Source organism: Zea mays, chromosome 4 (assembly GCF_902167145.1).
Source record: "Zea mays cultivar B73 chromosome 4, Zm-B73-REFERENCE-NAM-5.0, whole genome shotgun sequence".
Classification (NCBI taxonomy): domain Eukaryota; kingdom Viridiplantae; phylum Streptophyta; class Magnoliopsida; order Poales; family Poaceae; genus Zea; species Zea mays.
Genome location: NC_050099.1, coordinates 13,629,180 through 13,701,268, shown reverse-complemented (window position 1 = coordinate 13,701,268; position 72,089 = coordinate 13,629,180). Strand labels below are relative to the sequence as shown.

Sequence of the window (72,089 nt, the reverse complement as noted above, 5' to 3'; positions counted from 1 at the left end):
TATAGGCCCTTAAGTGGATTTTCATGCAAAATATAGTGAACAAATAACTATCTTTTATTTTTATTAGAAAACACATAGCTTGTATTATTGTATTCGAAGTTAATATAAATTAACATTTTAAGTTATAAAGGAACTTAAACTCTTATTACTTTATTTTATCCTTTAGCAAAAGTTAAGTGATTCATATATAATGTGGACTAAATTTTATGAAATCATTAATCACGCCATGAATCTAATTAAGAACAAATTGATTATAGGTTTGATTAATACATTATGATAAAGGATAATTAATCTATTAATTACCTTTAATTCTATTATAGGAACAAATGATCTAATTCATTAGAAAGGCAATTATGTATAATCTATCATTTTAGTTTATAAAAGCAATAACGCTTGTTATAAATAATCTATTAATTGGACATATATTTATCTTCTATTTTTATTAAGAAACATATGTCTATGTATTCTTTTAAGTTTCTATTTAATATGGTTATACATAAACATCTATAACGAACCTTGTTAAATATGATATCTATTAAAAAGGTCATTTTTAAAATTAGAAACAAATTATCTACTTCTTCAGTAAGAAACCTATATTTATCAACATACTATCAATTTCTTTATTAGAAAAGTATGAGCGCCTAATTAAGTCATTTTAACATTATTATAAATTCTACTATTTCGGTTTTTCTCCTTTCTTTTCTAAATAGAATTTATACATATAACTAAAAATTGTTTATTTAATTCTTCTAACATTATACTAAGATTTAATTGTAAATTACTAAATGAGACTTTTAATAACATATTCATGGTTATTACTACATACATAAATATTTTACTAATTCTACGTAATTTAGTGCCATACTTATGAATACATTTATCATGACTAGTGAAATATATTTTTATCTGACTAAACATATGTGGCCTAGGTGTAATGACTTAACCAATTCTATAGAAATAAACTAATTATTACCTAGTTATTTGTACTATGAATAGTGATCTTCATTTTAGTTTTATCTTTTCTTTCTAAAAGGAAAATGTCATTAATAATCAGAATTAATAATCAGAGATCAAAACATCTAATAATACATTAAACCACTGTTTATACTATAATATTTGTATTGTTATGGATTCTATACCACTTACTAATATATGTTAAGAGAAGCTTTTATTATCTATTTAGTGGGTTTAAATGAACTTAGGTATATAAACTTTTGGATAAATTCTCCAATTTGTCTTAAACAAAATTAACTAAGATATTACTTATCGAGTGTTTTCATCACTAAAGAAGTCGTAAACCAATATCACGTCTACTACAATTCATTAATTCATCACACATATACTTAAAATCAATCATTTACACATATGAATTCCAAATCACAATATTCCAAAACATAAGTAATTACCAAATTCATGAATTAATTCAAACTGTGATTTTGGAGTTAATAAAATATTTGGGTTGCCTTCAACCTTACGACGAACGGCGGATGGGGCTTGGGCGCGCGTCTAGGCGAAGGTTCGGCACGGCAGGTGGCGTCGCTTCGGCAAGCAGGGCACGAACGTGGCGAGGGCGTGGTGCAGGCGGACAGTCCGGCGAGTTCCACAGGCGGTCTGAGCACGGCGAGGCGATGTATGGTCCAGCCGGGGTGCTGCGCGGTTGCGTCGACGGCGGTCGGTGAGCGCCATATTTACAAAAGTCAGGGACCAAAACAGAAATCGATCATCTTCTACCTCTGGTTCTTGGCTTCCACATCAAAGGAGACAACGGACTAGAGACTGGGCCGGTTTCACTGCGGCGGACAGCGTTTTAGGCAGGGATCCGTCGAAGGAGACGCCAGTGACTTGTGTTCGTCTTCGCCGACGACGGGGAAGGAGCAAGGACCTCCAGTCACACGGCGAGCAGCGCGATGGCGTGAACACACACACGCAAACAAGCGAGCAGCGAAGAGGAGCATGTGAGAGCGAGGCAGGGAGGCGGGATGGAATGGAGAGAGAGGTCTGGCGTCCAATTTATAGAGAATAGGGAGGGAGAGGAAAGGTTGGGTCTTCATGGCTGTTGATGGCGTTCATGGAGGAGAGGGAGTAATGGGGGATGGAGAGGGACGAACGCATTGAAGTTCCAATAACGCACGGACGGCGCGGGGTTCGTCGGTTGGCCTTCGGTCCTTAGCAGGGTGTCTTGGCGCGGACGTCGGGGAAGTCGTAGGGGTGCGGTGGCCCGGGCGTCGCGGCTGCGCAGACGTGGGGAGCTGCGCGTGGGGTGGTGCGCGGCCCTGGCGGCTAGAGCGGGCGGGTCGCGGGGAGTCCCGGCGTTGGGTGTGTGCGGGGTCGATCGGTGCGGGGCAGCGAGCATCGCGCTCTAGGCGTGGCGCTGGGCGTCGGGCGGCCTTGGCGAGTTGCTGGCGGCTCGGGTCACTCGGCTCCGCGGGCGGGGCGCTCGGTGTAGGTGGCGCGAGGCAAGGCGCGGCTGCTGCTTGCGTGCAGGGGCGTGGCTCTGCTGGCGGCCAAGAGAGAGCAGGGAGAGAAGCAAGGAGAGAGAGAAGAGGGAAGGAGAGGGAGGATGTGGCGGTGGCGGCTAGAGAGGAGCCAGGGGAGTGGCGGCTAGGGTTAGGGAAGGGGCGGCTGCTCGGCTAATGGGCCATTTAGGGTTAGGGTTAGTTAGGTTTTGTTTTTTCTAATTTCGAAATACATATTTAAATAATCCTAAAATTCATAATAATTAACCCAAAATTATTTATAAATAAAATAGTTATTTTTGGGCTAGTACTTATTATATTGTTTATTTGGATTTTTACTTAACAAGAAATGCTATTTGATATCCAAAATCAATTATGAGAAATCAAAAATCATTCCAAAGGCAAATAAATAACAAACACTTAAAAGAAAATTAAGTACCATAAATATCATTAATAACTAAATGTATTATTTTTATTTAATGATTTTTATAGTGTCACAAATCTACCCCTCTTAAAAAGGATCTCGTCCTTGAGATTAAAGGAAGGCTAGCACGAAAGCAAAGGTGATACATGGTTATTTGTAGGTTCTTAGTTCACATTGAACTCTTCCAAACTTAAGGAACTTCCTTACTTCTTTGCTCCACAATGTATACTAATCAAGCGACCTTCATCATCGTACTTATAAAATGGTGGGTCTTCTGAATTATTGCTTAGGTCATTGTTGGCAGCTTTCTTCTTTAGTCGGTCTAGACGCTTCTTGGGGCATTCGCGAATAAGATGTCCTTCATTTTTGCAGTAGTGGCAAGCACCTCTTGCTTTGAGTTCTTTGCGAGTCAACTTTGCTTGACCAACAGGGGTTGAGGGTTGACTGGGTGTCTGTATCTCATATGGCTGAGCCTGACTTGATTCTTCTGTTTGGGTATCCATGTATTTTGGGGCTTTTGCTTGTGGTTGAGGTGGACTACTCATGGATCCAAACATTTTCCTATTCCTTTTGTTGTTCTTCACGATGTTGATAGAAGTTTATGTGCATTTTTGTTCATATTTCATGTCTAAAGACTGAGATAGCTTTATCTCGAGGGTGTTTGGTAGTGAAATCTTCTCAGGACAATTACGAAGGTAATGGTCTTCACGTCCACATAGATAGCAAGCTTTTCTTGAAGTTATTTCTTGACTTTTTCCATGTTTCCATTTTTGTTTCTTGGACCTGATGCGACGACGAGGTTGAAACTGTGTGCAGGTGATAGTCCATCCATCAATGTAACACTCATGTGCTTCTTTTTGGAGCTGGGCATCCTTGTGATGTTTCTTTTTTGGAATACCTGGCAATTCATCGACTGACAGTGCATTAGGTATTCGAGAATCTGCTATTAGTTGTTCTTGGGGAGACCATTGTCTTTTTATGCTAGAAGACAAAATCTGGTTCTTCTGTTTTGTAGTTTCACTTTCGTTTGTACTGATCTGGTGACAAGGAATTCCATAGTACTCGCAACAACAACATGTTCCAAGATCGTTTGTCTGATGGTGTGCATCCTTTTGTGTCTATTCATCAGTTGTTTCATTTCTAGTGACGTTTCGACTTGCCAACACTTGTTGGTATGAGGAGGTGAGTTGAAATGCTTTTTGTATTATCAAAGCTTGTGCATGTAACAACTTTTCTAAGTCAACTATTGAGGGTGATGTTGTGGTTGATGTCATATGGGTATCGATAGTCTGCTCATGTGCTATAAATTCTGCTAAATCAACTTGTTGGAGTCTAGCTACTACTTGAGAGGTTGCTTGCAGAAACTGAGCATGCACCTTCTTGAACTGTTCCATCTGAGACTTAGCTGGAGGAGTTGCCAACACAATGTACTCTTTGCACTTAGTGGCATCCTTGTTGTTGACATTCCAAGGTCTGACATCTGTATGGATATAGTAAAGAAAGAAGGGACGAAAAGATTGAGCTAAGGCAGATTATAAAGAGTAGAGAGAACCCAGCTATCTAAGGTTTAACCTAGCTAACTATTGTCATTGTGGACAAAAGTCACACAATACAACAACAATCATTACAAAGAAGCAAATCAAACATAGTCACAAAGATAACTAACACGAACTCAAACATATCGGCACAACATAACTCGATGTTATTCATTCAATCAAAAGGCAATCTTTCCCAAGGAAAACAATTTCTTATAATTTTTTTTGAAAGGCAGGACAAGGTTAGGAATAAGGAAGAGATTATAAAATCAAGGAATCAGATCAGAAATAACAAGAAGATAGACAAGATCAAAACATTATTGTTAATGACCAAGAGTAAAATAAGATAACCACTAACTGGTGAAGCGAGGATAAATTGTACAACCAAGGATATGAGAAAGTTTTTTTAAGGATACAAAATATAAAGGCATTATCAAGGAGAGAAGTAGAGAGACAAGGGTTCAATATATCGAGGTAGATATTGTCCAAGGATGACAATACAATGGCAAGAAAACAAGAGTAGAAGAAATCAAGGGTTATATAGCAATATTATGAGTTAGAAAACAACCACAATATAACGTCGTCTTTACTGATCTAGTCGAAAACTTAACACTATAGAACTATCCTATCAACCTAACCAAGAAGAATGGTAATAGATCCATGTGATCTATAACAAAAACTTATTGCGAGGCGGGGATAAGACAGAGAATGGGGCATCTTCAATAGCTTCTAAAGGGTTCCTTCATGCAAACTTCGCTTCAAGTTCTGCAACCTAAATTGATCATCTTGTAGTGCTTCTGAGTAGAGTCTTCTGATAGACCAAAAATCAGACTAGAAGAGTTGAAGATAAAAGAGACAAGTTTTAATATAAAGTAAGTTTTAATGGAAGAAATTAGACCATGTTTTGAAATATTGACTGGGCTTTCCATTTCTAACTAATCTAGCGACCTACGGTCACATTGCTCTGATACCACTTCTGTCACACCCGTTACTAAGGGGCAGAGCCGGATGCATAGCATATGTGTGCCAGGATCTATTTCCACACATATGTTGACGTCACAAGTGTAATATATCAAAAGAACAATGCATAAAAGCATAAATAAAGATTATATTAACATATTACACTTCGAACAGACATAATGTCTTAACCTTTACTCATCAAAGTACAGCGAAACATGGACATCCATCCACAGGAAGATGACCGAGGGTATCACTAGACTAGCATCCATGGAGTTCAGCATCATATCTTCATGTGCAACTTCTGATCAAAATTAAGCAAGGGTGAGCTCACTTATGGTCGGGGCTTAGCAAGTGGGGGAAAAACTAATGCAGGTTTAACAAGGCGAGGCTAAGGTTGAGCAGTAAGCATTTTAGTTGGTCAACATTTTATTAACAACACCTGTCTTACTAATAAGTGTGAATCCCAAGTATTCCCATTAAACAAAGGTATAAGAGTATATCAAAAACACTTAAGTGAAACCACTTAAGCAAACCATTGGCAGATCATCGAATCTCGATTTATTTCCATCTTCAAGTTCAATTATCATGTGAGGAGTCCAGGCTGCTCATAACCGTGAGCACGGCTGATATATCAGTTTTACACTCTGCAGAGGTGGTACAACTTTACCCACAAGTCGTGTATCCCCTCTAGCCTAGGTCGGCCAAACCCGTAAACACTTCCGAGGTGAATGGCTAGGGATCCACTATGAGGCTTTCACAGAATACACTAAATACAAAGCAACCTGCTAAGGTTTCTAAGTCGGTGGTGGAGGCCCCCTGGGTGAGGTACCTTAGCCAAGAATACGTCCCCATGTTAACGTGGGCTGCCACCACCACCGCTCCCCCTCTTGCCCATATTTCAGGTAAGGTTGCTATGCACTAAGCATATAAAGATAATTACCAAAGCCAGAGCCATGATAGCACTCGTGGTTGCACTGTTTTTCCGGGTGGTCACTCCATGTTCCAATTATCACAATATAATCTTGTTTAATCATCAGATTAACAACAATAATATAAACTTACCATTTGGAACATTGATATCATCAGTTGGAGTAACATCATAAAGTTAAAATAGTAGCAATAGCATAGCTGCTTGTAGGGATGGATCCGGATATTTATTCGGATGTCAAATTTTTGGTCTTCTTTCTTCGATTATGAACAAATAACATATAGAATTTTCTATATAAATTTATATTCTTGTTTTTGCATTGAGGTTATTAATCTTCACAAAAAAGAAACATTAAATTCATTCTATATATTTTTAAATAATTAATATAAAATTCGGATGTCTATTCGAATACGGATTCGGATGTTTTTTCACCTTTTTTGTTGTAGGGAGAAAATAATGTACATAAAAAATAATATAAAAATTTATTTAAATACTTCATAATATTCTTAATAACATTGCCAAAAATTAGCTTTAAATTCTATGTATATCTATGCTAAAATATTAGGTTTGTGATACAAGTCGGATGTTTTAGGAACATCCCTAGCTACTTGATTAGATCATAACCCAGGTTAACAAGGAATAAGGTTGGAAATGTTAGGTGTATCTGAATAGGTAACCCATCAAATTATGCATATATATCAAAGAATAAACTTTATTAAATGAATTGTTTGGGATCAAATAGAGTATGCAGAGGGAGAAGTCCACTTGCCTTGCTTATAGAAAACTTGATATTCTTCCACGTATCGGAATAGATCTTGATCCTTAACTACTAGATCAATCACTGAATATCACACAAACAAAGAAGAAACAAACACCACTCAATAACATACAACATTCACCATACGCAAAGCTAAAAGAAAGCGTAGCGAAAAGAGCATTCGTTTTTCAAAAACATTACACGCAAGGGTTATAATAAAAAAAGTATTCTTTTCAAAAATGTGTGATCTATACTTTATAAAACAAGACATGAGCTTAAAAAATATCTTAACTAAAATATACAAATATTAGGTTCACCAATTTAATCTTTTATAAAACGTCATATGTGATATGTCTAAGATTAAGATGATAAAACACTTTATAACAATATTAAACCTTTTTAACCTTTTAGAAAAGATATAAGTTATAAATCTAAGGTTAATGCATTATGAAATACCTTATTAATTTTAGAAGCATTATGGAACGCATTATAATTCATTGTTAAACCTTCACTTATGATAAACTAAGATATAAGTCTAAATAGGTTTTATATGAAAAGATCATTATTATTAAATACTTATTTTAGGGAAAACTAGGTTATATGCCCTTAAGTGGATTTTCATGCAAAAGGTAATGAACAAGTAATTATCTTTTATTTTTACTAGAAAACACATAGCCTATATTATTGTATTCGAAGTTAATATAAATTAACATTTTAAGTTATAAAACAACTTAAACTCTTATTACTTTATTTTATCCTTTAGAAAAAGCTAAGTGATTCGTATATAATGTGGACTAAATTTTATGAAATCATTAATCACGCCATGAATCTAATTAAGAACAAATTGACTATAGGTTTGATTAATACATTATGATAAAGGATAATTAATCTATTAATTATCTTTAATTCTATTGTAGGAACAAATGATCTAATTCATTAGAAAGGAAATTATGTATAATCTATCATTTTAGTTTATAAAAGCAATGGCCCTTCTTATAAATAATCTATTAATTGGACATATATTTATCTTCTATTTTTATTAAGAAACATATGTCTACGTATTCTTTTAAGTTTCTATATAATACGGTTATACTTAAACATCTATAACGAACCTTGTTAAATATGATATCTATTAAAAAGGACATTTTTAAAATTAGAAACAAATTATCTACTTCTTTAGTTAGAAACCTATATTTATCAACATACTATCAATTTCTTTATTAGAAAAGTATGAGCGCCTAATTAAGTCATTTTAACATTATTATAAATTCTACTATTTCGGTTTTTCTCCTTTCTTTTCTAAATAGAATTTATATGTATAACTAAAAATTGTTTATTTAATTCTTCTAACATTAATATACTAAGATTTAATTGTAAATTACTAAATGAGACTTTTAATAACATATTCATGGTTATTACTACATACATAAATATTTTACTAATTCTACGTAATTTAGTGCCATACTTATGAATACATTTATCATGACTAGTGAAATATATTTTTATCTGACTAAACATATGTGGCCTAGGTGTAATGACTTAACCAATTCTATAGAAATAAACTAATTATTACTTAGTTATTTATACTATGAATTGTGATCTTCATTTTAGTTTTATCTTTTCTTTCTAAAAGGAAAATGTCATTAATAATCAGAGATCAAAACATCTAATAATACATTAAACCACTATCTATACTATAATATTTGTATTGTTATGGATTCTATACCACTTACTAATATATGTTAAGAGAAGCTTTTATTATCTATTTAGTGGGTTTACATGAACTTAGGTATATAAACTTTTGGATAAATTCTCCAATTCGTCTTAAACAAAATTAACTAAGATGTTACTTATCGAGTGTTTTCATCACTAAAGAAGTCGTAAACCAATATCATGTCTACTACAATTCACTAATTCATCGCACATATACTTAAAATCAATCATTTACACATATGAATTCCAAATCACAATATTCCAAAACACAAGTAATTACCAAATTCATGAATTAATTCAAACTGTGATTTTGGAGTTAATAAAATATTTGGGTTGCCTTCAACCTTACGACGAACGGCGGACGGGGCTTGGGCGCGCGTCTAGGCGAAGGTTTGGCACGACAGGTGGCATCGCTTCGGCAAGCAGGGCACGAACGTGGCGAGGGCAAGGTGCAGGCGGACGGTCCGGCGAGTTCCACGGGCGGTCCGAGCACGGCGAAGTGATGTATGGTCCAGCCGGGGTGCTGCGCAGTTGCGTCGACGGCGGTCGGTGAGCGCCATATTTACAAAATTTAGGGACCAAAACAGAAATCAATTATCTTCTACCTCCGGTTCTTGGCGTCCACGGCAAAGGAGACAACGGACTAGAGACTGGGTCGGTTTCACTGCGGCGGACAGCGTTCTGGGCAGGGATCCATCGAAGGGGACGCAGTGACTTGTGTTCGTCTTCGCCGGCGACGGGGAAGGAGCAGGGACCTCCAGTCACACGGCGAGTGGCACGATGGCGTGAACACACACACGCAAACAAGCGAGCAATGAAGAGGAGCGTGTGAGAGCGAGGCAGGGAGGCGGGATGGAATGGAGAGAGAGGTCCGGTGTCCAATTTATAGAGAATAGGGAGGGAGAGGAAAGGTCGAGTCTTCATGGATGTTGATGGCGTTCATGGAGGAGAGGGAGTAATGGGGGAGGGAGAGGAACGGACGCATTGAAGTTCCAATAACGCACGGACGGCGCGGGGTTCGTCGGTTGGCCTTCGGTCCTTGGCAGGGTGTCTTGGCGCGGACGTCGGGGAAGCTGCAGGGGCACGGTGTCCCGGGCGTCGCGGCTGCGCAGGCGTGGGGAGCTGCGCGCGGGGTGGCACGCGGTCCTGGCGGCTGGAGCGGGCGGGTCGCGGGGAGTCTCGATGTCGGGTGCGCGCGGGGTCGATCGGTGCGGGGCGGCGAGCGTCCGCTCTGGGCATGGCGCTGGGCGTCGGGGCTTGGTGCTTCGGGCGGCCTTGGCGAGTTCCTGGCAGCTCAAGTCGCTCGGCTCCGCGGGCGGGGCGCTCGGTGTAGGTGGCGCGGGGCAGGGCGCGGCTGCTACTCGCGTGCAGGGGCGCAGCTCTGCTGGCGGCCGAGAGAGAGCAGGGGAGAGAAGCGATGAGAGAGAATAGGGAGGGAGAGGGAGGATGTGGTGGCGGCCAGGGAGGAGCCAGGGGAGTGGTGGCTAGGGTTAGGGAAGGGGTGGCTGCTTGGCTAATGGGCCTAAGGGGCCATTTAGGGTTAGGGTTAGTTAGGTTTTGTTTTTTTCTAATTTCAAAATACATATTTAAATAATCCTAAAATTCATAATAATTAACCCAAAATTATTTATAAATAAAATAATTATTTTTGGGCTAGTACTTATTATATTATTTATTTGGATTTTTACTTAACATGAAATGCTATTCGATATCCAAAATCAATTATGAGAAATCAAAAATCATTCCAAAGGCAAATAAATAATAAACACTTAAAAGAAAATTAATTACCATAAATATCATTAATAACTAAATGTATTATTTTTATTCAATGATTTTTATAGTGTCGCAATAGGTGATCCTGTAACAAATAGCTTAACAACACAAACTTGGACTAATATTAGATTAGTGAAAGCTAAGTCCAAGTTCAAGAGAGAAGTACAAGCAGAGTAAACTTCTTCACTTAATTGCTCTCCACATTATGAGTATTAAACTTAGAGCAATTATACAAGTGAAGTAAATGGAGATAGAGATAATCGCACAAGAATAAAGATAAGTGACACAGTGATTTTTATCCTGTGGTTCGGTCAAGTAGAATACTTGCCTACTCCACGTTGTGGCATCCCAACGGACGAGGGTTGCCCTCAACCCCTTTCAAGTGATTCAAAATATCAACTTGAATACCACGGTTCTCTTTATCTCAACAATATCCCTTTGTGAGGAATATGCACACTTTAGAGTCTCTCACACCTTACACAAAAGATCGCGAATGAGCACATGAGTAAGGAGGGAATAGCAACACACATAAGAGCGAGAGTTGCAGCACCAACACGCACACAAGACAAGAATGAGCACACGAAAGCAGCACAGCGGAGTTACAACTCAGGCAAGTGCTCGAATCTCTATCACAGTGAACCAGATGTGTGAATGTGAAGTCTCGGCGTCTTAGGATGTTCAAGGGGTGCTTGGTGTCCTGTTCCATGCACTTAGGGGTCCCTTTTATAGCCCTAAGGCAGCTAGGAGCCGCTTGAGCTCCATTTGGAAGGCCATAGTTGCCTTCTGTCCGTGGGTGCACCGGACAGTGAACAGTGTGCGGTTTCCTTACTTTTCTAGCGAAGCCGAACGTTGCAGCCACGACCCTCGTGGCACACCGGACAGTCTGGTGTGACCTTCCGATCATTGGTGAAGTCCACGTGTCGCCCGCTGATCGCGCGGCCGACCGTTGGCGTGGGCGCGACTGACTCATCGTACAGTCCGGTGCACACCGGACAGTCCGGTGAATTATAGTTGTGGTGTGCTGTGTTCCCGAGAGCAGCCAGTTCGCCGGGGCGCCAGCCTGAGCACGGGACACTGTCCGATGCACACCGGACAATCCAGTGCACTGCAGGCTGGTGCAAGTTTGGCTGGGCATAGCCAAACTTTTCAAATCCAATCTCTTTTGATTTGACAAGGTTCATAGCACTTAGTAGAATATGTTAGTATCAAAAACAATTTACCCAGTCTAGAATCATACCTTGCATTTCCATTTGCATCTTTTTACACTTAGCACAAAACAATATGTGTTGAGCATCTAATCACCAAAAACATTTATAGAAATGGCCCAAGGGCACATTTCTCTTTCAAGATGAAACATTTTCCCCGGAGGAAGTGAAGACAAGATCAATAAGGGTTATTATTGTTGCAACTGAAGATGCAACTAGTGAGAAAATTTATAAACACATAATAGAAGAAATCATACTCAAGACAATTGAGCAGATTGGCAAATACCAAGCCAAAATCAGAAAATGGCAAGACAGAAATGTATATTTTAAGAATATAATGTCAGGACATCTCGTGCTTTGGGGAGTAGTCAACCCTGGCACAACAGGCAAGCTTTAGACAAAATGGGAAGGTCCTTTCCTAGTTGTAGCCTCAAATCCACCAGGGTTATTCAGATTGAAAGACATTGAGGGAAATGAAATCCTAAGATCCTATGTCGATGAGCTTCATAGATATTATGTATAACATGCATGTAAATCCACTAGGGTCATTAAGATGGGAAGGTCCTTTCCTAAACCATAAACCACTCACAAAGGGAGATATCATAATTGATCATGTTAGCACCCACAAACAGTTAGCCGATATATTCACCAAGCCCTTAGATGAAAAGAGATTCTATGAGCTTATGAATGAACTAAATGTCTTAGATTCTCGGAACCTTGATTGAAATATTGCACACATTGCTTATTTATATGCCTTTGATCATGGCATGTCTCTTTCATTTGGTATAAATGCATATTTCTTATTCTTCTTGTGCCAAAAGTAAGACTAATGTGCTTCCAAATGTATTTCAATACTTAGTCTTAGATTGAAAGGGAAATGGAGTTGAAGGCAAAAGGCCATGATTCCACTGCATCTCCATCGGTATCAAATATCCTTTGTCCAACTCATGTACTTAAATTCATATATTTCTTGTTAAAGGCCTCAGATTTCTTCGTTTTTTGGCACTTAATGCCAAAGGGAAGAAAATAATAAGCCAAAGGAAAAGTACCGCACCACCACCCTGTTTTTAAAAACTTATAATCTTCCAAATTGGCATTGTTTGCATTTGTGAAAACCCTCTTGACAGCTAAGAGGAGAAAAACTATTTATGCCAAAGGGGAGAACCTATTTAGGGGAGCTTTTATTTGGCCAAACAAAAAGCATTTAAAAAGAGGGGAAAACTTTCAAACTTAGAAATTCTTTTAAAAATTATATTCTTATACCTTAGGCCAATTGCAACAGAATTTAAAAAGGTTTTATCAAAAGTTTGCAAAATCAAGCTAAGTAGTGCAAATATGGTCCAAAATACCGGTGGTGTCCATGAGAGTTTGTGAAAGGGAAATGGCCTCAACCATTTTCTCTAAGGTCATGTTTGTTTACCTTCATTTTGAGGAATTGGAATCAACTAATAGAGTAGGCTATTTTTTAGAATGTGACATTCCTCGACTTTCCAAAATTTATGATGAGGACATCCTCCACTATTACCCGTTGGCAAAGACGTAATTGGCCCAATTGTAGTCGGACGGTGACCGTGTGAGCGGTGAGCCTCAGAATTATCCCACCTTGCTTAACTTAGGAGGAGGAAGCCACTTTAAAAGGGAGAACCACCCTTCCCTCATTGGACTAGTATTTTGGGGCGATTAGAACTTTCCCTGAGTTGGGTGTGCTTAATAAACTGTTGGGCTCCGGGCAACCCTAACTTGTTGGGCCTCGGCCAACCCCACCTGGGCTGGGTGTATCATCTGGTATCGGAGCTAGGGCCCATTTTAAGAAGGTGGGAATGATGAGGACATCCTCCACTATTACCCGTTGGCAAAGACGCAATTGGCCCAGTTGGCCCAATTATAGTCGGACGGTGACCGTGTGAGCCTCAGAATTATCCCACCTTGCTTAACTTGAGAGGAGGAAGCCACTTTAAAAGGGAGAGCCACCCTTCCCTCATTGGACTAGTCTTTTGGGGCGATTGGGCCTTTCCCTGAGTTGGGTGTGCTTAATGAAATGTTGGGCTTCGGGCAACCCTAACTTGTTGGGCCCCGGCCAACCCCACCTGGGCTGGGTGTATCAGTTTATATATAAGCCTATCTCAAATTCATGGGGTGAGAGATGGAAATTGATTCTATAGATTTACATGCTACTTTTCTAATGTACAACTTATAGCACACCCTTCTACTTGCTTCTCTATAGCATAAGTGTAGTGTATAACTATCTCTCTCATATGATTTAGGATAATATACAAATATATTACATATATAAATATATTAACTTAATTAATTTGTGTCTAAATTATGATTACTAAAATGAAATTCAATTTCAATGAAACAAACGGGGCCTAATTAATTTTGGTGCTTTACGACCATCATAACCTTATGGACTAACTAGTCTACCTAGTCTTTGATTCACATGTGCATAAGTCCACTGAACTCAGTTCAAAGTCAGAAACAATTCAAAACCAACTATATAGGGGTAAATGTTGGAAAATATAGAGAACACATAGTTTTACACTTTGGATAAGTTACATACACCCCTAGTACCTATTTGGCACACCTAAAAAAGTTGGAAAGCTTAGGTTCACAAAATCACACGTTTGAAGCTAGTTTGAGCAAAAATAGAGTTCAAAGTTGGAGAGAGAGAAATGTTAAAAATCCATGACTTAGACTAGTTGATTGTCATCACATATGTGAAAGGGAAATGTGCCCTTGGGCCATTTCTAAGTATTTTGGTGATTTAGTGTCTAACACAAGTGCCTAAGTGTAAAATGGTGAACAAAGTACAAATCAAGGATAAAGGTATGTTTCTCAGACTTAGTACATTGTTTTAGAGACTAATATATTGTGTCTAAGTGCTGGAAACAGGAAAAATCGAATTGGAAATGAGATGGCTTTGTTCAGACAAAGTCTGCTCAGTCTGGGAGCACCGGACTGTCCGGTGGTGCACCGGACAGTGTCCGGTGCGCCAGGCTGGCTCGAGCGAACTGGTCGCTCTCGGGAATTCACCGGCGACATACGGCTATAATTCACTGGACTGTCCGGTGTGCACCGGACTGTCCGGTGAGCCAACGGTCGGCCGGGCCAACGGTCGGCCGCGCGATCTGCGCGGGACACGTGGCCAAGCCAACGGCTAGAAGGGGGCACCGGACTGTCTGGTGCGCCAACGGCTCTCTGGCTGCCAACGGTCGACTGCGCCAGTTAAGGAAAGAAATCGGGCACCGGACAGTGTCCGGTGTGCACCGGACTGTCCGGTGCGCCAGACGACAGAAGGCAAGGATTGCCTTCCTAGATTGCTCTCAACGGCTCCTAGCTGCCTTGGGGCTATAAAAGGGACCCCTAGGCGCATGGAGGAGAACACCAAGCATACTCAAAAGCAATCCTAAGCACCGAGACTTCAATTCCACGCATTTGTTTCTTTGTGATAGCATCTAGAGCTCTAGTTGAGTTGTAAACTCATTGGGTTGTGTTGCGAGCTCTTGTTGCGACTTGTGTGTGTGTTGTTGCTCTGATTTTTGAGTCTTGTGTGCGTTGCTCATCCATTCCTTACTCCGTGTTTCTTTGTGATCATCTAAGTGTAAGGGCGAGAGGCTCCAAAGTGTGGAGATTCCTCACAAACGGGATATAGTAAAGCAAGCAAAACACTGTGGTATTCAAGTGGGTCTTTGGACCGCTTGAGAGGGGTTGATTGCAACCCTCGTCCGTTGGGACGCCACAACGTGGAGTAGGCAAGCGTTGGTCTTGACCGAACCACGGGATAAACCACTGTGTCATCTCTGTGATTGTTCTCTTGTGGTTATTGTGTTTTGCTAAGACTTCTCTCTAGCCACTTGGTGATTATTGTGCTAACACTTAACCAAGTTTTGTGGCTTAAGTTTTAAGTTTGTACAGGATCACCTATTCACCCCCCCCTCTAGGTGCTCTCAATTGGTATCGGAGCCGTTCTCTTCAAGAAAGGGACTAACCGCCCGAAGAGATGGATCCTAAGGGGAAGGGAATCGTGATCAACGACAAGGAGAAGGAGTCCTTCGTCAACGAGCCGAAGGATGACAAGCCTACCGACTCGGGCTCGGGCCACAGACGCAAAGATGGGAAGAAGAAGAAGACAAGACGCATCAAGGAGATCGTCTACTACGACGATAGTGATGAGTCCACTTCTTCCCAAAAGGACAACGACGACAACGACTACGAGAGAAGGAAACCGGTTAATTCAAACTTTTCTTTTGACTACTCTCGTATTCCGCAAAGTACAAATGCTCATTTATTATCCATTCCACTTGGTAAACCCCCTCATTTTGATGGAGAGGACTACGGATTTTGGAGTCACAAAATGCGTAGTCACTTGTTCTCTCTCCATCCTAGCATATGGGAGATAGTAGAGAGTGGAATGCATTTTGATAGTAGTGATAGTCCCATGTTTATCAATGAGCAAATTCATAAAAATGCACAAGCTACTACTGTTCTTCTAGCTTCCTTGTGCAGGGATGAATACCACAAAGTGAGCGGCTTGGATAACGCCAAGCAAATTTGGGACACCCTCAAGATCTCTCATGAAGGGAATGATGTCACCATGCTCACCAAGATGGAATTGGTGGAAGGCGAACTCGGGAGATTCGCTATGATAAGGGGAGAAGAGCCAACCCAAACGTACAACCGGCTCAAGACCCTTGTCAACAAGATAAGAAGCTATGGAAGCACGCGATGGACGGACCACGACGTCGTCCGCCTAATGCTAAGGTCTTTTACTGTTCTTGATCCTCATCTTGTAAACAATATTCGTGAGAATCCTAGGTACACCAAGATGACGCCCGAAGAGATACTTGGAAAGTTCGTGAGCGGGCGAATGATGATCAAGGAAGCAAGATATGTGGACGACGCATTGAATGGTCCAATCAATGAGCCTCAACCTCTTGCTCTCAAGGCAACAAGAAGCAAGGAGACGTTACCTAGCAAGGTGGCACAAATTGAGGCGGCCGGACTTAATGATGAAGAGATGGCTCTCATCATCAAGAGATTCAAGACGGCGCTAAAAGGTCGCAAGGGGCAGCCAAGCAAGACCAAGACAAAGGGGAAGCGCTCATGCTTCAAATGTGGTAAGCTTGGTCATTTTATTGCTAACTGTCCCGACAATGATAGTGATCAGGATCAAGGGAACAAGAGGGAGAAGAAGAAGAACTATAAGAAGGCAAAGGGCGAGGCGCATCTAGGCAAGGAGTGGGATTCGGATTGCTCCTCTTCCGACTCCGACAATGAAGGACTCGCCGCCACCGCCTTCAACAAGTCATCCCTCTTCCCCAACGAGCGTCACACATGCCTTATGGCAAGGGAGAAGAAGGTATGTACTCGAAACTCTACTTATGCTTCCTCAAGTGAGGACGAATCTAGTGATGAGGATGAAATAGATTATTCATGTTTATTTAAGGGGCTAGATAGAACCAAGGTAGATAAAATTAATGAATTGATTGATGCCTTGAATGATAAGAATAGGCCTTTAGAAAAGCAAGAGGATTTGTTGTATGAAGAACATGACAAATTTGTAGAAGCACAAAAATCTCATGCTCTAGAAGTTAAAAGAAATGAAATGCTTTTCTGTGAATTATCTTCTTGCCATGAGACAATTTCTAACTTAAGGAGCATTAATGATGATTTGAATGCTAAGTTAGAAATAGCTAGTAAATCAACATCTTGTGTAGAAATTGTTGCAACTTGCAATAGGTGTAAAGATTTTGACATTGAGGCTTGTAGTGAACACCTAGTTTCAATTTCCAAACTTAATGATGAATTGGCTAGTCTTAATGCTCAACTTAAGACTAGCAAGAGCGAATTTGATAAGTTAAAATTTGCAAGGGATGCCTACACGATTGGTAGACACCCCTCAATTAAGGATGGACTTGGCTTCAAGAGGGAAGCCAAGAACTTAACAAACCATAAGGCTCCCATCTCCGCCAAGGAGAAAGGGAAGGCTCCTATGGCAAGTAGTACTAAAAAGAACCATGCTTTTATGTACAATGATAGAAGACAGTCTCATAGGAGTTGTAATGCTTATAATGCTTTTGATGCACATGCCTGTGATTCTTATGCTATGTTTACTTCCAGTTCTTCCTATATGCATGGTAGAGATATGCCTAGGAAAAACATTCATCATGTGCCTAGAAAGAATATTGTTCATGTTCCTAGGAAAGTTATGAATGGACCCTCTATAATTTATCATGCTTTAAACGCTTCCTTTGCTATTTGTAGAAAGGATAGGAAGATAGTTGCTAGGAAATTAGGGGCAAAATGCAAGGGTGATAAAACTTGCATTTGGGTCCCTAAGACAATTGTGACTAACCTTGTAGGACCCAACAAGAGTTGGGTACCTAAGACCCAAGCCTAAATTTGCCTTGCAGGTTTATGCATCCGGGGGGTCAAGCTGGATTATCGACAGCGGATGCACAAACCACATGACGGGGGAGAAGAAGATGTTTACCTCCTACGTCAAGAACAAGGATTCCCAAGATTCAATTATATTCGGTGATGGGAATCAAGGCAAGGTGAAAGGTTTAGGCAAAATTGCAATATCAAATGATCACTCTATATCTAATGTGTTTTTAGTTGAGTCTCTTGGATATAATTTGTTATCTGTTAGTCAATTATGCAATATGGGATATAATTGTCTATTTACAAATGTAGATGTGTCTGTCTTTAGAAGAAGTGATGGTTCATTAGCTTTTAAGGATGTATTAGACGGCAAACTTTATTTAGTTGATTTTGCAAAAGAGGAGGCCGATCTAGATGCATGCTTAATAGCTAAGACTAGCATGGGCTGGCTGTGGCATCGCCGCTTAGCACATGTGGGGATGAAGAACCTTTACAAGCTTCTAAAGGGGGAACACGTGATAGGTTTGACTAACGTGCAATTCGAAAAAGATAGACCTTGTGCAGCTTGTCAAGCAGGTAAACAAGTGGGAGGAGCACATCACAACAAGAATGTGATGACCACATCAAGACCCCTGGAGCTGCTACATATGGACCTCTTCGGACCTGTCGCCTATCTAAGCATAGGAGGAAGTAAGTATGGTCTAGTTATTGTTGATGACTTTTCCCGCTTCACTTGGGTGTTCTTTTTGCAGGATAAGTCTGAAACCCAAGGGACCCTCAAGCGCTTCCTAAGGAGAGCTTAAAATGAGTTTGAGCTCAAGGTGAAGAAGATAAGGAGCGACAACGGGTCCGAGTTCAAGAACCTTCAAGTGGAGGAGTTCCTTGAGGAGGAAGGGATCAAGCACGAGTTCTCCGCTCCCTACACACCACAACAAAATGGTGTGGTAGAGAGGAAGAACAGGATGCTCATCGATATGGCGAGGACGATGCTTGGAGAGTTCAAGACCCCCGAGTGCTTTTGGTCGGAAGCCGTGAACACGGCTTGCCACGCCATCAACAGGGTCTACCTTCATCGCCTCCTCAAGAAGACGTCGTATGAGCTGCTGACCGGTAACAAACCCAATGTATCGTACTTTCGTGTATTTGGGAGCAAATGCTACATTCTAGTGAAGAAGGGTAGAAATTCTAAGTTTGCTCCCAAAGCTGTAGAAGGGTTTTTGTTAGGTTATGACTCAAATACAAAGGCATATAGAGTCTTCAACAAATCATCGGGATTGGTTGAAGTCTCTAGCGACGTTGTATTTGATGAGACTAATGGCTCTCCAAGAGAGCAAGTTGTTGATCTTGATGATGTAGATGAAGAAGATGTTCCGACGGCCGCTATACGAACCATGGCGATTGGTGATGTACGACCACAGGAACAAAAGGAGCAAGATCAACCTTCTTCCTCAACTATGATGCATTCCCCAACTCAAGACGATGAACAGGTTCATCAACAGGAGGCGTGTGATCAAGGGGGAGCACAAGATGATCATGTGATGGAGGAAGAAACTCAACCGGCACCTCCAACCCAAGTTCGAGCGATGATTCAAAGGGATCATCCCATCGATCAAATTCTTGGTGATATTAGCAAGGGAGTAACTACTCGATCTCGACTAGTTAATTTTTGTGAGCATTACTCCTTTGTCTCTTCTATTGAGCCTTTCAGGGTAGAAGAGGCCTTGCTAGATCCGAACTGGGTGTTGGCCATGCAAGAGGAGCTCAACAACTTCAAGAGGAATGAAGTTTGGACGCTGGTGCCTCGTCCTAAGCAAAATGTTGTGAGAACCAAGTGGGTGTTCCGCAACAAACAAGACGAGCACGGAGTGGTGACAAGGAACAAGGCTCGACTTGTGGCAAAAGGTTATGCCCAAGTCGCAGGTTTGGACTTTGAGGAGACTTTTGCTCCTGTGGCTAGGCTAGAGTCCATTCGTATATTGCTAGCATATGCCGCTCACCATTCTTTCAGGTTGTTCCAAATGGATGTGAAGAGCGCTTTCCTCAACGGGCCAATCAAGGAGGAGGTGTACGTGGAGCAACCCCCTGGCTTCGAGGATGAACGGTACCCCGACCACGTGTGTAAGCTCTCTAAGGCGCTCTATGGACTTAAGCAAGCCCCAAGAGCATGGTATGAATGCCTTAGAGATTTCTTAATTGCTAATGCTTTCAAGGTTGGGAAAGCCGATCCAACTCTTTTCACTAAGACTTGTGACGGTGATCTTTTTGTGTGCCAAATTTATGTCGATGACATAATATTTGGTTCTACTAATAAAAAGTCTTGTGAAGAGTTTAGCGGGGTGATGACGCAGAAATTCGAGATGTCGATGATGGGCGAGTTGAACTACTTCCTTGGGTTCCAAGTGAAGCAACTCAAGGATGGCACCTTCATCTCTCAAACGAAGTACACGCAAGACTTGCTGAAGCGGTTTGGGATGAAGGACGCCAAGCCCGCAAAGACTCCGATGGGAACCGACGGACACACCGACCTCAACAAAGGAGGTAAGTCCGTTGATCAAAAGGCATACCGGTCAATGATAGGGTCATTACTTTACTTATGTGCTAGTAGACCGGATATTATGCTTAGCGTATGCATGTGTGCTAGATTTCAATCCGATCCTAAGGAGTGTCACTTAGTGGCAGTGAAGCGAATCCTTAGATATTTAGTTGCTACGCCTTGCTTCGGGCTCTGGTATCCAAAGGGGTCTACCTTTGACCTAATTGGATATTCAGATTCCGACTATGCTGGATGTAAGGTCGATAGGAAGAGTACATCGGGGACGTGCCAATTCTTAGGAAGGTCCCTGGTGTCATGGAATTCTAAGAAACAAACCTCCGTTGCCCTATCCACCACTGAGGCCGAGTATGTTGCCGCAGGAAAGTGTTGCGCACAACTACTTTGGATGAGGCAAACCCTCAGGGACTTTGGCTACAATCTGAGCAAAGTCCCACTCCTATGTGATAATGAGAGTGCCATCCGCATGGCGGAAAATCCTGTTGAACACAGCCGCACAAAGCACATAGACATCCGGCATCACTTTTTGAGAGACCACCAGCAAAAGGGAGATATCGAAGTGTTTCATGTTAGCACCGAGAACCAGCTAGCCGATATCTTTACCAAGCCTCTAGATGAGAAGACCTTTTGCAGGTTGCGTAGTGAGCTAAATGTCTTAGATTCGCGGAACCTGGATTGATTTATAGCATACATGTGTTTATGCCTTTGATCATGTTCCCTATGCATTTTGTTGCTTAGTTATGGTGCTCAAGTTGTACAAACACTCCCTGGACCTCACAAGTCCGTTGCAAAGTGATGCACATATTTAGGGGGAGATGTGTTACAACTTGACCCTTTGAGACTAACCATGTGCTTGAGTTTGCTTGTTTTAGTCTCAAAGGAGGTTTGAAAGGGAAAAGGTGGACTTGGACCATGAAAGACTTCCACTGCACTCCGATGAGAGGGTAACTTATTCCAAGTTCATCTCATATACTCTTATTGCCTTTGTATTCTTATTGAAGATTTTGGTGAGGCAATGGGGTTCTGGGGCCAAGATTAATCCCGGTTTGGTGCTTGATGCCAAAGGGGGAGAAAATAAAGGCCAAAGCGATAAATGGATCAGCTACCACTTGAGAGATTTTAAAAATAATAGAATAGAGCTTTTGGTTTGTCAAAACTCTTTTATTGTCTCTCTTGTCAAAAGTTGGCTTCTTGTGGGAAGAAAGGTGATTATGGGAAAAAGGGGAGTTTTTGAAATCTTGAATCAATTTCTCTTGGAATGACTCTCTTTATGTCTTAACATGTGTGTTTGACTTAGAGATAGAAATTTGAGTTTGATTCGCAAAAACAAACCAAGTGGTGGCAAAGAGTGATCCATATATGTCAAATTTGAATCAAAACAATTTGAGTTCTTATTTGAAGTGATTTTGTATTTGTTCTACCTGCTTTATATTGTGTTGGCATAAATCACCAAAAAGGGGGAGATTGAAAGGGAAATGTGCCCTTGGGCCATTTCTAAGTATTTTGGTGATTTAGTGTCTAACACAAGTGCCTAAGTGTAAAATGGTGAACAAAGTACAAATCAAGGATAAAGGTATGTTTCTCAGACTTAGTACATTGTTTTAGAGACTAATGTATTGTGTCTAAGTGTTGGAAACAGGAAAAATCGAATTGGAAATGAGATGGCTTTGTTCAGACAAAGTCTGCTCAGTCTGGGAGCACCGGACTGTCCGGTGGTGCACCGGACAGCGTCCGGTGCGCCAGGCTGGCTCGAGCGAACTGGTCGCTCTCGGGAATTCACCGGCGACGTACGGCTATAATTCACCGGACTGTCCGGTGTGCACCGGACTGTCCGGTGAGCCAACGGTCGGCCGGGCCAACGGTCGGCCGCGCGATCTGCGCGGGACACGTGGCCAAGCCAACGGCTAGAAGGGGGCACCGGACTGTCCGGTGCGCCAACGGCTCTCTGGCTGCCAACGGTCGACTGCGCCAGTTAAGGAAAGAAATCGGGCACCGGACAGTGTCCGGTGTGCACCGGACAGTGTCCGGTGTGCACCGGACTGTCCGGTGCGCCAGACGACAGAAGGCAAGGATTGTCTTCCTAGATTGCTCTCAACGGCTCCTAGCTGCCTTGGGGCTATAAAAGGGACCCCTAGGCGCATGGAGGAGAACACCAAGCATACTCAAAAGCAATCCTAAGCACCGAGACTTCAATTCCACGCATTTGTTTCTTTGTGATAGCATCTAGAGCTCTAGTTGAGTTGTAAACTCATTGGGTTGTGTTGCGAGCTCTTGTTGCGACTTGTGTGTGTGTTGTTGCTCTGATTTTTGAGTCTTGTGTGCGTTGCTCATCCATTCCTTACTCTGTGTTTCTTTGTGATCATCTAAGTGTAAGGGCGAGAGGCTCCAAAGTGTGGAGATTCCTCGCAAACGGGATATAGTAAAGCAAGCAAAACACCGTGGTATTCAAGTGGGTCTTTGGACCGCTTGAGAGGGGTTGATTGCAACCCTCGTCCGTTGGGACGCCACAACGTGGAGTAGGCAAGCGTTGGTCTTGACCGAACCACGGGATAAACCACTATGTCATCTCTGTGATTGTTCTCTTGTGGTTATTGTGTTTTGCTAAGACTTCTCTCTAGCCACTTGGTGATTATTGTGCTAACACTTAACCAAGTTTTGTGGCTTAAGTTTTAAGTTTGTACAGGATCACCTATTCACCCCCCCCCCCCCTCTAGGTGCTCTCAATATGTTTCTCTAAGTCAAAGGAACATCCTCGAAAATTGTCAAAAAGATTTGGAGAAGAATTGGATAAAACATAGAAATTTGGGCAGCTGGACATTAATACTGGAGGCTCACCGGACTGTACGATCCAAGGACTCAGACTCAGTCAAAATCGAGCTAGTGCACCGGGGACTCATCGTACGATCCGGTGGTACACCGAACCATCCAATGTGAATTATAGTGAACAGGTTAGCTTTGAAAAAATTGGAGCATGACACACTGCACCAAAGCGATATCATCAAGTGCAATAACTCCTACAACTCCAAAGCCTCATAAGTCATAAGCTGCTCGCATTCTATTGATTTGAGTGATTAGTGAGTTAACGCTTGTGCTACCGAGAGCATCTACAGTAGTTTTGGGGAAAAAAGCTCACTAAATACAGATGTGAGTAGTTGCTAAATGATAGTAGGGAGTAAAAAATGTGTTCTTCGGTAGTTCTCTATTTTTAGCTGCCAAATTTTTCAAATTATATCAGCTAGAAACTCCTTTCCCTCTCACGTTCTAGAAAGTTTTATGTTCTTTTCGTCAATCATGATATTGTTCTTGCAATGGTTCTTAAATCTGTATGCAGAAAAATCTACATACAAAACAGACACAAATCTCTATGATTAATCGATTCTAAATATGACTTAAATTCCAAACTAGAGAAATAAAAATGTCTAACATGCAGCAAAAAAAATTTCCACATAGTAGCCCAGAGTTTATTAATAAAAAAATAAAAGGGAATAAAAACAGAAGGCATAGAACACTAATTTCGCATGAAAAAGTGTTTTGTGGGTCCCTCTGAGGTTGCCAAATATGGCGGACAAGAAAGGATAAAATAGTAACTTCTTAAATTTAGCAGCATCGTTTAGGATACTATTAGATACCTGTTTTTTCTAATAACTTCTTAAACTAAGATTTAGTAACTTTTTTACCTAACAGTTGAAAATGCTCTAAGACTTGTGCAAATCAATATATTGGTACAAGTGAGAAGATACATTTAAAAATATATCAAGGGAGGTGAAAAAATCGTTTGCACCAAGCAATTAGTTTACACATGATATGTTCGTCTCTTAAAAAGAAATTTATTTAACGATATCTTAAATCCATAAGAATCCACACGCAATAAAGTGTCTATTTAAAGAAACAATCTTGAAAAGATATCTATACGAAAAGACGTCTTACAAAGATCATAAAAATGCATATTTAAAAGAAGTCTGTTTAAAGACATCTTGAATAGATGCCTATTTAAAGAGATCTAGGTGTCTATTTGAAGAGACCTATACCCGTTCAAAGCACTCAATTTGCCATGAACAGTTATAAAAAATTAGGGCTGAAAAAAAAGCTCGAGCTCGACGAGCTGGCAGCTCGCAGTAGCTCGACTCGGCTCGGACTGGCTCGATGCTTAGAACGAGCTCGAGCCGAGCCTGTTTTTATGGCTCGTGAAAAGAGCGAGTCAGCTCGGCTCGGTGCAGCTCGCGAGCTGACTCATGACTCCACCCAACAAAAATTTGTTACATAAAATCTTAGTTAACATATAATATTAGTACCGAGTAGACAATAATTTATGTTATTTGAGATTACTATACAAAAATAATCTATTTTCTATATTATATTAGTGATATATCTATTTTACTAATTTAAAATATGTTATTTAAAATATTTTTAAGATTTTATATTATAATTTAGAGAGGCTTGGCTCGGCGAGCCAGCTCGCGAGCCCGAAGCGAGCCGAGTCGAGCCAGTTTTCCGAGCTCGCCAGATGGGCGAGCCAAGCCGAGTTCGGCTCGTTACGTGAGCGAGCCGAGCTCAGCTCGGCTCAGCTCGTTTCCACCCCTATTTAAAAAAATGGCTATGAACAATCGCCTCAAAGCAACGGATGCTTCGGAGGAAAATCATGGAGCACGCATTACATTGTCTAACTATGTGAACGAAACAGCAATATACCAAATGGTCGTACCATAAACACGTAGGTTTTACCAATAATTTTTTTCTTCTTCATTGAACAAAAGATCGGATCGGATCAGGTGCGAACAAAACAGAAGACGAAAATAACCCATACCACGCAACCACATGATATCCGCCGGGGGAACCACATGACCCATCAGCAACAGATGGTAACCATATTTATTCTAGCACAAGGCAACCGCAACACCGAGAGATAGTAACGCGTACACTAATGTACCTAGAACACCACCCTCTTGTTAAACGCTATTCTACACCCATGAAAAATAAAACCATAGGGGAGAATATGGGAGAACATAGAGTACACAATTTACAGGGAAACTACTCTGCGGCGACGCCTATACAGGTGGGTGGGAGGGCAGGGAGAAGACACAAATGAGGTGCAAAGAATTAGTTGGCAGGCCAGACCCAGCCAGCCATCATCATATGGGGCTACTGAAACCTCTACTAATTACACAGCTACGGAAGCCAGCAGCTGGCTAGGGCGGTAGGAGAGCGCCCCAGCACTGGCTAGCACTGTGGTGGCAATCTCCGCCGCTGTTGTTGTGCCATCTTTGTATGAGCCTGCTGCATCCTATCAGCATACATCGGGAGAAGACTTATCTCATCAATCTCTTCGAGAAGCTTTTCCTCGGTAATGTTATCTGTGATACTCCTCATCACCTGCAGACCATGCAAATAAACTGTAAAAATATTGCAGTATCCCCACCCAAATATGGAGTACTTGTTTCCAAGTGGACAAAATATGATGCCCAACCACCAACAAAACAAGGATGCTCAGCAGTGAACAGAAGAACAAGGCTGTTTTAACGGACACTTTGAGAATTGCTGAAGTGATCATCTTAGAAAGCAGGATCCTAAAAGATACAGGCATAAAACGCAACTCACAAGGTGAGCTAGCCATGCAAAAAGAATACTATGATCCAATGTGACAGACCAACTGTATTTTCAAAATTGATTTTACCCTAACATCAAGACCATTTCAAATGAGTACATTTAACTTTTCCAGCAAAGATCAAGATGAGATTTACATACAGCAATATTCTTATAAGAAAAAAAAATTAACAGACAAAGTAAAACAGAAAGTATGTCAGAACTAGCCTTCCGGTATGTGTTGATGTCGTTTGGAGTAGATTTATCAGATCTAATACGCATACAGGACCAACACTGTTCTTCCTTATTCCAGGAGCATTCAACAATCCTCCCGGCGATAGAGGATGGATCTACATCGTCTGTATAAGTTTAAACAGCAGTAAATATAAAACAAATACAATAGTAGGGCAGGAAAATAGAAACACATGTCATTAAAATATAATACCCCAAAATATTTTTAAAATGTGTTAAAGAATATTATATCAGCACTCTAGAGACAAAGAAGCTGACTACACAATTAACGGTCATCAACTCATCATGGAAATTGAAATGCATGTTACCAGTAAATGCTATCCGGGCACCATCCATGAGTTTCTTTTTTCCTCTCTCATAAAGGAAAACCAGTTGACGATTATCATTCGTAAGCTGCAATAGTCAGACATAAACAAAACCCAAATTTCAAAATAGTATCTTCACGAGGCTTGTTCGGTTAGAAGTGGATTGAAGGGGATTAATTCACTTGCTAGTCAAAAATGAGCAGAGGGATTTAATCCCCCTCCAATCCGAATGAAACTGAACAAGCCCTAAAACAATATAGTTGAAACTGGTCACAAGACCTCGAACAGAAAGTCCACAGAATTCATCTCAGGGTATTTCCACTTCAGGAGACCTTCATGAGTACGAGTTACATATGGATCGTCCCAGCCCTGCAAAAACAATTGAAGCATGAGCCGAGTAAAAGCAAAATTTGCATGTAAATAACCACAGAATAAATAGTTACGAAGGATGCTAGAGGTCTCAGTAGGGACAGGAGTTCCATATCTAGCACCGTTCAAAATTTGGTCCATGAATTACACATGCACAATAAAATGTTCTAAGCTAAATATAAGTCTTAACAAATAGGAAACTACTTCATGACTTAACAAAAAAATATAGAGCTTCAGTTGAAACCAATTGTAGATCAGCGTTCAAAAACATGATTGTCAGTGGTCATCCTCGCAAGGATGCTGCTCAACCGGATTTCATTCAAGTTGGGAATTTCAAATGCCATGTTGCAAGCTTCAAGCCGGCGTCACCCTCAAGCGCATTTTTGAATTTTCGATTTGGCCACCAAAATGCTGTTTTTTTCATTTGGCTTGTTGCTCAGAACAGATGCTGGACAGCAGATAGACTCGCCAAGAGAGGATTAAATCACCCAAACAAATGCCCCTTATGTGATCAGGATGCTGAATCTATAAATCATCTGGTTGTCTCATGTGTCTTTGCCAGGGTTTTCTGGTATAAGTTGCTAAGAAAGTTTGGTATGCACTTCTTAGCTCCTCAGCCAGGTGCTACCTCCCTTTTTGGATTGGTGGGAAAATGCCTCAGAAATTGTTAATGGGCTCTCCAAGAAGGGTCTCAATTCCCTTATCATCTTGGGAGCTTGGCTGATCTGGCTTCATCGGAATAGATGTGTTTTTGACAATGGGTCTCCTAGCCTGCCTTTAATCCTCAAGCAGTTTGAAGATGAGAGGAGTGTGTGGGTGGCTGCTGGTGTGAAGGGATTATCCTACCTGGCAGCCCCTCTTCCTGCTAATTGGGGATGGAGGCATCTTTGTCTCTTCTGGTTGGTGGTTGTGTTCCTATGGACCAGTTTATGTATGCACGTTTCTAGCCTCCGTAAGGAGTCCTTAGTTTTTTCTTTTGTATTTTTGGTCTTCTCATGACCATGTATCCTCTCTTCTTAATTTACAAAATGGTGCAGTCCTCCTGCGCATTCGAGAAAAAAAAAACACAACGGTTTGGCTATTAGTAGTCTGGTACATGTTATGTCTGTCTTTGCTCGGATTTCGCAGGATTTGGGCTTGTCAAAGCCTGTTGGGCTTCCTCCGCCTGCTAGGCATGTTCACACGTCGTTGGCGCATTCCTCGATGGTGGTGGCCTCCAGCCTTGGGACTAGGGCCACTCATGGCATGTTATGCACCCGGTGTTTCTCTCCCTCTCACTTGGCCAGAAAATGCTTGTGCCCTACCAGATGTCGTTGCTATCTTATACTTGGCCACTACGAGATGTATTGTTCCAATAGGCATGCCAAGCCCTCGACGCGACTGCTCTGGAGGCCCAAGGTACAGCACATTAATGAGGCAGTGGCTTACAGTGAGAAGGTGCAAACTGGAAGTTGATCCTCATGCACTCGAGTGCCCTTTGGTGCACCCGGCAACCAGTCCCACAAAATCCACCGGCACAAGCCACCTCTCGCACCCCGGGGATAGCAAATGTTCAGTCCCTCCTCCAGAGAATACTACTTCGTTTCCTCGTCCTCTTCGCCTGGGGTTTTCTCTGAAGATCAGCCGGTTTCTGCAGTCTTCTTCCTTGATCATGGCCAACTTTGTTGCGGACCCAAGACCTTTTATCCCTCATGAGTTGGTGATCGATGATGGTGGCAATGATCGCCACTCGCGGGCACGAGTTCATCTCGTGCTCGGCCAAGAAGCAAGGCGTGATGACTTCGTTATTGCTACTGATGTTGAAGGTGTGATCCCCCCCTTGGACACTGGTATGTGGATGCTTAGGATTCGGGACTTCATTGAAAATGACCTTCATCTCCATGTCCTTAATTGTGCTGTTCATCCTTTCGGTTTGGGAATCTTTGAGTTAGGGAGCCTACTCCAAAAAGATAGACTGCTTACTGGAGATATTTACAATGTCGAAGGCACCTTAATTCGTTTCATTCGCCAAGACATAGCACAAAATTTCAGAGAAATTGTTTATACAAGGAAAGGTTGGATCTTGATGTTGGGATTTCCAGTCACCTACATAAATGACATGTGTATCCATCAGGTGGTGGCCTCCTTTGGCAAATTGTTGAGGTGGCATAATAGTCCAAGGATCAAGTCTTACGTGCTGGTCAAATGTTTATGCATTTCTGCTAGTGAGGTAAGTATTTTGCTGTTGTTTGGCGACGACAACACTGGAAAGGGATGTTTTTGGTCCATCCCTGTCTACATTTTGACCCCAGATGATGATTAGCAGTTAGGGAATAATGATGCGATAGCCAACATGGAGGACATCATTCCACCCAATGGGAATCCCCACCCTTTACCAGAAGATGTCAATGATAAAGATTGCCTGCAGGCTAAGGGGGACTTCATGGAAAATCTGGTTAACCAAAACTTAGGTGGTATTCAAGATGCTAAGGGTGCCCAAGATGCTCAGGGTGATCCTATTTGGGACAATGGCTGGCCTGCTTGACTCCAGCAACCGCACCCCACTCCCACTCAGCCAGCCCCAGGTGCCAGTTGCTCATGATCAGTTCGTGCTTGATCCGGAGGACATGGGTCTGAGGATGGCTCTAGCTCCTCGTCCAGTGGCATCCTTGTCAGGAGTGTACCACACAATCGTTTTCCTTTCAGACAGGCGGGGGATTCCTCTAGATGGGGAACATTCCCCCTGCCTCTCAATCTTCAAGGCACAGAAATGTCTGAGTGGGTTGCTCCTTTTGTGTCCATTGGCTTCAGAAGAATCATGTTTGCATCTATGCCTCACCTTCAGTCGTTGGCCTGGTGGGCTAATATGCTAGCATCAACTTTCACCCTTCGGAATCTCAAGTCATTGTTGCTGGTTCCTCCTCAGTGCAGATTGATGAGGTGGAGGAGAATTCTGAATATCCCTGCTTGATCTTGGCACTTCCTACTCCGAGGACTTCTGAAATTTCAAAATGTTTATTGGAAACAAAGATACACAGAAAGATGGGCCAAGTTAGGAGATGAATGCACAAAAATTTTCCACGCAGCTGCTACTAATAGATACAGACACAAGCATATTGCTATCCTCACCAATGATCAAAGGTGACTTCTACAATCTCTTTAAGGACTTTTTCAACAACCAGTTGAGTTTGGAAGGTCTTAACAACTCCTATGTCACTCTGATTCCCAAAGTTAACAATCCGGTTAGGGTAAGTGACTTCAGACCAATCTCCCTCATCAATATTGCCATAAAGATGATCTCCAAACTTCTGGCCAACAGACATCAGCCCAAAATCCAGCAGCTCATTCATAAGAATCGGTACAGGTTCATCACGAGTAGGTCCATCCAAGATTGCCTAGCCTGGACCTATGAATACATTCATCAATGCCATCACTCGAAGAAAGAAGTAGTCCTTAAGCTTGATTTTGCTAAAGCATTTGACACTATTGAGCACAATGTCATTATTGCAATGCACCAATCTCTCGGCTTCCCTGAGAAATGTATTTCTTGGATCAAGTCTTCGTTGGTTTCAGGATCCTCTGCGGTTCTCTTGAATGGTGTCCCTGGGAAAAGTTTCAAATGCAGGCGAAGGGTTCGGCAGGGTGATCCTCTTTCCCCCCTCTTATTTGTCATAGCTGCTGACCTTCTTCAAAGCAGCTTCTCTTGGAGTGTTCTCGGCCCCCATTTCCTCCAGCAGCTCACCAGATTTCCCAGTCATTCAATATGCAGACGACACTTTACTCATCATGAAGGCCTCCCTGTTAGCAGTCTTGACTGCGCCATGCAGGCAGTCCCTACAGGCTGGCGCCATCTCTGTCCCTATCAGCCACATAAGGACAGCCATCTGCTGATTGGTTCTGATTAGGACAGCTAGAGATATGTAGAGATATGAGGGGATCCTGATTGGTTATGTTTCTATAGCTAGAGACCCTGATTGGTTATGTTTCTATAGCTAGAGATGTGAGGAGATCATGATTGGTTCTGTTTCCATAAACCACACAGATCTCCTCCCTATATATATGTAACCTTTAACCCTCATATCATCAATCAATATTCAGCAGTTCATCTGCTTTCATGGTATCACGAGTCTAGGTTCATTTCTACTCACCTTCCGCTGTCTAGCGCGCTCACCCGACGCTGCTACGGCTGCTGCTCCTGCGCGCCGTCCATGGCTAGCCACCAGCCCCCTTCTCCCAGAGTCGACGACGCTGCTGCGGCAGAGGCTGCTCTGCGCGCGCAGCAGGAGAGGGCTGCTCGTCTTCAAACTCGCGAGCTCGCCCTTGCGCGTGCCCGCGATGCTGAACGCGAGGCGGCTGAGGCCACCAAGGAGCGCGACGCGGCCGACGCCCGCATCCGCGACGCTCTCGCCCGGGCCGCCCAGGCCCGCGCCGCTGCTGATCCTTTGGACGAGGAGGTCAACAACGACGACGCCTCCACCATTCGTGACGACGCTCCTGACGCTCGCACGCGTGAAGCTCTTCTCCTTCATGAAGCCGCTGCGCTCATCAATCTGCACGCTCAGGCGGTTGCAGTTCAGAACATCAGGGCTATCATTCCCGTCCTCCTCGACGTGTCGTCCACCCTCTACACCCGGTGGCGCGACGCCTTCCTGCTCGCCGTCGGCAAGTACTCCCTGGAAGGCCACGTTCTCACCGACGACTACGCACCCTTCTCTCCAGATTGGGTGCGGATGGATTGCGTCGTCAAGTCTTGGATCGTCGGCACCATCACCACCGAGCTAGCCGACGCCGTTCTCATTCGCGACGTCTCCGCCCGCGCCGCGTGGCTCGCCATAGAATCCCAGTTCCTCGGGAACCGGGAGACTCGAGCCCTCTTCCTCGACGCGGAGTTTCGCAACTTCCGCCAAGGCGATCTCTCCATCACCGACTACTGTCGCAAGTTCAAAGGGATGGCCGATGCCCTCGGTGATCTTGGTGAGCCCGTTCCCGACCGCACTCTCGTCCTCAACGTCATCCGCGGCCTCAACGAACGTTTCAGCAGCATCGGTCTTCATCTTCGACGCGGGCGGCCTCTTCCTACCTTCTTGGAGGTACGAAACGATCTTCTTCTCGAGGAACTTACCTTGGCACATCACTCCTCGACATCGGCCACCGCTCTGCTCGCCTCCGGACCACCTAAGGCGTCGCCGAACAACTCCAAGCCGAAGCAGCAGCCGCACCAGCAGTCACGGGGCAAACGTGCTGGGAAGAAGGGCGGGCGTTCGCAGCCAAACGGCGCAGCTCCCGGTGGCTTCTTCTCCGGCCCCTCTGTTGGTGGACAGTGGCCGTCCCCTGTCCGTGGACAGTGGCCGTCCCCCCACAATCCGTGGTCCGGGTCCATCCACATGTGGCCCGGCCCGCGGGCTCCAGGCGCTCCTTCGACTCCTCGCCACGATGCTCAGCAGCAGCCACCCTCGCTGCCCCAGTCCCTACTCGCCGGTGCCCAGGGGCAGTGGTCTGGGATCCAGCAGCCACTTCCACCATGGCCTGGGAGCCAGCAACCGCCGCCATTGACTACCCAGCAGCAGTGGCAAGCTCCACCGCCTGGCTTCTACAGCTCGGGCGCTCCTCTCCCTTCCTGGGATCAGCAGGCGCTCCTCTCCGACTTCAGCACCATGACACTGCAGCCCCCTCAGCAGCGTGAGTGGTACTTCGACTCGGGCGCCACCACTCACATGTCCTCTGATGCTGGTACTCTCTCCCAGTCCACTCCTACGCAGCTTCCTTGCTCTATTATTGTCGGCAATGGTCATTCCATTCCTGTTATTTCTGCTGGTCATGCTGCTCTTTCCAATTCCCTTCGTCTTAACAATGTTCTTGTTGCACCTAATCTCATTAAGAATCTTATTTCTGTGCGCCAGTTCACTTCTGACAATAATTGCTCAGTTGAATTTGACCCTTTTGGCTGCTCTGTGAAGGATCTTCTCTCTCGGAAAGAGATCGTCCGTTGTGACAGCTCCGGTCCTCTCTACCCGCTGCGGCTTTCAGCATCCACCTTTCATGCTGCTGTTTCACCATCGCTCTGGCATCAACGTCTTGGGCATCCAGGTCGCGAAGTCATGTCCAAACTAGCACACATTTCGGGGATTTCTTGTAATAAGAATGCTACTACTGATACTTTGTGTCATGCATGTCAGTTAGGTCGTCATACTTGTCTTCCTTTTAGTGTGTCATCATCCCGTGCCACTAAAATTTTCCAGTTAATTCACTGTGACCTATGGACTTCTCCTGTGTTGAGTATTTCTGGTTTCAAATATTATCTGGTTATACTTGATGATTACTCACATTACCTATGGACTTTCCCCCTACGCCTTAAGTCTGACACATTTGCCACTCTTACTCATTTCTTCTCCTATGTGCATACTCAGTTTGGCGTCCCCATTCAAGGTGTTCAGTGCGATAACGGTCGTGAGTTTGACAACTCTAGTACCCGCGCTTTCTTCCTCACCAATGGTGTCCATCTCCGGATGTCATGCCCCTATACTTCGCCTCAGAACGGCAAAGCCGAACGCATCATTCGCACCATTAATGACGTTGTTCGCTCCCTTCTTTTTCAGGCCAGCATTCCCCCGTCTTACTGGGCTGAGGCACTCAACACCACTACTCGTCTTCTCAACATTTTGCCAACCAAGACACTTCGTTTTTCCACCCCTCACCAAGCCCTCTTCGGTACAGCTCCAGTCTATGATCATCTTCGTGTCTTTGGTTGCAAATGCTATCCTAACTTATTAGCCACTTCCCCCCACAAACTTGCTCCTCGTTCTGTTTTGTGTGTCTTCCTTGGTTATTCTGATCATCACAAAGGATATCGATGCCTCGATATTCACTCCAACAAGATCATCATATCTCGGCACGTAGTCTTTGATGAGACTTCTTTTCCCTTTGCCGAACAGTCATCCACACCCACTGCCGAGGATTTCGAGTTTCTCTTAGATTCTCACCCTGCCGTGCCTGCTCCTATTGGATCAGCACGTTTCTGTCTCCTTCCTGCAGGTATAACAGACGCTCCCGCACAGCCACGTGCGGCCCCTGTAGCAGCAGTCAGCAGTCCGTGCTCCAACGAACAGCTGCTGCCCCTGCCTACCGCCGCACCTACACCTGATCCTGGCTCCGCCCGGACAAACGACGCTGCACCTGCAGTCGTTGCCGACCGCGCCCCGGATACCCAGCCGGGTCCCGGCCCTCGACGCTTCGACGGATTCGTCTACACTCGTCGTTCTGCGCCAGCTCCGACTGCTGATGCTACTCCTTCACCGCGGGCTCCGACTGCTGATGCTACTCCTTCACCGCGGGCGCCCGCTGCAACAACGCCCGTTGCTGCACCCGCTGCACCGACGCCTGTTGCTGCTTCTTCGCCTTCAGCAGCCGCATCTCAGCTCCCACCCGGCGTTGTTCCTGTTCCCCCGATCGTCAACCATCACCGCATGACTACTCGAGCAAAACTGGGGTTTCGACAGCCAGCTCTATTTCACGCAGCACAACTCTCACCTGTGCCACGGACCTATCGAGCTGCTCTTGCTGATCCTCACTGGCGCCAGGCCATGGAAGAGGAGTTCTCGGCTCTCTTGGGGAACAACACTTGGGATCTTGTTCCTCGTCCTCCGGCTGCCAATATTGTCTCCGGCAAGTGGGTTTTCAAGCACAAGTTCCATGCTGATGGTTCTCTTGAGAGGTACAAGGCTCGTTGGGTTCTTCGAGGTTTCTCACAGCGTCCTGGCATTGATTTTGACGAGACCTTCAGTCCGGTTGTGAAGCCTGCTACAGTGCGCACTGTGTTGACTCTTGCACTGTCTCGCAACTGGCCTGTTCATCAGCTCGACGTCAAGAATGCATTTCTTCATGGCACTCTGTCAGAAACAGTATATTGCTCCCAGCCTTCTGGTTTTACAGATTCAGCTCACCCCGACTTCGTCTGCCGGTTGAATCGTTCTTTATATGGTCTCAAACAGGCGCCCCGCGCCTGGTACAGCCGGTTTGCCTCGTTTCTGCTCTCACTTGGTTTTGTGGAGGCTAAATCTGACACATCTCTGTTTGTCTACTGTCGCGGCACTGACTTGGTGTATCTCCTGCTCTATGTTGATGACATTGTGCTCACAGCCTCATCCACGGCCCTCCTACGGCGCATCATTGGAACTCTTCAGCAGGAGTTTTCCATGAAGGATCTCGGCGAGCTTCATCACTTTTTGGGGATGCAGGTTCAGCGCACTCCGAGTGGCCTGTTCCTCTCTCAGCGGCAGTACATGGTTGACATTCTGACTCGCGCTGGCATGGCCGAATGCAAGCCTTGCTCCACTCCTGTCGATGTAAATCCCAAGCTCTCAGGCACAGATGGTACTCCAGTCACTGATCCTACGGATTTTCGCAGTTTGGCAGGGGCTCTCCAGTACCTGACTTTCACTCGACCAGATATTGCTTATGCTGTTCAGCAGGTCTGCCTTCATATGCATGATCCCCGCGAGCCCCACCTCGCTGCTCTGAAACGGATTCTTCGTTATGTTCGTGGCACTCTCCACCTCGGATTGTTACTTCGCCCCTCTGCGCAAACTGAGTTGGTGGTCTACTCTGATGCTGATTGGGCTGGTTGTCCAGATACACGCAGGTCTACCTCGGGCTACGCTGTGTTCCTAGGAGACAGTCTTATCTCCTGGTCTTCCAAGCGACAGAACACTGTCTCCCGCTCCAGTGCCGAGGCTGAATATCGTGCTGTCGCTAACGCTGTTGCCGAAGCTACCTGGTTGCGCCAGCTTCTTCTAGAGCTGCATGCTCCTCTGCAGCGCGCTGCATTGGTTTACTGTGACAACATCAGCACTGTCTACATGTCCTCTAATCCAGTTCAGCATCAGCGCACGAAGCACATTGAGATTGATCTTCACTTTGTCCGCGAGCGGGTTGCTCTTGGTACTATTCGTGTTCTTCACGTCCCTACCACTTCCCAGTACGCCGACATCTTCACCAAAGGCCTGCCATCTTCATTGTTCACTGAGTTCCGGTCCAGTCTGAACGTCCAGGCTTTCGACGCTCCGACTGCGGGGGGGTGTTAGCAGTCTTGACAACGCCATGCAGGCAGTCCCTACAGGCTGGCGCCATCTCTGTCCCTATCAGCCACATAAGGACAGCCATCTGCTGATTGGTTCTGATTAGGACAGCTAGAGATATGTAGAGATATGAGGGGATCCTGATTGGTTATGTTTCTATAGCTAGAGACCCTGATTGGTTATGTTTCTATAGCTAGAGATGTGAGGAGATCATGATTGGTTCTGTTTCCATAAACCACACAGATCTCCTCCCTATACATATGTAACCTTTAACCCTCATATCATCAATCAATATTCAGCAGTTCATCTGCTTTCACTCCCAAAGAGATTTATTTGCCTCAAAGGGATTCTTCAGTCCTTCTCAGCTTCGACTGGGTTTAGGAAAAATTTAGGTATGTGCACTCTCAAAATTGAAAGAAGACTGAATTCTACCAGCCTCTGGCTTTCCCTGGATAGAAGACTTACTTTGGTAAACTCCACCTCGGCTATGCCAATCTTTGCCATGTGCACTCTCAAGTTGCCGGCTGTTGTGATTAAGAACATTGATCAAATACGAAGGAGATGTCTCTTTTTTCTCGAAAAACGCAGGAGAGCTGCGCATCTTTATATTAAGAAGGGGAAATTAAGGTCCAAGAGGACCAGTACAACCACCCTATGGTGGCCAACAACAAGCATAAATAAAACTATCCATAGGACTAAGATACAAAAAGACGACCAAGGAAAAAATTAAGTCGGGTCTGCTGCGCCTAGAGCAGCAGCAAGCCCAAGGCTTCCGAGGTGTTTGGCACCAGCCAGCACCCATAAGGATAGCTCGTCGATGAAGCTTCTATGCACCTTGCCAATGGTTGGTAAATCTCCATCGAAAATAACTCTGTTTCTATGCAACCAAAGGCACCATGCTCCCAAAATAATGGCACTGTTGACTCCCTTTCTCTAGCCTCTGTGCACCTGAATGGTCACTATTCCCCACCAATCAGCAAAATTAGTATCCTCTGGTCCTGGAGTTAGGTGGCCCATACCAAAGGGGGAGAGGATGCTATGCCAAAACTGTCTGGCGAAGACACAACCAGTCAACAGATGCTGAACTGTTTCTTGCTCTTGTTCACAGAAAGGGCATGCTTCCGGATGGGGAAGACCTCTTTTTTGCAGCCTGTCAGCTGTCCAACACTTATTCTGCATGGCTAACCATAAAAAGGTCTTACACTTAGGAGGAGCCCAAGATTTCCAAAGTCTTTTCTAAGATTCGAAGGTGATGGAGCCCAAAAACAGAACCTTGTAGCAGGACCTAGAAGAGAAAAGGCCCGAAGACTCGAATCTCACACATGGTGATCCTCCTGAAGAGTGAGCACGATCTCACCCAGGGTGTCCCAAAGCGTAAGATATTGTTGTATCCCTACAAGGGAGAGGGTTGGCTTGATGTCCCTGACCCACAACATGCCCTCTAAGGCTTGATGCACTGTCCTGGTAGAAGCTACCTTTTTATCCACCTTTGAGATCACTTCAGGTGCCAGCTCAGCGATAGAGCACCCATTTAACCATTTGTCCCTCCAAAAAAGGGTGTTGTTGCCATTGCCCACAGTAGTGTACATCGAACTGGCCACTAGTTTCCTTACTTGTGACTGAACAGGGAGATCCAATCCACTCCAAGGCCTATTCGGGTCAGTCTTGATGAGCCAAAGCCATTTAGCTTGCAGCGCCCAGCTCTTATATATCAGATTTGGGATACCAAGTCCACCAAGGTCCAGCGGTCTGGTGACTTTATCCCACGCCACAAGGCAATGCCCACCTTTCACATCTTTTCTACCCTTCCACAAGAAACCTCGCCGAATTTTGTCAATAGCACTGATAACCCACTTGGGAACATTCATGGCGATGAAAAGATATACGGGGATAGCAGAGAGCACGAACCGGACCAAGGCTGCCCTGCCAGCAAGGTTTAGAAGTGGAGCCTTCCAACCGGGCAGCCGGTTAGCTATCTTGTCAACCCACTGCAAAAGGTCCCTCCTCCCCAACTTCTTATCAGAAACAAGCAGCCCCAAATAGTTGAATGGAAAAGAAGCCGGATTGCACTGCAAAATGTTACAACTGTCCTGAACAGTCTGATCATCACAACTGAGAGGGATAGCACAACTTTTTCGCAAATTCACAACTAAGCCCGAGGCCTCTCCAAAGCAATCTAGGATCATTGACACAAATAAGATCGTCAACTGCAGGCTTGACAAAAGAACCACATCATCTACGTAAATCGAGAGCCTAGATTTCACGTTTCTTATGGCTAGGTCATGCAGCAATCCTCTTTCCTCAGCATGCTTGAATAAGCTACTAAGCACATCCATCACGATTATGAAAAGCATAGGAGATAAGGGGTCGCCTTGGCGCAGCCCCCTCCGATGACGAATATAATCCCCCGGAGTTCCGTTCAATAGCACTTGTGTGGAAGAAGTGGATAACAAATTGAACACAAGACCGCACCACCTGGGCCCGAAGCCAAGATGGGATAACACTTCTAGGAGAAAGGCCCAGGACACTGAGTCGAAAGCTTTTGTAATATCTAGCTTTAGAAACAGACTAGCGATCTTCTTCCTGTGAAAGGCCTTGATAGAATGCTGAACCAACATGTAGTTGTCATGAATGGAGCGACCCTTGACAAAGGCAGTTTGATTTGTAGCCACCAGATTTTGAAGGTGCGGTGCTAAACGATTAGCCAAGACTTTGGATACCAATTTGGCGAAGCTGTGAATAAGGCTAATTGGCCTGTAGTATCCGGCTGTCTTGGCATCAACCTTCTTAGGGAGTGTTGGGTACGCAGAATTCATCATCCACAATTTGCGTGTGTTACCTTGGTGCAGGGTGATAACTGTCGCCATCAGATCAGCCTTAATTATGTGCCAACAAGTTTTATAAAATCTTCCCGTATAACCGTCTGGCCCCGGGGCTTTGTCCGAGGGAAGGCTAGCAATAGTGGCCCGGACCTCCTCCTCTGTAATGGGAAGGTCCAAGGCCCCAAGATAAACATCAGCACTGTGGCAAGCCTCCAAATCTAGAGTGAACTCACGCTGCTTCGCTACACCCAACAAATTGGAGAAAAAATCAAACAAGACCTCCTGCTTTTGCTCTTGCGAGGTGGCGATCTGGTCCCCATGCACTAATTCAGAGATAAAGTTTCGCTTTTTCCGATAGCAAGCCTGTAGATGAAAAAAGGAAGTGTTGGCATCTCCCTCTTTCAGATATTTGATCCGCGATCTAAGTCTAGCAATTGTCCTTTCCAGAGATGCAAGCCCCAGGCAGTGATTTTTTTTCTCGAATACGCAAGAGAATTGCGTATTTTTATATTAATAGAAGAAGCAAAAACACAAAAGTTATAGCCAAGAGGCCACACAAGAATTACAGGGGATAACAGGAGGAGAGAAACAAAGACAGACATAACAGCCCCAAACACACAATCACACCAGAAGCACAATATCACTTAGGTAGCAACATCTGGCAGCGACAGACCATTGGCACCAGCCAGCTTCCAAAGCATAATATCATGCCCAACCATGGCTAAGGCACCAGCCAGCTCCCCAGGCAGTGATGCTTAAGCCTTCCTTTCTTAGTGGTGGCTTGGACCATTTGGAAAAAGTGCAATGACTGCATCTTCAGAAATGTTGTCCCCTCTTTCACTTCCTGGAGGATTTGTTTCAACGACACGTTGAAGCTGCAGACGTTTAGATTTAGCCCTGCTCTTAAGCTTGGTGTATCTCAATGGCTAAACTCAAGATGACTGCTCCCCCCCCCACACACACCCTTTCACAGCCCCCCCCTTTCTCTTTCGTTCTTGCTCTAATCTATTGTTTAATCATTTTCTAATAAAATTTAACTGTAGGGGCTTCCCCTACAGTATTTCTTTCAAAATGGAAAACAAAATATATGAATTATCAAATGAGTAGCAAGAAATAAAGTGTACAGCTTTATCTTGCAGTAAACGCCATACAACCCCATGAGATGCAAAAGTAAGTGCAACCCACCCACCCACCACACCCCAAAAAAAAGAAAATAGAAAACTAATCTCAAACAAGAAATTGACATGGTACTAACTAAAAACATAAATGTACAGTTACAAAATAAGTCCAACAAAGACAGGACACTAACAAATATGTATCGGTAAATTTTATTCATCAAAGCAATGCGCATTGTGTTGAAGTGTGTGCTCCTATTGTAATAGGCCTTGGCCCAGCCCATATACTATTCATAAAAATATTCCAAGCCTACCTTGATTAGGGTTAGAGTTTTATATTCCAACATGGTATTAATCCTTCTCTCCTCTCTTCTCCCTCCCCTAATTGTCGGTCTCCCCTCCTCCCCGCTGGCCAGCCGGCAGCCCCGCACCGCCCCCTTCCCATCTCCGCTCTGGCGCTTCCACACCAGGCCCACCACTCGTGGACACCGCTCCTCCCTCTGCACCTAGCGTCGCCCGTCGTCGCCGCTCCGCCACCACTGATGCTCCTCCCTCTGCACCAGGTGTCACCCACCCTCGCCACTCCCCCATCCCGACCGGCGCCGTCCCCTTCCTCGCCCACACCCGGGTCGCTACGGAAGGCAGCGCCTAACTTCCCTCCGGTGCAGCAGACTCCCCACCCGCACGGCGCCATGCCCACGTCAGTTCTCCCCCCTAAGGCCGGCGCACCCGCAGGGCTTCTGCCGCCTCAACAGTGCCCTTCCCCGTCGCCTCCCCTGCTCCAACATCCCACCCAGACGATGTCGCCCACCCCTGCAGCTGCCGCTCCGTGCATCATCTCAAGCATCACGACCAGTCGTCCTCCCGCACAGGCCTCGACGTCCCTGTTACCCTTCCCTGTGACGGCCGTCGCCGCCCTCCTGCCGCCTACACACCACCTGGCTCTCCCTCCCGCCACGACCCATCCCCCTCCCCGTCGGTAACCCCACCCCACCACATTCGTCGGTCACCCGCGCCTGTGCGGCTTCCCACCCAAGTTCTAGTTGCATACAAAAAACTAAGTAGAACAGAATCATCATAGTTGCAAGTTAGATTGCAACCAAACAAAGATATATTAGACTACTATAATCATTTATGCTCTTATCTGAAATACCACAAATTGCACCATACATGTGTTACGATAACCTTGAGATCTATTAGACTACGTATAGTTGTTATATGCTCGTCGAAGCCTATCCGACTATTTGTAATCCATGCCTATCCGGCTATATATATGAAAGGTCACAGCCCATCTTAGGTCTCTCTACATGATATACGAGCCTAGGTTCCCACTGATTCACCCACCCACCTTCCACTACCATAGCTCGTGCACCTCCGCACACGAGCGCCCAATGTGCACTGCCACTTCCCTCAGTCGCACTCTCCCCCTACCTTTATCATGTCACCAGTCTTTTTACGTCGTGCGCTACTCCCCTCTCTCACACCTCCATCCCCTTACCGCTCGTCCACCCCTTCCATGTTCTGCTTTTCCCGGAACACAATCTCAACGCCCCCTGCATATTCATATACTTCATACCTTGCAACTCCTTCCAGCCACGTGAATCACCTCTACCCATTCTTCGACCACGGTTGCGACCTCTCCCCTGCTCGGCGCGCCCGCAACGAATGGAGGCTCTAGCAAGAACTATGGGCCCGTCTTCCTCACCCGTACACACATTCCTATGACCCTCAACCTAACGAATTCCAACTTCAACCAATCATCGTTCTTTAGCACCATGTGCGGCAAATTCGATTTGCTAGCACACATCGATGGCTCTGCTCCTGCCCGTCCCACTGATCCCTTGTGGCAGCAGACAGATTGTTGCATCCACAACTGATTGTTTGGCTCTATCTCGGATGTCGTCTTCGACCTCACCAGACGGCCAAGCAACTGTGGGTCGCCATCGACGAGTTGTTCAAAACAAAGCATCATGTGCTATCTTTCTCAGCCACAAATTTCATTCAATGACTCAGGGTGACTCGTCCATCGACGAATATTGCCTCTGCATGAAGACTGTCGTTGACGCCCTGCGCGGCGTTGGCCAACCCGTCTACGAGCCCACTTTGGTGCTCAATCTACAGCCCACTTTGGTGCTCAATCTACTGTGTGGCCTCAACAAGCCCTACTCCAACACTACGGACAACATCGCTGGTGGCGCCAACCTCACATTTGCATCCACATGCAACCAGCTTCTTCTGAAGGAATTGCGTCTGAACAACGAAGAAAAGGTCATCGTTGCCTCTGCCCTCGTTGCTAGCTCTGTGCCATCTTGCAGCAACTCCGGTTGTCGCTCATCATCATCCTGTGGTGGGCCGCAACAGCATAGCGCACCGAGGCCAGCAGCGACAATAAGACCAACGGCAACAAGAAATCCTATAGCAGGGGTGGCTCTTGTGTCAGCAACGAGTATTTTAGCGTTGGCCAGTACCGCGACCCAAACTCCGACCCACCAGGGGGCCTGTGGGTGTGCATTTCCCCATGGGGTGCACAGCAAGCGCGACCACAGCACCTCCGGTGGCCAGTCCAGCGACTAGCCTTGGGGCAGTCAGGGCTGGCATCACCATGGTATGATGGGCGCACCGTCGCCGGCCCACAAGGCTTTCGCCCCTCCAAGCCTTTCGAGCCAACAATGGGATCAGGCCGACCTAGTTGTCGTCCTGCAGCAAATGTCCATGCAGAGGCATCTCTCTGAATCGTGGACAGCGGCGCCTCTTCGCACATGTCGTCATCCAATGGTATACTCCTGCAGCGCTTGCCTCCATCTTCATCTTCTATTATAGTAGGCAATAGCACTAGTATACCCATCACATCTAGAGGCCATTCAGTTCTTTCCACCAACGCGTCTAATTTCGCGCTCAACATCCTTGTCGTCCCATCCATTATGCGTGATTTACATTATGTTCATCAATTCACTCATGACCATAGTTGTTCAATCGAGTTTAACGCCCTTGGTTTTTCTGTCAAGGACCTTCAAACGCGACGCATGATCGTTTGTTGCAATAGCGATGGGGATCCTTACAACTTATTGGCCATTGTTCCAGTCATCGCCTCCATGTTCTTGTTGTGTCCTCTTCATTGTGGCATCAGCGCCTTGGATACCCAGCACCAGCAGCTTTAGATCGCCTCAAGAATAGCAATTCCATTTCTTGTAATAAAGTAGATCACTCCATTTGCCACTCCCGTCGGTTGGGCAAACATATACGTCTATCCTTAGCACATCTAGTTCACAAACAACTGCTCCTTTTGAACTCCTTCAATGAGGCGACACAGGCGGACCACCTCGTTGAGCAGGAGCGCTGGGGCAATGAAGTTGCACTTGACCCATATGTCGCACGAAAGCAAACGACTGATGTCACACGGAGGAAGACGGCCGCACGAACTAAGCAAGAGCGCTGGGATGAAGTTCCACTTGACCCAGATGTCGCACAGAAGCAGACAGCCAATGTTGTGCGGAGGCAGACAGCCACACGAAGTGAGCAAGAGCGTTGGGACGATGAAGTTCCACTTGACCCAGATGTCGCGCAGAAGCAGACAATCGATGTCGCGCGAAGGCAGACGATCGCACGAACAGTCGACAACGGTGAACAGTCGCGTTGTAGATGATCGACGGTCGCACGAACGGTCAGAGGCAGAAGACCGTGTGAACAGTCGCGAGGTGGACAGTCACGCGAGCAGTCGGTGGCGGAGAAGACTGGGCGACGGAGAGGGCTGAAGACGGAGGCGAACGGTTGAATCGAGCAGTTGAAACGAGCGGAGGCGGACAGCTGAAGACGGAGAGGGCCGCGACGCGAAGACGAGCGCGACGGCGGTCGTGGAGGTGGCCACGAAGGCGGGCGTGGAAGGTAGCCGCGAAAGCGGCCAGGAAGGTGGCCGAGGTTGCAGCTAAGAATGGGTCATAAATGACGGCCATAAAATGAGATTAGGAGTCCCTAACCATAATCTGCTCTATTACCATGTTATTAACCTTGGGATCAACAAATGATGGTTTGTCCAGCAGGCCTTAGCAATAGGATGGGCCTTAACAATATGAAAAACATGCCTACATAATAAACAAACAGAAAAAAAAATCTTACCTGAAATATAAGGCCATCAGCATCATGGCAAAGGGATGGAATGAACACCTTAAGAACCTTTTTTACTGTTGAGAGCAGCCAAAAATCTTTTCTTCTAACCTGGTAAAGTCATATAATAAACGAAAAAGAGAAAATTAACTTTGCAGGACATGAATTGAACATTATAGTTCAGGAGGAATCCTAGAATCTGATACCGAAAATAATTCCATGTCATATTTGTACAACGGATTGCTCTTAGAACCACTCTCAAATTTATTTTTCTCATAATAACGTGGTCGTATTATTTCATCTTCCAGCATTTTCCACCTTTCAGAAAACGGCAACTGCATACACAAATTTACATAGTTAGAGATAATTCCAAGCCACAATAATTTGTGTTTATACCCTACAGTACAATAGAGCTTAAAGCTCACATATAGAAGTTCAACAGAAATAGTTCACTAATCTGCTAACCATGCTATGGCGAAGATAAGCAAAACATTGATGGTGTGAACATGAGTGCAGGTACCAAGAAATAATTCAGAAAGGATGCTTATTACATCTCCTCTCTTTACTAAGGGTGCCAAGTTACATGGATAAAAGACTAAGTCAGAAATAAGTAAAAACTCCATTCCAAATTATGAGACGTCTTAGCTTTTATTTACAGAAATAGCTTTTGCTATGCATTTATACATACACTTAGTCTAGATACACAGGAAAAACAGTGTATCTAGGAAAGCCAAAATGTCTTGTAATTTGGAACGTGGAGAGTATATATCATTCCACAACATGTTACCTTAGTTTTGGACACTGCACCAAGTGCCATAAGATCATATGCCAAGTACCTTCTCTTCAAGCCTGAATCTGGTACCGTGTCTATAATCATCTCTCCATCAATCAAGGTCATATCATGCAGACCCTTCATAGCAGAGAAATAAGATTAAAGTTTTACAATAAGAGGCATGTTCTATGATTGTTTCTCCAGCAGAATCGGAACCTTACTTCAAGGCTCTTATGGGGAAAGCGCATCTGAACCCTTCTAAAGCAAAAATTTCGATCAATCAAGAAACAACCATCTCTCATTATAAGCATCATATATCGTGTTCCGTCAGCTTTCCATGTAGCATAGTAGTATCGCTGTCTAAGTAGTTGCAGATTTTCACTAAACAAGCAAAAAAAGTGTGTTAAATAAAAAAAAGGATATATGTTTAACATATGAGCTAAAATGAGAACTTATACAAAAAGAACCAAAACTTCTAATTCTCTGAGAATAGAAATTTGAAACAAAATATCAGAATTGGATTACAAGGAACTCATCAAGTGTGACACAATTCTAAAAAAACTGCATGATGCAATACTTTAAACTTATTTATGCATCCAGCTGCCTAACCCCTAAGCTTTTTTACTTTATAAAAATTAGCATGTAATAGTGGTTCCATTTCCTTACAAGATTTTCCTTCATGTCCTGTATACAACATAGGAACAAAAAATATCACAATGCACAAAAAATTGTAAGAGAATTTGAGTTACTGGTTGAGATTACTCACCTGTTAAGAGAAACTGGATGTGATCCAGGAAATTGTGAATGTCCCCTTATCTATAAACAAATAAAGGTGATCAGAACACTCTAAATAAAAAAAGGCACTACTTGTTTGAGAGCAACACATGCAGAAACTTGCAGAAATTTACTCCACAAACCAATTCAACTCAAAGTAGTGCATAGAACAATAGATATAAAACATGATATATCTATAAACTGAAACAAGATTAATCATGACAAAATTCTATTAGTTCCCAGCATTTCCAAAATGTCGTTCTGAGCCTTATTTAACTTTCAAGCTTCCAGATGGATTATGTTGAAAAATACATTGTTAATGTACCACCTTGTTATGTAGCACAAAAGTATTTTGCCAGACCAGCATGTCAAACTCTCACATTCTCAGCCTGCGTTGCATTGCATGACATGAAATATTCATGCATCTGCTCCATGCTAACTTTTAAGTTATGCTCCCAGAAATAAAATAGTTACTAAAGATGGGTTTGGTGGTATTAGAACTATATTCTAGATAAGGTTATCAATTGTCATAATCCATGTTTTCATTGTAAAGCATATACAAAATTAATACATAATATATTGAGCAGAAGTAGAAATAGCCTACTTACAAGGGGCATTTCAAGCAACTTATAACATAGCACACGCAAAGCTTCTTGCTGGTCATATGGCACTTCGTCCCCTAACACATCGTCGTTGGTGATGATTTTATCCTCTGATTCATTCTGTAAATGTATTGTGGTGTCAAAACATTAAGAAACAATGCAAAGTTGCAAACGGCATCGCTTAATAATGAAACCATATAGTGAGGTAATACCAAGGGCGCAAGCAATAGTTAACTCTATCTCATAAACAATATAAGTAGATCCGATAATTTCCTATAAATTTTGAAGAAAACACTTACACGCGGTGGTTCTGGATCACCATTGTCGTCGTCATCATCCTGCTTAGCTTCGCCATTTAAATCGAGATCATCTGGTCTCTTCCATTCTGGTGTTGGAGGGCATGCTATCATCATATTCTCAGGGACCTCATGGTAAAATGAATATAGTGCTTCAATATAGTCCCTCTTGTATATGCCAGGTGGCCGCCTTTGAGCAAACATATTTATCGCCTAGAAAAAAAAAGCCATGTAATACTGAAGAATAGAATCAATCAAATATCATTTGGGGTCTAGTATCCCTACCTCAGCAACACAAGATACGTGTGTGCGCATAAGGTAATGAATAATCATGAAACCGGTACGATTATGACCATGGGTACAGTGAACCAGAATATATTTAGGATTCTTTGAATGTTTTTGTCGATCAAGGAATATCATTGCCTGAAAGAACAATAAAAAATGTTAAAAATGGTGACTAACCTAAATAGTCAATAGTCATTTTGTTCTACAAAGTGGAAATTGATGATATCTGGGTTACACCCAAGAATGCTTCAGGGCAAAAGAAAATGACCAGGTTACTGATAAGCGGTGTCCAAATCAATTTGTTATAGAGAATCCAAGAATGCCAAAATGCAAAAGGGTGCAGGCCCCTTTGAAATTAATGATAACCCTAACTAACGAGTATTGGAAAGAAAATGATGAAAGGAGAGGAACCACTGCAGATTGTTCATTCTAACTCGCAAAGGTTATGTGTACATGAGGTAGTAGTACCCTCATTCAGCCTGATCCACTGTTTCATTTGGCTGCACTGCAGCTGCAGCTGCTGCTATCAGTGAGATGAAACTTGGAACTGATGTATGCAATCAGTGAGATGAGCACTGGAATCTTTGCAGCGGCAGTTAAGATGATCACAGCTGACCAGGCTGATTATATATGCACTTAGGTCAGCTTGCTACAGTTTCCAGCCTGCTGTACTGCTTCACTGCGGCTAGCAACAACTATGTTCTAGATAGTACATACACAAAAACAAAATTTGCTCCTTTACTGCCGCTGCTGATTCTATTACTACCGCCGCAGTTAAAACCAAGCCTCTAGAGGACAGTAGCAGCTCCTCCCAGCTGTTGTGTGCATGTATTTCAGTAGTCAAAACAAAATTGCCTTTTTACTCAAGAAAACAAATTACTCATCCAACAATTAGCAATACAATGGGCATGTAGCAGTCTAACAGAACATAAAAAAAGGTAGAAAATGTAATACATCACACAAACCTGATGAGTGATGACAATACCATAAACAATAGACGGGCTAGCAGATGGGAACAGAATAGCAAGAGATGGTATGTGTTCGCCGTCGACAATGGGCTCACAACAACGACTAAGTGTGAATAAGTGGATTTAGGGATGCAAACAGGACGGATATTGTCAATACCAGTCCGATCCAGAAGGAATTAAACCCTACTTTGATAATCCATGTATGAATCCAGAGATTTAGTATCTGTACCATATCCGAACCCGAATACTCAAAGTTAGATTTCTGATACATTATTACATAAGATATCAATATCCGACTCCGACATATCGACACTTTCCGTATTTGACTCCGAATCCCGGAAAGAAACGACTACCCGTAGTCAGTACCCGCCATAATATCTGTTTGTATCCGATCCAGTTTCATCCCTGACTGGATTGATTAAGTCCATGCTAAATCTACCTGATAGGCAACTCTGCGTGCGTGCGAGCCACCACCTAACAATTTCCACTCCAACTGTACTTCTAAGATTCAGATAAGCACATCTTATCGTTGACAATATATGCTTCTTGCATCACTCGTATTGCCAAGTCAGGCATCAAAAATAAGATAAGTACAATAAATAAAATAACCTTGGAGCAAAAGCACCAGTGCCCAGGGGTGGAACAGGAAACAAGTTCTTGACAGTAGTGCATGACCCCCCCCCCCCCCCCACACACACACACACGCACGCACGCACACGCACACACAAAAAGAAGAAATGGACATATATAATATCAAGAGTCAAATATAATGCTTTTGCAGATATATGCATGATTGTACCTCATAGACAAACTTATTAACAGATTCATTGTCAGGTACCGCATCTCTCCCCTTGCATGCAATCTAAACCAAAAACTTTGTTAGTTAAGAAAAGGTCCTTGAGAAACAAGAAAGCATTTAAGCTAAGCGATCTCACCTTCGCATACTTAGTACCTTGCTTCGTCCATTCAGCTGGTGAATAATACCTGGTGGTATTTGTCAAATCAATCACCAGACCTATCTGAAATGTGAAAATTAAGTGTCAGTGTGGAACGTATGTCCTGTCAGCCTAATTAAACAGCTATTTTGCACGATATTTGGCTAAACGATATGTGATCGAGTTTTAGAATTTAGGTGAGCACTGATGCATACAAATGCACATAAGAAATGGCATAACAAAGAAAAATTATAATGAAACAATATTTTGACTCTATATATGTAATTCCACAAACCTGACCTAATGATGCCACCATGGTCGTAATGTTTCCAGATCAAGGTAAGGGGACATGGAACGTGGTATGCAGGTTGTTACACTTCGGGTCAAAAATTAATCCGCGAATCTAGATCGGGTCAACGAATCTAGGTCAAGGGTCGAAGGCATCGAACCCGTTTTATGTGACTATGGATGCCACAAGCCTAAGTGATTTGCCATCTATGTGCATATGAAATACACGCCGCTGTTTATGCAGGGTGTTTGGGCAAAGGGAATGATTGTACAATATCAGAACTAAATAGGAGCACTAATGGGCCACAACCACGAGCAATCTGCGACAAAGGGACTGTTTAGGACTGCTCCACTCCTTAGGTTTTAACTCTGCTCCACAAATCTTGTGGCAAACATATCAACTCTAGCAACCCCCAGATCCACAAAAAATATGGAGTTGAGAGTCAAATCCACAAATTCCCTGGAGTAAGTGAAAGAGTACTCGCAAATACAACTTTCGAATGTCCTCGTGGAGTTGGAACAAAATTACCCACCAATGCCATCAATTACACCCCCCCCCCCCGAGTCCTCTCTCCCGAAGGTTGTCATTCCCACCAATGAAACCCTTGTTACGTCCATCATGTGCACCCCACCGGAGCTCCAAAATGACGAGGAGACAAGCAAAACTGCAAGATTCGGCGATCTTAATCCTAATCCCCCTGTTCTTCAAGCTGACCCGTCCTTCATTCTCATGGATTCATTGTCGTCACATGGAAAATCAACTGCGCAGCAGAGGCCACATCATAGGGCAGCGGTCGTACTGAGAGTCGGCATCGAGCGTGGGTGTGGGCGCGTGTGCAGCGATGCTCCCCAAACGAGCACACCTAGCTCCAGGGCAGGTGCCACTGGCTCCTTTGCAGGGTGTAAGGGGCATTTCCCACCAAATCCATCCTATTTATGGAGTTGGAACCGCGATGCAAGTCGAACACGTGAACTACTCTACAGCTCTGAGGTGGACCTGCTCTATGGTGGAGTTAGTGGAGCATAGCTAATTTTTCTGGCGGAGGAGCCCCAAACAGGCCCTAATAATCAACTAAAGCCATATCTAAGCGCCCATACCCTCCACTGCCACCTCATACGCCCTAGCTATCTATGCCATCCACTGGATGCCGCCTCCCAATCTTCGACACCAACAACCCACAACCAGGTATAACAAAGCACAGCAAGAGTAATTAGCCCCGCTGCCCACAAGTACCTACGCAGCTCTGTAACCCACACGCCGCTAAATCACCCCTCCCTTTATACTGGCCTACCATCTACATAGAGCTCAACCACTAATCCCCCCCAGAGTGGACACAGAGATCGAACAGCAACGAGACTGGAGCCAGCGAGGATGGGAAATGCAGAGGGAGAGATGCCCGCCTGCTGGTTCCCCGTATTGTATTTATTTCTTCTGCAGTCCCTCCCTCCTCCCTTCTTTTGGCTTACTCACCTAGGCAGCAACCAAGTCAACACATCAAATACCGTCAATTCTGCATGTTGTTTTCAGAGGAATGCATTGGCTCCGATTTTGGAGACTGTTGCAGAAGGAAGAATCACACCAAGAATCTTTCAATATCTGTCAATCCTTGGAGGTGGTGGCCATGGAGATCTTCATAAGCCATGGATGGCAATCCAATGCTAGAATCGTGGCTGCTTAATTTGTTTATGGTTCCAAACAGATATTTTTTATCTTCTCATAGTTGTTCATGGAGTTGTAACTTTTACTTGTAAGGTTGTATGCATGAAAGTGCAAAAGGCTGGAATTTGCTTTCCATTATCAAAAAAAGGTCAACACATCAAAACACTCGTTCAAAAAATCAACTGGAGAACATAACACTGGTGTGCGCACCACAAAGAACTAATTGTTCTGGTTCTGGTTTATGTTAATACAGATTAATTCACCCCTTTCCCTTTGCTTTCTTTTGCTATTCAGGGGAATCAAAGGTGACGATGGCACTGAAAACATTTGGAACGACCTCAGAACATGCAAATATGGTATATCTGTGCAGGAGAAATATCACTGTAGGGTGAAGACAAGGAAATGGAAGGATGATTTGCTGCGCACTGCTGGCATGGGAAAGAAGACAAAAAAAAGAAGGCAGATGCACATTGGTCCAAAAATGTGGGTTCCTAGCACACCTATGTGGTACTAGGCAACTAAGAACCACCCTCCCATCTAGCATACATGACCATCTAGCCCACCCAGTGCTGATTAGAAAATAAATGTCATCGAGCCCCTCTTCTTTTTAGAAGACTAGGGTTGTAGACAAGAAAAGAACTCATTTCTAGGGGCATAATGATGTCAATGAACCAAAATTTTGTATACAACAAATGTTAAATAGATAATGAGACTTGACATGATAATTAGTACAGTAGGAGGGGTTACAGTATTGTCACAAGAACAAGCAAGCATTACTTACTTCACGACCAGCTTTTCTTTGTTTGTTAACTAGTTGCTTTGAGGAGTATCGCTTCCCAGGAGGCACTGACTCATTGAATGTTTCATCGAGAGGAACTTTAGATGGTATGATTTTATCTATTGGCTCCCCAAATGCAGGACAGTCCAACCAGCCTGAAATCACACCCAATATATTACATATAAAATCCACATAGGAAAAAGGATAGTGGAAGAAAAGATTAATGAATAACCAGGGGGCACAAGGTGGAATATATCGGTAACACAAACTATTTAGAAAATTGCCCAATACTTCGTACCCTGAGGTGCCTCTTTGATGCGACTATGCCTTTTGGGTTGAGGAGCATAATCAACCCTAATCTGCTGGGAATGTAGCCTTGACCCATCATCCTGCTGCTCTCTCTTTAGTCTCTTGCGTCTTTCTTCACGTTCCTGTCAAAAACAGCAAGATCACATAGAAGGTATGATTAGCATCGGTAAACTAAGCTTGCAGGCTCGATCTGAAAAGAAAACTAAAATGAACTGTTTAAAAGGCCGCAGGGCCCTTCTGGCACATAGATAAACAATGCATGCATACCAGCATGTATGCAACATAAAGGCAGTCGGAGTAAATCTGTTATGGTCACTAGATCGGGTGAGGGATTGGAGAGGGGTATCGATGGGCAAGAACGTCGAGCAGGGCCCTCTGCCCACGGCCGAGCAAGAGGAGGGTTTCTCCCTTCTAATTCTTCCTACTTTATTTCTCATCTATTGATTACATAAATGACAACAACTGCTATGCAAGTAGTCCTTCTATGCAAGCGTGCAAGCAAACCATCTGATCCATTAGATCGTGATCCAACCGTAAGTCACAATTAACACTTAAACCCTTCCACCACCAGTTCAATAATCTTTATAAAAAATCTTAACAAACCATGGTTGTATCTATGGTTGGATCGTAATCTAAAGGATCAGATGGTTTGTTTGCACGATTGCACAGAACGACTGCTTGCATAGCAGTCGTTGCCTACATAAATAGGCCAACTGGCCGGCTGGCCGCCCCTGTCTAGCTAGAGATTCTTATCTCCTTAAAACTCTCCTAAAAACTCTCAACAAACTACTAACCGATAACCTTCCTAGATAATCTCAACTAATCTCCTAGATAATCTCAACTAATATTCTAATCTTATCTCTAACTATCCTTATCTAGTTCCCCTTGAAGGGCCCATGGCTGCTGCAGCCCCTCCGTGGGCCTACTTAGGCCTTGACACTACACCCCCTGGACAAGTAGCTCGTCCTCGAGCTGCAGCATCCAACAAACGACCTGTAATGACATAACCTATCACGGAAAAATGAACCTTTTACATCTCGGCTCATCTTTTAATTATTCTAGATATATTGCAACTGCAAGCATCATGTGTCCCAAGGAAACGTTGCACAGCAAAGAGGAGGGCGCGAGCTGAAACCACGGAGGTAAGGACATAGCAGCCCGTGGAGGCCGACGTTGGTGTTGCCTGCGCCCTAACCTTCTGTTGACAGCGACGGCGTCTTGCTCGAGGGTGTAGTACCATGTTTGAGCCGCGCCCCGGAGGTGATAGGATGCTAGCCACGTCCGGTCGGAGGCCAACGTCTTCTGGCCGCGAAATAACTGCTCGCAGTGATTGAGCCAGTTCAAGGAAGCCATCAAGCCACCGAACCGTCGTACGTCGTGAACTCGAGCTTGTAGAACTTCAACGGCGTCGGATCACGATCCATTGCAGATCCCAACTATTCCTAGGATCGGCTAGAGGAGACGCCCTTGGAGGGGGAGAAAAAGGTCCCATCCAACCCCTCGTAACGGGCGCCCGGTGGTTGCTGGAGGTGGACTGGATGAGTGCGGTTGGGTGGAGGTGGACAAGGAGACGGTTGTGGCTGGTGGCAGCGGCTGAGTGGAAGACGGCAAGGAGGCGGTTGGGGCTGGTGGTGGGTAATTCATGGTGGCCGGAAGATCAGAGGCTCTGATACCAAATGTTATGGTCGCTAGATCGGAGAGGATTGGATAGGGGTATCGATGGGCAGGAACATCGACAGGGGCCTCTGCCCACGGCCGAGCAAGAGGAGGGTTTCTCCCTTCGAATTCTTCCTACTTTATTTCTCATCTATTGATTAGATAAATAGGCCAGCTGGCCGCCCCTGTCTAGTTAGAGATCCTTATCTCCTTAAAACTCTCCTAAAAACTCTCAACAAACTACTAACTGATAACCTTTCTAGATAATCTCAACTAATCTCCTAGATAATCTCAACTAATCTTCTAATCTTATCCTAACTATCTTTATCTAATCCCCCTTGGAGGGTCTATGGCTGCTGCTGCAGCAGCCCCTCTGTGGGCCTCCTTAGGCCCTGACAAAATCACCCTTCAACAAGGAAACATATTGAACTTCAAAATCAGGGTTCTACGACAAATCCAATATATAATTTACTATGTCCATGGTGTACATTAAGATAACAAATTGTCCACATATTTAAGATATATATTGTTAAGAGCTTCCCTCACTTCGTGGACACCACTTCCTTCAGCTAATAATGTCGACCCAGCGAATGTGGCTAAACAGCATTTATTGTAACTAATGACCCATCATTAGTAAGATCCAAGAACAGATATGCCAAGGGCACAGTACATGGAATGGACATCAGCCCCAATGAAGATAGTTGCGTACCCGGCGCAATGTTGCGACAGCAGATTCAACATGTTCCTCCTGAGCATACTCAGCCTCCACTGGTTCATTGTAAGGCTGCTGCTCATCATCGTCAGGCACCGGTGATGCGTTCAAATCCATATCCATAGAGAAGGTCATTCGACGCTCGCTATTTCATATGTCATGCAATCAGTTCGGCTGGACTTGCACCTGATAGTACTCAGACACTTATGGGACAAAGAACGCGTATTAGAGATGTCCGATCCTACCAGAAGCAATCAAACTGGCATGCATTCAAAAAAATCGAAGAATTAGTGTGACGACAGCACGTGCTGGGCAACCCTTGCGTCAATATCCGCAAGTATGGAGGCGTCCCAGGCATTAGAAGCGAATAGAGAAACAGGCATTCGAAGAAGTAGCTGAAACAGCGCATGCCGAGCAAAGCGAGCGACCGCGAGGAGCACACACCAGAAAACAGCTAGTGTTAGCAAGCACGCGCCCAATTCCCCATGCCCGTCAGCCCGTGCTCTCCCGGAGCCGGGCGGGACAGAGCGCAACAATCCTCGGCGCGCTGAGCGAGCGGAACCATCTCTCCCCGGTGGAAAAACACAGCGGAATGGACGGGAGCCTACCTCGGGCGACGAGCGGAGGACGCCGAGGCCCGCCCCTTTCTCCCCGCGGGGTGCAGCGGAGCGGACCCTTGATCCGCGCCGACGGACACAGCGGCAGTACACAAAGACCGGCGGCGAGGCGAGGGCGTTCGAAGCTGAGGCAGGGGAAGGGATCTGTGGCTTAGGGTTTGGGAGCCGCCATTCGACGGGCGGACGGACGAGTGTGGGCTGTGGGGAGCTGCGGTCCGAACCGAATCCGGTCGACGGGAACAGCAGTCTCCAGTTGGGGCTCGTGGTCAGGAGAGGGCGGGGGATTTATGGTAATACCCAGATGAACTCGGCGCACCACGTGCGCCCGTGCGCCCTCCACGTGGCGTGGATCCGAATCAGCGCCAGTGGGTGAAGCCCAGCTCGAAGGAATGACGACGGCAACGACAGGAAAAGGAGTTTCAACAGATGGCGGTGCATCGGCAACGGCATAGGCAGACCAGGTGACCGCCGCGCCGCGCTTTTTTATCACATTTTTATCCTTTTTTAAGATATATATTAAGAAAAAATAAAGAAAATTCGGTCACGCTCTGGAACGAATCTCTTTTTTGTCTAACTCTATTATCTAAGGCCGGTTCACCATGTCGCACTCTTTCCCTCTGTTGACACCTTTTTGGCGTTAATCACTCAACACGAACCAGCGGCGGTGCTCTCTACACAGGGGCGGACGGTCCACGGCTAGGGATCAGACGGTTCACGGCCTGGTGCGAGGTTAGGGTTTCATGTCTGACGGCCAAACGGTCCGCACCCTGGGGCTGGACGGTCCGCGCGTGCACAGGGGTGGTGGAAGATTGCCGACGACGCCTGGATCTCGCTCTCGGGAGGGACCCCGTCGGGGAGGAGAGATCCTAGGTGATGTTAGACTCGGGCAGACCGACTTAGACTCCTCTAGTCGACGTAGAGTCGAATAGAAGCGGAGAATTTGGGGATTATGAGGCTAAACTAGAACTACTCCTAATTGTAAAGGAAAAAATATGAAATAAAAGTGTTATTGATTTGTCGGGTACCGTAATTAGGGGTACCCCAATACTCCTCAACAGGGCTGGAAAATATCCTCAAAACAGACCGTAAAGACCGGTAAGCGCGGTTCAAAGTTGAAGCCTCAGGGACGCGATCTCGTCTCGCCTGAGCCCGGCCTCAGGCAAGAACAGTAGTCCCGCACGGATTCACGCCTCGCCCGAGGACCTCCTCAGGCAACGGACGCACCCCCGGCTCGCCCAAGGCTAAGCTCGGGCAAACTTTGTCGTACGGCGACCTCGGCCAGATCGCCTTACCAACCGACCGTATCGCATGCGCATTTAATGCGAGGATCGCTTGACACCTTATCCTGACACGCGCGCCTCAGTCGGCAAGGTCGAAATGACCGCAGTCACTTCGCCCCTTTACTGATCGTTCTGACAGGGAAACAGCACTATTCACCCCGTTCCGACTACTGTGCCAACCACCAGGGTAAAACTAACAACAGTAAGTCACGACCTCCCCCGAGTTCAGCCTCGGGCGCAATAGGGAGCTCCGCCTCGCCCGACCTCGGGCCTCGGCCTCAGCCTCGGCCTCGGGAGGAGTCTCAACCTCGCCCGACCTCAGCCTCGACCTCAGGAAGAAGTCTCTGCCTCGCCCGACCTCGGCCTCGGACCGACTACGCCACAGGGGATACATCATTACCCTACCCCTAGCTAGCTGCCTCAGGCTACGAAGGAACAAGACCGGTGTCCCATCTAGATTACTCCGGTAACAGGTAATGATGGTTCCCTGTGTGCGTCCATGACGTCGGTTGTTCTCAACTCTCTACGAAAGCATAGAAACATCAGCAGGACCCCGGGCCACAACGCCAGCTGCGCTTCTACAGGGCTCAAGTACTTCTCCGTCGGCCACGTTAGCACGTAGCTACACCCCCATTGTACAGCTGGACCCTCTCCTTTTATTTATAAAAGGGGATGTCCAAGGTCTTCCTAAAGGAAGCAGGCAGAGTGGGAGAGACGCGGAGGAGGCTAACTCAGACAGCTCACCTCAAGGCTGAACCCTCTCCCTCTCTCTCTCTCTCTCGCGCGACGCTTGTAACCCCTACTACGAGCACCCCGGTGCAAGATAATATAAGCATCATCCTCCCTCTTGTGTTCCATCTTGCATCAACCCATCTGGGTAGGGACACGCAGCAACAAATTCACTAGTCGGTTGAGGGTCCTCGCGGGTCCGAAACGCCGACAGTTGGCGCACCAGGTAGGGGCTTGCTGCGTGTTGACAAATACTTTCCCGTTGATTTTCGGCAGCCTCTTCAGCCCGGGACGGTGCTCCACTTCGGGAGTCTCGAGTTCATGTCCCACGACGGCAGCTACGACATGGTACTCATCCCCTTGCAGCACGACAACAACGACGGTCGTCGGCTCGCCCGGCGGGGGCGAACTCGACGACGGCATCTCCCCGCGGCAAAAGAGGAACATCCGGGTTTGCCCCGCCACCCTCCTCGCCGGAGGAGGAGAAGACAGAGCAACCGTGGCCAGGCAAGAGGCGGCACCTCGTCGGCTGTCGGACCAGAGCGAGCCGACGACGCCGGCACCCCTACGGGGGACATGTCGAGTGTTGTCCTCGCACCTGAGACAACGACGGGTGTCGCTTCCCAGCAATGTGCCAACCCCAAGCGGACTGATGACGCCGGCACCCTTGCGAGGGACTTGTCGGACATTAGTCTCGCACCTGAGATAACGACACACTCCGTCCCCGATGCGACTTCACCGCCGTCCATCAACCAGGAGGTACCATCCGTTTCCCATCCTGTTCCTTTTAGATTCAGCTTCGATCCACCAAGCGACCCCACTTTGGTGAGCGCTTTCGCAAGGGCATATCCTGACCTTCCGGGGTACCTTATATGGTCAACTTGGGACTGACTGACGGCTGTCTCAACCTCCGGACCCGCGGGTTTCGAGGAAGAGGACGACCCCGACTTCAGTTGGGATTTCTCCGGACTCCGTGCTCCCAGTGCCATGCGAGACTTCATGTCCGCATGTGACTACTGCCTCTCCGGCTACTCTGACGATGGCCACAGCCTTGACGACGAGGGTTACGACCCAAGTCGCGAGTGTTTCCACATCGATCAGGGGGATCACGACGAAGACAACCACCTCGGCATGCCAGGAGATGACGACGCCCCTGTGCCTGCGTCTCGCGTTGAGATCCCGCGGGAGCTAGCTGTGGTCCGAGTCCCTGCGGGGGGTCAGGACACATAGCTAGAGCAACTCCGCGAGGTGCTGGCCAAGCTCGACGAAGAAACGAGCCGACTTGTGCAGCTCTGACAAAACATCGAGCAGGAGTGGGCAGGCCGAGCACTCGCCGGAGGAGCGCGTCATCGGGCCCGGGATGTCCAGCGTCGTATCATTGACGATGCCAGGGCAGGGCTGCCCCCGGCCTTCAGCAGGGCCAGCCAGAACCTAGCTGCAGCGGCGATGCTACTTCGAACAATGCCGGAGCCATCCACCACTGAGGGGCGACGTATCCAGGGCGAACTCAAGGACCTCCTGGAAAACGCCGCTGTCCGACGAGCCGAGAGCTCTGCCTCCTGAGGGCGGGGAGGCCACTCGGAGCATCATGTAGCGTCCTCTCAACGCATGTGCGAGGCCTCGGTCCGCACCGAGCACACAGGAGACAGGACACCTGCCACCCGGGATCGCCTCAGCGACGAGCGACACCACTGCGACCGTCGAGCCCGCCTCGAGGAGAAGGTGCGCCGAGGCTACCACCCTAGGCGCGAGGGACGCTACGACAGTGAGGAGGATCGGAGCCCCTCACCCGAACCACCAGGTCCGCGAGTCTTCAGCCAGGCCATACGACGAGCGCTGGGTGACCGCCGCGCCACGCCGCGCTTTTTTATCACATTTTTGTCCTTTTTAAGATATATATTAAGAAAAATAAAGAAAATTCGGTCACGCTCTGGAACGAATCTTTTTTTCTCTAACTCTATTATCTAAGGCTGGTTCACCATGTCGCACTCTTTCCCTCTGTTGACACCTTTTTGGGCGTTAATCACTCAACACGAACCAGCGGCGGTGCTCTATGCACAGGGGCGGACGGTTCGCGGCCAGGGGCCAGACGGTCCATGGCCTGGTGCGAGGTTAGGGTTTCATGCCTGACGGCCGAACGGTCCGCACCCTGGGACTGGACGGTCCGCGCGTGCACAGGGGTGGCAGAAGATCGCCGACGACGCCTGGATCTCGCTCTCGCGAGGGATCCCGTCGGGGAGGAGAGATCCTAGGTGATGTTAGACTCGGGCAGACCGACCTAGACTCCTCTAGTCGACGTAGAGTCGAATAGAAGCGGAGAATTTGGGGATTGAGAGGCTAAACTAGAACTAGCCTAGAACTACTCCTAATTGTAAAGGGAAAAATATGAAATAAAAGTGTTATTGATTTGTCGGGTACCGTAATTAGGGGTACCCCCAATACTTCTTAACATGGCTGGAAAACATCCTCAAAACAGACCGTAAAGACCGGTAAGCGCGGTTCAAAGTTGAAGCCTCAGGGACGTGATCTCGTCTCGCCCGAGCCCGGCCTCGGGCAAGAACAATAGTCCCGCACGGATTCACGCCTCGCCCGAGGACCTCCTCAGGCAACGGACGCACCCCCGGCTCGCCCGAGGCTAAGCTCGGGCAAACTTTGTCGTACAGCGACCTCGGCCAAATCGCCTTACCAACCGACCGTATTGCATGCTCATTTAATGCGGGGATCACTTGGCACCTTATCCTGACACGCGCACCTCAGTCGGCAAGGTCGAAATGACCGCAGTCACTTCGCCCCTTTACTGATCGTTCTAACAGAAAAACAGCACTATTCACCCTGTTCCAACTACTGTGCCAACCACCAGGGTAAAACTAACAACAGTAAGTCATGGCCTCCCCCGAGTTCAGCCTCGGGCGCAATAGGGAGCTCCGCCTCGCCCGACCTCGGGCCTCGGCCTCAGCCTCGGCCTCGGGAGGAGTCTCAACCTCGCCCGACCTCAGTCTCGACCTCAGGAAGAAGTCTCCGCCTCGCCCGACCTCGGCCTTGGACCGACTATGCCATAGGGGATACATCATTACCCTACCCCTAGCTAGCTGCCTCAGGCTACGAATGAACAAGACCGGTGTCCCATCTAGATTACTCTGGTAACAGGTAATGATGGTTCCCTGCGTGCGTCCATGACCATGACATCGGTTGTTCTCAACTCTCTACGAAAGCATAGAAACGTCAGCAGGACCCCGGGCCGCAACGCCAGCTGCGCTTCTACAGGGCTCAAGTACTTCTCCGTCGGCCACGTTAGCACGTAGCTACACCCCCATTGTACAGCTGGACCATCTCCTTTTATCTATAAAAGGGGATGTCCAGGGCCTTCCTAAAGGAAGCAGGCAGAGTGGGAGAGACGCGGAGGAGGCTAACTCAAACAGCTCACCTCAAGGCCGAACCCTCTCCCTCTCTCTCTCGCGACGCTTGTAACCCCTACTACGAGTACCCCGGTGCAAGATAATATAAGCTTCATCCTCCCTCTTGTGCTCCATCTTGCATTAACTCATCTGGGCAGGGACACACAGCGACAAATTCACTAGTCGGTTGAGGGTCCTCACGGGTCCGAAACGCCGACAATTGGCGCGCCAGGTAGGGGCTTGCTGCGTGTTGACAAATACTTTCCCGTTGAGTTCTAGATGGATAATCTTCGGTAGCCTCTTCAGCCCGGGATGGTGCTCCGCTTCGGGAGTCTCGAGTTCATGTCCCACGTCGGCAGCTACGACATGGTACTCCTCCCTTCGCAGCACGACAACAACGACGGTCGTCGGCTCGCCCGGCGGGGGCGAACTCGACGATGGCATCTCCCCGCGGCAAAAGAGGAACATCCGGGTTTGCCCCGCCACCCTCCTCGTCGGAGGAGGAGAAGACGGAGCAACCGTGGCCAGGCAAGAGGCGACACCTCATTGGTTGTCGGACTAGAGCGAGCCGACGACGCCGGCACCCCTGCGGGGGACATGTCGGGTGTTGTCCTCGCACCTGAGATAACGACGGGTGTCGCTTCCCAGCAACGTGCCAACCCCAAGCGGACTGATGACGCCGGCACCCTTGCGAGGGACTTGTCGGACATTAGTCTCGCACCTAAGATAACGACACACTCCGTCCCCGATGCAACTTCACCGCCGTCCATCAACCAGGAGGTACCATCCGTTTCCCATCCTGTTCCTTTTAGATTCAGCTTCGATCCACCAAGTGACCCCGCTTTGGTGAGCGCTTTCGCAAGGGCATATCCTGACCTTCCGGGGGTACCATATGTGGTCAACTTGGGACCGACTGACGGCCGTCTCAACCTCCGGACCCGTGGGTTCCGAGGAAGAGGACGACCCCGACTTCAGTTGGGATTTCTCCGGACTCCGTGATCCCAGTGCCATGCGAGACTTCATGTCCGCATGTGACTACTGCCTCTCCGGCTACTCTGACGATGGTGAAAGGGAATTAGGCTTACACCTATTCCCTAATTAATTTTGGTGGTTGAATTGCCCAACACAAATAATTGGACTAACTAGTTTGCCCAAGTGTATAGATTATACAGGTGTAAAAGGTTCACACTCAGCCAATAAAAAGACCAAGTTTTGGATTCAACAAAGGAGAAAAGTGGGAACCGAAGGCCCTCTGGTCTGGGAGCACCGGACTGTCCGGTGCACCAGAGGACTCCAACTCGAACTCGCCATCTTCGGGAATTTCCAGAGGCACTCGCGATATAATTCACCGGACTGTCCGGTGTACACCGGACAGTGTCCGGTGTACACCGGACAGTGTCCGGTGCGCCAAGGAAGAACGGCCTCAGGAACTCGCCAGCTTCGGGAAACGCCAACGGCTTGTCCGCTATAATTCACCGGACTGTCCGGTGTGCACCGGACTGTCCGGTGCAACTCCGGAGCAACGGCTAACTCGCGCCAACGGCTACCTGCAGAGCAATTAATGCGCGCTCTGCGCGCGCAGAAGTCAGGCGCGCCCATACTGGCACACCGGACAGCAAACAGTACCTGTCCGGTGTGCACCGGACACCCAGGCGGGCCCACGAGTCAGGAGCTCCAACGGTCAGAATCCAACGGCAGTGATGACGTGGCAGGGGGCACCGGACTGTCCGGTGTGCACCGGACTGTCCGGTGTGCACCGGACTGTCCGGTGCGCCATCGAGCAGACAGCCTCCCAACGGCCACATTTGGTGGTTGGGGCTATAAATACCCCAACCACCCCACCATTCATTGCATCCAAGTTTTCTACTTCCCAACTACTACAAGAGCTCTAGCATTCAATTCTAGACACACCAAAGAGATCAAATCCTCTCCAAATACCACACAACGCCATAGTGATTAGAGAGAGTGATTTGCTTGTGTTCTTTCGAGCTCTTGCGCTTGGATTGCTTTCTTCCTTCTTGATTCTTTCATTGCGATCAAATTCACTTGTAATTGAGGCAAGAGACACCAAACTTGTGGTGGTCCTTGTGGGAACTTTGTGTTCCAAGTGATTGAGAAGAGAAAGCTCACTCGATCCGTGGATCGTGTGAGAGAGGGAAGGGTTGAAAGAGACCCGGCCTTTGTGGCCTCCTCAACGGGGAGTAGGTTTGCAAGAACCGAACCTCGGTAAAACAAACCTCCGTGTCTCACTTGCTTATTCGCTTGGGATTTGTTTTTGCGCCCTCTCTCGCGGACTCGTTTCTTTATTACTAACGCTAATCCCGGCTTGTAGTTGTGTTTATATTTGTAAATTTCAGTTTCGCCCTATTCACCCCCCCTCTAGGCGACTTTCAATTGGTATCGGAGCCCGGTGCTTCATTAGAGCCTAACCGCTCGAAGTGATGTCGGGAGATCACGCCAAAAAGGAGATGGAGACCGGCGAAAAGCCCACTACAAGACACGGGAGCACTTCATCGGAAGAGTCCCGCACCAAAAGGAGGGAGAAGAAGAAGAGCTCCTCCAACAAAGGGAAGGAGAAGAAATCTTCTTCTCATCACAAAGAGAAGAAGGAAAAATCTTCTTCCCACAAGCCGCATCGAAGCGGGGACAAGCAAAAGAGGATGAGGAAAGTGGTCTACTACGAGACCGACACTTCATCAACATCGACCTCCTGCTCCGATGCGCCCTCCGTAACTTCTAAACGCCAAGAGCGTAAGAAGTTTAGTAAGACCCCCCTACACTATTCTCGCATTTCTAAACATGCACCTCTACTTTCCGTCCCATTAGGCAAACCACCAACTTTCGATGGTGAAGATTATGCTAGGTGGAGTGATTTAATGCGATTTCATCTAACCTCACTCCACAAAAGTATATGGGATGTTGTTGAGTTTGGTGCACAGGTACCATCCATAGGGGATAAGGATTATGATGAGGATGAGGTGGCCCAAATCGAGCACTTCAACTCTCAAGCAACAACGATACTCCTCGCCTCTTTAAGTAGAGAGGAGTATAACAAAGTGCAAGGGTTGAAGAGCGCCAAGGAGGTTTGGGATGTGCTCAAAACCGCGCACGAGGGAGACGAACTCACCAAGATCACCAAGCGGGAAACGATCGAGGGGGAGCTCGGTCGGTTCCGGCTTCGCAAAGGGGAGGAGTCACAACACATGTACAACCGGCTCAAGACCTTGGTGAACCAAGTGCGCAACCTCGGGAGCGTAAAGTGGGATGACCACGAAGTGGTTAAGGTTATTCTAAGATCTCTCATTTTCCTTAACCCTACTCAAGTTCAATTAATTCGTGGTAATCCAAGATATACTAAAATGACCCCCGAGGAAGTAATCGGGCATTTTGTAAGTTTTGAGTGCATGATCGAAGGCTCGAGAAAGATCAACGAGCTTGATGATCCATCTACATCCGAGGCTCAACCCGTCGCATTCAAGGCGACGGAAGACAAGAAGGAGGAGTCTACCCCAAGTCGACAACCAATAGACGCCTCCAAGCTTGACAATGAGGAAATGACGCTCGTCATCAAGAGCTTCCGCCAAATCCTCAAGCAAAGGAGAGGGAAAGACTACAAGTCCCGCTCCAAGAAAGTTTGCTACAAGTGTGGTAAGCCCGGTCACTTTATTGCAAAATGTCCATTATCAAGTGACAGTGACAGGGATAACGACAAAAAGGGCAAGAGGAGAGAAAAGAAGAGATACTACAAAAAGAAGGGCGGCGATGCCCATGTTTGTCGGGAATGGGATTCCGACGAAAGCTCAAGCGACTCCTCCGACGACGAGGACGCCGCAAACATCGCCGTCACCAAGGGACTCCTCTTCCCCAACGTCGGCCACAAGTGCCTCATGGCAAAGGACGACAAAAGGAAGAAGGTAAAATCAAGATCCTCCACTAAATATGAAACCTCTAGTGATGAAAATGCTAGTGATGAGGAGGATAACTTGCGTACCCTTTTTGCCAATCTTAACATGGAACAAAAAGAAAAATTAAATGAATTAATTAGTGCTATTCATGAAAAGGATGACCTTTTGGATTCTCAAGAGGATTGTCTTATTAAGGAAAACAAGAAACATGTTAAGGTTAAAAATGCTTACGCTCTAGAAGTAGAAAAATGTCAAAAACTATCTAGTGAGCTAAGCACTTGCCATGAGATGATTGACAACCTTAGACAGGAAAATGCTAGTTTAAATGCTAAGGTTGATTCACATGTTTGTAATGTTTCAATTCCCAATCCTAGAGATAATGATGATGATTTGCTTGCTAGGATTGAAGAATTAAACATTTCTCTTGCTAGCCTTAGAATAGAAAATGAAAATTTAATTGCTAAGGCTAAAGAACTAGATGTTTGCAATGCTACCATTTCCGATCTTAGAGATAAAAATGATATTCTTCATGCTAAGATTGTTGAACTTAATTCTTGCAAACCCTCTACATCTATTGTTGAGCATGTATCTATTTGTACTAGATGTAGAGATATTGATATTAATGCTATTCATGATCATATGGCTTTAATTAAACAACAAAATGATCATATAGCAAAACTAGATGCTAAAATTGCCGAGCACAACTTAGAAAATGAGAAATTTAAATTTGCTCGTAGCATGCTTTATAATGGGAGACGCCCGGGCATCAAGGATGGCATTGGCTTCTAAAGGGGAGACAATGTCAAAATTAGTGCCCCTCCTAAAAGATTGTCCAACTTTGTTAAGGGCAAGGCTCCCATGCCTCAGGATAACGAGGGTTACATTTTATACCCTGCCGGTTATCCCGAGGACAAAATTAGGAAAATTCATTCTAGGAAGTCTCACTCTGGTTCTAACCATGCTTTTATGTATAAGAGTGAGACGTCTAGCTCTAGGCAACCAACTCGTGCTAAGTTGCCTAAGAAGAAAATTCCTATTGCATCAAACGAACATAGCATTTCATTTAAGACTTTTGATGCATCTTATGTATTGACTAACAAATCCGGCAAGGTAGTTGCCAAATATGTTGGGGGCAAGCACAAGGGCTCCAAGACTTGTGTTTGGGTACCCAAAGTTTTTGTGTCTAATGCCAAAGGACCCAAAACCATTTGGGTACCTAAAGTGAAGAACCAAACTTGTTTTGTAGGTTTATGCATCCGGGGGCTCAAGTTGGATACTCGACAGCGGGTGCACAAACCACATGACTGGGGAGAAAAAGATGTTCTCCTCATATGAGAAAAACCAAGATCCCCAAAGAGCGATCACATTCGGGGATGGAAATCAAGGTTTGGTCAAAGGTTTGGGTAAAATTGCTATATCTCCTGACCATTCCATTTCCAATGTTTTTCTTGTTGATTCTTTAGATTACAATTTGCTTTCTGTATCTCAATTATGTCAAATGGGCTACAACTGTCTTTTTACTGATATTGGTGTTACTGTCTTTAGAAGAAGTGATGATTCAATAGCATTTAAGGGAGTGTTAGAGGGTCAGCTATACTTGGTAGATTTTGATAGAGCTGAACTCGACACCTGCTTAATTGCTAAGACTAACATGGGTTGGCTCTGGCACCGCCGACTTGCCCATGTTGGGATGAAGAATCTTCACAAACTTCTAAAGGGAGAACACATTTTAGGATTAACAAATGTTCATTTTGAGAAAGACAGGATTTGTAGCGCATGCCAAGCAGGAAAGCAAGTTGGCACCCATCATCCGCATAAGAACATAATGACGACCGACAGGCCACTGGAGCTCCTACACATGGATCTATTCGGCCCGATCGCTTACATAAGCATCGACAGGAGTAAGTACTGTCTAGTTATTGTGGATGATTATTCTCGCTTCACTTGGGTATTCTTTTTACAGGAAAAATCTCAAACCCAAGAGACCTTAAAGGGATTCTTGAGACGGGCTCAAAATGAGTTCGGCTTAAGGATCAAGAAAATAAGAAGCGATAACGGAACGGAGTTCAAGAACTCTCAAATCGAAGGCTTCCTTGAGGAGGAGGGCATCAAGCATGAGTTCTCTTCTCCCTACACACCTCAACAAAATGGTGTAGTGGAGAGGAAGAATCGAACTCTATTGGACATGGCAAGGACCATGCTTGATGAGTACAAGACTTCGGATCGGTTTTGGGCCGAGGCGGTCAACACCGCTTGCTACGCCATCAACCGGTTATATCTACACCGAATCCTCAAGAAGACATCATACGAACTCCTAACCGGTAAAAAGCCCAACATTTCATATTTTAGAGTCTTTGGTAGCAAATGCTTTATTCTTGTTAAAAGAGGTAGAAAATCTAAATTTGCTCCTAAGACCGTAGAAGGCTTTTTACTTGGTTATGACTCAAACACAAGGGCATATAGGGTCTTTAACAAGTCCACTGGACTAGTTGAAGTCTCATGTGACGTTGTGTTTGATGAGACTAATGGCTCTCAAGTAGAGCAAGTTGATCTTGATGAGATAGGTGAAGAAGAGGCTCCATGCATCGCGCTAAGGAACATGTCCATTGGGGATGTGTGTCCTAAGGAATCCGAAGAGCCTCCAAATGCACAAGATCAACCATCCTCCTCCATGCAAGCATCTCCACCAACTCAAAATGAGGATGAAGCTCAAGTTGATGAAGTAGAAGATAAAGCAAATGAGCCACCTCAAGATGATGGCATTGATCAAGGGGGAGATGCAAATGAGGAAGACAAGGAGGATGAGGAACAAAGACCGCCACACCCAAGAGTCCATCAAGCAATTCAACGAGATCACCCCGTCGACACCATCCTCGGCGATATTCATAAGGGGGTAACCACTAGATCTCGTGTTGCTCATTTTTGTGAACATTACTCTTTTGTTTCCTCTATTGAGCCACACAGGGTAGAGGAAGCACTCCAAGATTCGGATTGGGTGGTGGCGATGCAAGAGGAGCTCAACAACTTCACTAGGAATGAGGTATGGCATTTAGTTCCACGTCCTAATCAAAATGTTGTAGGAACCAAATGGGTCTTCCGCAACAAGCAAGATGAGCATGGTGTGGTGACAAGGAACAAAGCTCGACTTGTGGCCAAGGGATACTCCCAGGTCGAAGGTTTGGATTTCGGTGAAACCTATGCACCCGTAGCTAGGCTTGAGTCAATTCGCATATTATTAGCCTATGCTACTTACCATGGTTTTAAGCTTTATCAAATGGACGTGAAAAGTGCCTTCCTCAATGGACCAATCAAGGAAGAGGTCTATGTTGAGCAATCTCCCGGCTTTGAAGACAGTAAGTATCCTAACCATGTCTATAAGCTCTCTAAGGCGCTTTATGGGCTCAAGCAAGCCCCAAGAGCATGGTATGAATGCCTTAGAGATTTCCTTATTGCTAATGGCTTCAAAGTCGGTAAAGCCGATCCTACTCTATTCACTAAAACTCTTGAAAATGATTTGTTTGTATGCCAAATTTATGTTGATGATATTATATTTGGGTCTACTAACGAATCTACATGTGAAGAGTTTAGTAGGATCATGACACAAAAGTTCGAGATGTCTATGATGGGGGAGTTGAAGTATTTTCTGGGATTCCAAGTCAAGCAACTCCAAGAGGGCACCTTCATTAGTCAAACAAAGTATACTCAAGACATTCTAACCAAGTTTGGAATGAAGGATGCCAAGCCCATCAAAACACCCATGGGAACAAATGGGCATCTCGACCTCGACACAGGAGGTAAGTCCGTGGATCAAAAGGTATACCGGTCGATGATAGGTTCATTACTTTATCTTTGTGCATCTCGACCGGATATTATGCTTTCCGTATGCATGTGTGCAAGATTCCAAGCCGACCCTAAGGAAGCTCACCTTACGGCCGTGAAACGAATCTTGAGATATTTGGCTTATACTCCTAAGTTTGGGCTTTGGTATCCTAGGGGATCCACTTTTGATTTAATTGGTTATTCGGATGCCGATTGGGCGGGGTGCAAAATCAATAGGAAGAGCACATCGGGGACTTGCCAGTTCTTGGGAAGATCCTTGGTGTCTTGGGCTTCAAAGAAGCAAAATTCGGTCGCTCTTTCCACCGCCGAAGCCGAGTACATTGCCGCAGGCCACTGTTGCGCGCAACTGCTTTGGATGAGGCAAACCCTGCGGGACTACGGTTACAAATTAACCAAAGTCCCTTTGCTATGTGATAATGAGAGTGCAATCAAAATGGCCGACAATCCCGTCGAGCATAGCCGCACTAAACACATAGCCATTCGGTATCATTTTCTTAGGGATCACCAACAAAAGGGAGATATCGAGATTTCATACATTAATACTAAAGATCAATTAGCCGATATCTTTACCAAGCCTCTTGATGAACAATCTTTTAACAAACTTAGGCATGAGCTCAATATTCTTGATTCACGCAATTTCTCTTGCTAAATTGCACACATAGCTCATTTATATACCTTTGATCATGTCTCTTTCATACGCTATGACTAATGTGTTTTCAAGTCTATTTCAAACCAAGTCATAGGTATATTGAAAGGGAATTGGAGTCTTCGGCGAAGACAAAGGCTTCCACTATGTAACTCATCCTTCGCCGTCGCTCCAAGTCACTCTCCATTCTTGGGGAGAAAGTATGAGCACCAAGAAAAGGACCTTATCTTTGGGGAGAGAGTAAGAGTCCAAAGCAAAAGGAACGGACTTCGTCTTTGGTATAATCTTAACTCATTTATTTATGACCAAAGGGGAAGATAGCACTTCGAGGGCTCGAATGATTCCGTTTTTGGCGATTCATGCCAAAGGGGGAGAAAGTAAGAGCCCAAAGCAAAAGGACCGCACCACCACCAATTTCAAATACTTGGTGTTTTCAAGAATATTTTCAATTGGTTTTCCCATTGTGTTCAAAAGGGGGAGAAAGTAGTATTTCAAAATGATATATCAAAACCCTCTTGAACACTAAGAGGAGGATCTCATTTAGGGGGAGTTTTGTTTAGTCAAAGGAAAAGCATTTGAAACAGGGGGAGAAAATTTCAAATCTTGAAAATGCTTCTCAAAATCTTATTCATTTGCCTTTGACTATTTGCAAAAGAACTTTGAAATGATTTACAAAAAACTTTGCAAAAACAAAACATGTGGTGCAAGCGTGGTCCAAAATGTTAAATTAGAAAGCAACAATCCATGCATATCTTGTAAGTATTTATATTGGTTCAATTCCAAGCAACCTTTACACTTACATTATGCAAACTAGTTCAATTATGCACTTCTATATTTGCTTTGGTTTGTGTTGGCATCAATCACCAAAAAGGGGGAGATTGAAAGGGAATTAGGCTTACACCTAGTCCCTAATTAATTTTGGTGGTTGAATTGCCCAACACAAATAATTGGACTAACTAGTTTGCCCAAGTGTATAGATTATACAGGTGTAAAAGGTTCACACTCAGCCAATAAAAAGACCAAGTTTTGGATTCAACAAAGGAGAAAAGTGGGAACCGAAGGCCCTCTGGTCTGGGAGCACCGGACTGTCCGGTGTACACCGGACAATGTCCGGTGCACCAGAGGACTCCAACTCGAACTCGCCACCTTCGAGAATTTCCAGAGGCACTCGCGCTATAATTCACCGGACTGTCCGGTGTACACCGGACAGTGTCCGGTGCGCCAAGGAAGAACGGCCTCAGGAACTCGCCAGCTTCGGGAAACGCCAACGGCTTGTCCGCTATAATTCACCGGACTGTCCGGTGTGCACCGGACTGTCCGGTGCAACTCCGGAGCAACGGCTAACTCGCGCCAACGGCTACCTGCAGAGCAATTAATGCGCGCTCTGCGCGCGCAGAAGTCAGGCGCGCCCATACTGGCACACCGGACAGCAAACAGTACCTGTCCGGTGTGCACCGGACACCCAGGCGGGCCCACGAGTCAGGAGCTCCAACGGTCAGAATCCAACGGCAGTGATGACGTGGCAGGGGGCACCGGACTGTCCGGTGTGCACCGGACTGTCCGGTGCGCCATCGAGCAGACAGCCTCCCAACGGCCACATTTGGTGGTTGGGGCTATAAATACCCCAACCACCCCACCATTCATTGCATCCAAGTTTTCTACTTCCCAACTACTACAAGAGCTCTAGCATTCAATTCTAGACACACCAAAGAGATCAAATCCTCTCCAAATACCACACAACGCCATAGTGATTAGAGAGAGTGATTTGCTTGTGTTCTTTCGAGCTCTTGCGCTTGGATTGCTTTCTTCCTTCTTGATTCTTTCATTGCGATCAAATTCACTTGTAATTGAGGCAAGAGACACCAAACTTGTGGTGGTCCTTGTGGGAACTTTGTGTTCCAAGTGATTGAGAAGAGAAAGCTCACTCGATCCGTGGATCGTGTGAGAGAGGGAAGGGTTGAAAGAGACCCGGCCTTTGTGGCCTCCTCAACGGGGAGTAGGTTTGCAAGAACCGAACCTCGGTAAAACAAACCTCCGTGTCTCACTTGCTTATTCGCTTGGGATTTGTTTTTGCGCCCTCTCTCGCGGACTCGTTTCTTTATTACTAACGCTAATCCCGGCTTGTAGTTGTGTTTATATTTGTAAATTTCAGTTTCGCCCTATTCACCCCCCCTCTAGGCGACTTTCAGATGGCCACAACCTTGACGATGAGGGTTACGACCCAAGTCGCGAGTGTTTCCACATCGATCAGGGGGATCACGATGAAGACAACCACCTCGGCATGCCAGGAGATGACGACGCCCCTGTGCCTGCGTCTCGCGTTGAGATCCCACGGGAACTAGTTGTGGTCCGAGTCCCTGCGGGGGGTCAGGACACACAGCTGGAGCAACTCCGCGAGGTGCAGGCCAAGCTCGACGAAGAAACAGGGCGACTTGTGCAGCACCGACAAAACATCGAGCAGGAGTGGGCAGGCCGAGCACTCGCCGGAGGAGCGCGTCATCGGGCCCGGGATGTCCAGCGTCGTATCATTAACGATGCCAGGGCAGGGCTGCCCCCGGCCTTCAGCAGGGCCGGCTAGAACCTAGCTGCAGCGACGATGCTACTTCGAACAATGCCGGAGCCATCCACCACCGAGGGGCGACGTATCCAGGGCGAACTCAAGGACCTCCTGGAAAACGCCACTGTCCGACGAGCCGAGAGCTCTGCCTCCCGAGGGCGGGGAGGCCCCTCGGAGCATCATGCAGTGTCCTCTCGATGCATGTGCGAGCCTCGGTCCGCACCAAGCACACAGGAGACATGACACCTGCCGCCCGGGATCGCCTCGGCGACGAGCAACACCGCTGCGACCGTCGAGCCCGCCTCGAGGAGAAGGTGCGCCGAGGCTACCACCCCAGGCGCGGGGGACGCTACGACAGTGAGGAGGATCGGAGCCCCTCGCCCGAACCACCAGGTTCACGAGTCTTCAGCCGGGCCATACGACGAGCATCGTTCTCGGCCCGGTTCCGAGCCCCGACTACCATCACCAAGTACTCAGGGGAGACAAGGTCAGAGTTGTGGCTTGCAGATTACCGGCTGGCATGCCAGTTGGGAGGGACGGACAATGACAACCTCATCATCCGCAACCTCCCCTTTTCCTCTCTGACGCTGCCCGGGCCTGGCTGGAGCATCTGCCTCCTGCGCAGATCTTTGGCTGGGACGACCTAGTCAAGGCCTTCGGTGGAAATTTCCAAGGTACGTACGTGCTCCCTGGGAACTCGTGGGATCTCCGGAGATGCCGCCAGCAGCCAGGGGAATCCCTGCGAGAGTACATCCTGCGGTTTTCCAAGCAGTGCACCGAGTTGCCCAACATCACCGACTCG

The 72,089-nt window shown here is 45.9% G+C and overlaps 1 protein-coding gene and 1 long non-coding RNA gene across 2 annotated transcripts; both read right to left on the bottom strand.

Moving 5' to 3' along the window:
- Positions 1-8,899: 8,899 nt before the first annotated feature.
- On the bottom strand, positions 8,900-10,280 carry LOC103652846 (uncharacterized). The gene is made up of 2 exons (XR_565108.3): positions 9,379-10,280; positions 8,900-9,296 (listed from the first exon to the last, which is right to left on the bottom strand). It is a non-coding gene; the product is annotated as an uncharacterized lncRNA (long non-coding RNA).
- A 15,126-nt stretch (positions 10,281-25,406) lies between these two features.
- LOC100193119 (uncharacterized) lies at positions 25,407-55,131 on the bottom strand. The gene is made up of 18 exons (NM_001176033.1): positions 54,927-55,131; positions 54,316-54,521; positions 51,940-52,072; positions 51,645-51,796; positions 48,916-48,999; positions 48,780-48,842; positions 47,013-47,150; positions 46,731-46,940; positions 46,438-46,551; positions 45,822-45,871; positions 45,277-45,436; positions 45,071-45,193; positions 44,490-44,618; positions 44,296-44,394; positions 27,103-27,192; positions 26,827-26,911; positions 26,495-26,625; positions 25,407-26,056 (listed from the first exon to the last, which is right to left on the bottom strand). The coding sequence occupies exons 2-18, from the start codon at positions 54,451-54,453 to the stop codon at positions 25,904-25,906; spliced, it is 2,052 nt and encodes a 683-aa protein (NP_001169504.1). The 5' UTR covers positions 54,454-54,521; positions 54,927-55,131; the 3' UTR covers positions 25,407-25,903.
- Positions 55,132-72,089: the final 16,958 nt, after the last annotated feature.

Excerpts from the sequence above, each read along its gene's own strand:
- LOC100193119 (NM_001176033.1), bottom strand. The coding sequence starts at position 54,453 with ATGACCTTCTCTATGGATATGGATTTGAACGCATCACCGGTGCCTGAC. Across the intron at positions 52,073-54,315 it reads CTGTCGCAACATTGCGCCGG|GAACGTGAAGAAAGACGCAA; the intron begins GTACGCAACTAT and ends TGTTTTTGACAG. Across the intron at positions 46,941-47,012 it reads ACGTATCTTGTGTTGCTGAG|GCGATAAATATGTTTGCTCA; the intron begins GTAGGGATACTA and ends TTTTTTTTCTAG.